This window comes from Vitis vinifera, chromosome 16 (assembly GCF_030704535.1).
Source record: "Vitis vinifera cultivar Pinot Noir 40024 chromosome 16, ASM3070453v1".
NCBI classification, from domain to species: domain Eukaryota; kingdom Viridiplantae; phylum Streptophyta; class Magnoliopsida; order Vitales; family Vitaceae; genus Vitis; species Vitis vinifera.
This window is the reverse complement of record NC_081820.1, coordinates 3,468,153-3,540,241: the sequence shown is the minus strand read 5'-3', so window position 1 is coordinate 3,540,241 and position 72,089 is coordinate 3,468,153. Positions and strand designations below refer to the sequence as shown.

The window sequence follows — 72,089 nt, the reverse complement described above, 5'->3', positions numbered from 1 at the left end:
TATTATATCTCAAAAACATGTAAAAAGTCGACAAATAAAAAAGTAATGTAAGTAAATTATCACTTTCTTATCTATTATTACGCACTTGAAACTTCAAATCAACCTAAATAGCCCACCTCCTTTTTAATCAATTTCTTGTAGCTCAAGACAATGTCAGTTTCCTATTCTTGTAGTCTCTAGGGACCTTAATCCCAAGAATATATTGTGTTTCTCTTAAATCCTTCATTTGGAACTAAGTAGACAACCAGATCTTGACTGACGACAATAGTCATCTATCATTACCAACGAGTAGAATGTCATTAATGTACAAGATCATTAAAACCACCATGCTTTCTTGTACCTTCTTGTACACACAAGGTTCATCCTCATTTTGATTAAAGTTGAAGGACTTGGTTGCCTAATTGAAATGTTTATTCCATGAGTAGGATGCTTGCTTTAATCCATAAATGGGTTTATGTAACTTGCAAACCCTATGCTCTTGGTCCTTTGCTATAAAAACTATTTGACTACATCATATAGATGCTCTCATCAAGATTACCATTTAAGAATGTAGTCTTAACTTTCATTTTCCATATCTCATAATCGAGATGTGTTGTAATGGATAAGAGTATTTTGATGGACTTGAGCATGACTACTACCTTGAAGGTCTCCTCATAGTCCGAACCAAGTTTTTTACTATAACACTATGCTACAAGCCTAACCTTAAAAGTCTCAACCTTTCCATCTACTCCCCTTTTTCTCTTGTAGACCCACTTGCACCACATGGGTTTTTCCTTTGAGGCACTTCTACAAGCTCCTAGACTTGGTTAGAGTATGTAGATTCTAACTTTTTCCTCCATAGCCTTTTGCCGAAGATGTGTATCCACATCACTCATTACTTTATCATAATTTATGGGATCAATCTCATGTTCCTCTATAATGGCCTCAAAAGACTCTCCCAACTATATGAATCGGTCTAGTTCTATAACAACCCTCCCGCTATGACGAGACACCTGTCTACTATAAATAAAAATGGTTGGTACTAGATCCATAGTATTCTATGTTATTATGAGAGTCTCATCTAGATCTCTTAAGTTGACCTCACTCCTAACCTTATTACTCATCATATAGTAATTTTCCAAAAATCTAGCATTTGTACCCACAAATACCTTATGGTTAACCTTACTATAAAAGTGATAACTCCTAGTTCCTTTCATATACCTAACATACTGACAACTTTTTTTATCTTAGTTCCAACTTATCAACCTTTGGTTTCAACAAATGTATTGAGCATCCCCATATGCGAACATTATGTAAACTAAGTTTGCATCCTATCCACATCTCTATAGGAATCAAAGGTACTAATTTAGATGAAACTAGATTAAGACGATATCCTACATTTTTCTAAGGCATTTCCCTAAAAGGATATAAGAAGTGTTGAAAAACTCATTATAGATCTCACCATGTCCATAAGAGTTTGATTTTTTTATTTTTTTTTCACTACTCCATTTTGTTGTGGAGTTCTATAGGCACTCAACTGAGATATAATCTCATGCTCTTTAAGGAAAAAAAATCAAATTCATTGGACATGTACTCTCCACCTCGATCAGATCGATGCCTTAAGATGTTTACCTAACTAATTCTCCGATTCCACCTTAAATTCCTTGAATTTATCCAATGCATCAGATTTCCTATACATAAGGTAAACATAACCATACCTAGAGTAATCATTAGTGAATGTGATGAAATACTCATACCCTCCATGTGCTTGAACATTTAAAGGTTCACACATGTTAGTACAGGGAAATCCAAATCAATTTTTCCATTCCTTAGCCTTAGATCTTATAGGGTGCATGAAAACTAGTCTTCTCTAAATCTATCCAAGTGGAAACATATGGCTACAAAAACCATATTGAAATTAAGATCTAGAGAAGAAAAAACTCATACCTAGGTTTGCATGTTCCCATATCAATTCCACTTGGAGAAGAAGAAGTTTAAAGGTCTCATACACCTAATATCTTTCATCCAATGACTCAAACCATGATCTTGGCAGTCCAAAGTGTAGGCAATGAAAGGGAGGAAGCTTTGGCTCTCTCTCTCTCTTTGGACATGGAAGAAGACTAACTAAAAGTCATTAGGAAACCCTAACTCCTAAGGGGTATTTATAGGGTTGCCTACTAGGCTTAAGTGACTTATGCCCATCAAACCTTAGGTCACTTAATCTAGCTTAAAATTGGTCCTCATTAATTAATTAACCATATCGGATCATCTAATCAATCGATTAGCTAAATCCAAAGACCTTGTTTACTATCTCTTATGTAACCTTGCACAATTACCAAAACTCCCTTATACATAAGAGTAAACCTAGAGCCAATCCAACCGTTATAAATTGTGTCATCCTAGTATATGAGCTCAGAGTAGGAACCACTAGGAACTAGAATCCAATTCTAAAGTTTATTCAACATTCTATTATAAAGAATCAACTGCACTCAAATAAACTAGATAAATAATAACGAGACGAAACTTGGGTCCATGGCCTACTATCCACCGTATGCAAACTCCTCATGAACTAGTATCTATAATATAACAAGATAGTACTATCACCTATCAAGATTACCTTTACAATCCCTGAGTTATAGATCTCACTTATTATGTGATCAATTAACACACTTTACCTCCAAAGAGTATATGTCAAATTCATGCTAAACTTCTATTAAACATATGGAACTAAAACTGGCTTCGATACTAAGGTTTTTTTCTAAGTTTTTAATAAATAAAATTAATTAAATAGACATAAAAGCTCTTGTAAAGCTTAGAAAAGAATTCCTGACTTATCAAAAGTTAATTTGTATAATGCTTTAATATGAAAATTAGGCCATGAAATATATAAATATGTTTGAGTTTGTTGCACTATAATTAGGATTTTGAAAAAAGAAATCGTTCTTTTTTAAAAATATTTTTTTTAAATGGAACATTCCAAAATAAATAAATAAATAAACATTTTTAATTTAAATATTAAAGTTATTTTTTCAAAAGATAATTTCAAAATTCAACCAAAATTATCTTTTTAAAAAAACAATTGTTATCTAGTTTTTCTAATTTTTAATCACCCTTTTAAAAAATATACTTTTTTAAAATGTTGTATTTTTTTTTTTTTTTTATCTAAATCAACTTATCAAACAACCAATCAATGACAAAAATACCAATTTCAACATATATACATAGGTAACTCGATTTATGAATATATTGGGATATATTGAGAAATATCAGTGAATATTTTGATACAAAATATACAAAATTTTGAGGAAAAAATAAAAAATAATACAAAATAAATTGTTACTCTTAATTAAATTATATATATATATATATATATATATATATATATATAATATAATATATATAGTACTTGAAAATACATTTTATACAAATAAATAAATAATTTAGATGTATTTAATGATACAAAAGAAATGATTTTATAGATATGATTTTTAAAATGTTTATAATTTTATTTTTAAATTAATAATTCTATATATTTAATTATTATAAAAATATTAACAAAGACTCATTAGAAAATTACAATAATGGTTTTCATATTTTTCGCTGAAGTATTTCTTTAGCTCCTCTTGGGACTATTTAAGTCTGGGCGTAAACATCGTGGGTCCTTGGTGCTCGGTCTATGTCTGGCATCCCATCATCGATATAAATTAGCTTAATTTGTAGTGTCATAGCCGCCGCAGTGGGAATGTGTTAAATGAGTTGCAAAGTTTCTTAAATAAGTAGAACGAGACTTATATCCTTCCTTAGATCTCTTCTAATTGTATATCTAAGTTCTGGCAAAATATTAACATATTCTTCACCTGAAGCAGCCTGGTAGATTGCATGGGACGTGGTCAAAACTATTATATTATAGCAGAATAAAAGAACCAAAAACACACATCTTATATATCACAGACCTGTTAGCCGGCTAGAGATAACTCGAAGGTTATCCAAAATATTAATTAATACACAAAGTACCCCATCAATTAAGTAGCTTCTTTGTCAAATTTTGACTTTTGCTTAATTAATATTATGAGACTACTTCAAAGTTGGAACATGTCAGAGGCTCTTCATCTATAAATAGACAATCGGGTAGAAACTCTAGCTACCATAGCACTCCATTGTATAAGTAAAATTCCTTTCTCTTCCATCAGAGATTACTCGGAGAGAATTCATCGTATAACATGAAGAAGATGGGAGCTAGCACCCTTGCATACATTGTACTCTTGGCTATGGCATTTTCTGTTGCCTCTGCCTCTGACCCCAGTCCTCTTCAGGACTTCTGTGTAGCTGTTAATGATACTAACGACTCTGGTAAAATACTCATGCTCTCTCTATTATTCTTGTCCAGACATGATATATTCTCATCTATGTATACTGATCTTTCCAAGGCTACATCAGTCCTAATATAATTGGTGCTTTGCAGTGTTTGTGAATGGGAAATTCTGCAAGGATCCAAAGCTTGCAACGCCAAATGATTTCTTCTTTTCGGGGCTTCGTGTTCCAGGGAATACATCAAACAAACTTGGGTCGATGGTCACACCAGCAAACGTGGCACAGATACCTGGACTCAACACCCTTGGCGTTTCCCTCGCTCGGGTTGACTATGCGCCATACGGTCTCAACCCTCCCCACTCCCACCCGCGTGCCACAGAGATCCTCACTGTCTTGGAGGGCACACTTTATGTGGGCTTTGTCACCTCTAACCCTGACAACCGTCTCATCTCCAAGGTCCTTCACAAAGGAGACGTTTTCGTCTTCCCACAAGGTCTCATTCACTTCCAGCTCAATGTGGGAAAAACAAACGCAGTGGCCATTGCTTCATTGAGTAGCCAGAACCCAGGCGTGATCACCATTGCAAATGCAGTGTTTGGATCAAAGCCAGCAATATCAGCTGATGTTCTCACGAAGGCCTTCCAAGTGGATAAGAATGTGGTTAACTATCTTCAATCTCAGTTCTGGACTGACAACCACACCTACTAGGAGGAAACTCACCATGCAGATCCAGCTAATCATTATAATACCATAAATAGATTGTTTCAATATGCAACCATCAAGCTTTGCATATCCCTATGAAAATAATTATATTTAATTTTCATCATTCAGCTATCCAATGAATTTCCTTCTTTTTTTTCTCCTAAAGGCAAAGCTCCTGTACCATGATAACTAGTTATCAACTGAATTAATTCAAAAGGTTAAAAAGCAATAGTAATAATTTCTGGATAAAAAGAAGAAACTTTTATAAAATAAAAAAAATAAAAAGTATTATTTTATGCATCTAAAAATTACTTTCAAAAATTTTAAATTTTAAATTTTATAAAGCATTTGTAATTGCATATAAAGTATTTATCTCTAGTTAAATGCCAACAAAACAATGAAACAAAGGGTAGTGAGAAGGGAGGTAAGATTTCGAAGTTATGCACAAGTTCCAAAATAATTCATGTTATATACTCTCGAAAGATAATTAGACTTGTATGTACTCTAAAGTTGAAGGTATTACTCATTCAAATGAAATGCAATACATATATCATTAGAAAATGGTACCTCGTATTATCTTAGTTCAACTTAGATGTGCATAAGACAACAAACATTTCGGGATTACATAATATCATTTAAAATATGAAAATACCAATTATCATTTTCTATACATTTCAATGAGTACAAAAAACACAATTTTCCTTTTATAAGAATGAGGTTGATTAGGTTGAATAATTCAAATTAGACATCATATTTTATTGGAATTGGACCAAATATTTTTAAGTTTGGATCTTTTTAGCAACTTGATCTAATTTGTACCCTGAGAAAAGTTGAGTGGATGCCATTGGGATTTGTTAGTATATTTTTTGACAAGGTTTTCATACAAGGGATATGTATGAAAATATAAGATTTTGAAACCTCATCATCATATTGGATTGTCTTGAAGAGCATAATTTATTGAAGAGAGGTTTTAAATTTTAAATATTTCATACTATGAAGTCATTTCATATGTATAAGGCATTATAAAACTCTTCAATAATGAGAAAGATCTTTTGCATATTTGAACTTCTGCATAGGGTGTAATGATTTGATTTCTTATATACATTGATGCAATTACAACATGAATCATAAATAATAGTTGTGCTTTTTTTATATGCTTTAAAAAAAATTAAAAGTTTTGGTTAACAAATTATGTTGATTTATTTTGTTAATAATATTTTTAATAAATTATTTAAAAATGACTTAGATTGTAAATTATATAAATTTTAAATAAATTAAATCAATATATTAAATTAATACTTGAACTAATGAATTGTACATGCCAAATTCAACAATTAGTTGGCATATATATTAGAAGAATACAAAGTTATGTATATCTTATTATTCTGATTAAAAAATTTTGATATAATTATATAACAAATAATCTTAAAATGCAAGAGGGTTTTTTATTTTATTTTATTTTTCTATTTACATGTAACATATTTTAAAAAATAAATAAATAAAGAACTTGTATTTAAACACATTTTGTATTTTTATTTTTTAAAAACAAAGAAGTGATAGAAAAAAAATAAAAACAAACCATTTTTAAGGGAAATTCAACTATTTAAACATAAACTTCTCTCAGTTTTTGTCTCTTATATTAATGGAAAAATGCATTTAAACAATTAATTTGATTTCTAAATACTCTATTTACTTATGATTCATTATCAAAGAAATTGTAATCATTAATATTAGTTGAAATATTCTTTTAAAAATGAAAAAAAAAAAGGCCACAAATATATTGTTTTGCGGTGGTCTAAGCTACCATTTACTAGTTTGGATTGTTATTTCCTCTCTTCTGTTGTTTATATTTTGGTAACACCGAAACTTTTGAGTGTGGTGATTTTTGTTGAAATCCTAAGTTATTGATGAATGATACCCTCTAGTTTTATTACTAAAGAACTCGTTGTACCGATCAATTTTTATTAGTGGAAGATTTTAGTGGACCGTATCTTGTATTTTTTCTCTTCACATTAGAGGATTTGCTTCGTAAAAATTGTTGTACTCTTAATGTTTGTAGATTCTGTTAATTTATCTTGTTTGAATTATTCATTTAATATTGCTAAGTAGGCATATGCCTAGTTCCTTGTATAAAAGGAAAAAAGGATTTATTTGTTTTGTTTAGATTTGTTTCTTTGAGGAAGATTGCTAGTTTTTTCAACAAGTGATGATACAGCAACCTTATTTGGGAAATTTTTTAGCCCTAATTAAATGGAGGATTCGGGTAATAATAGTAATATTATTATCAAACTCACGACTACAAATTATTCAATTTGAAAGTCATGAATGAAGAATTTGCTTTGAGTATGAAGATAGTTTGTTAGGTGATATATAGTAGCAGACCATATAATTCGTCTAATAAGGATTGGGTAAAACTAAACAAAAACACAATTGGAAAGATTAGGCAATTGGTTGACTACAATGTATATCAATGTGTTACATATGAAACTAATGCTTATAAAGTGTGGAATACTCTACAGGAGTTGTATGAAAAGAATAATGCACAAGACAAAGCTTTTCTTAATTAAAAAAAAAAACCCTATTTTTTTGAAATATCATGATGAAACCTCTACTTTTGAGCACTTAAATGTTTTTCAAGGTATATCAAACCAATTGGATGCAACGGAAATTAATTTGGATGATGAGATTTATGTTATGTGTTTGATTGGTTTGTTGTCTGATGGTTGGGAGACTCTTATTGTTTATTTTTTTATTATACTCCAAACAATGCAGTCACTTTGAAAATAGTAAAAGAAAGCATGTTGATGAGAAAAACAACAAAAATGACTGAGATATATTGCATAGAGTCCAGTGTTGCTTACTAAAAGATGAGGTAGAAGCAATAGTAGAAATATGAATCATGGTAGTAGTGACAAGACATAAGGAACATCCAACTCAAGGAAAGAGATTAAGTGTTATCATTGTGGCAAGTTAGGACACACAAGAAGTTTCAATATAAAGTACTTGAAGGGAATAAATATAGAAAAAGGTGAGGAAAATAAAGGAGTCAATCTTGCAATTGTAGTTGTCATTGATGTTTATATTGTTTGTGATGATGGTAGCATTACTCTCACATGTTAGGATTCACGTTGGGTCGTAGACTTCAATGCTTTGCGTCATGTCACTTTGCTTCATGATGTTTTCTCCTCTTATACTAGTGGCTAGTTTTGTTATATGACGATGGGGAATGAGGTTGAGTGCAAAATTGATAGCATGAGAGATATCTATCTAAATATAAACATTGCTTAATTCTAAATTGTTTATGAAGAATAATGTGAGGCATGTTAATGAAATTCATCTTAATTTAATTTCCACTAGTTTATTTGATGACGAGGGTTATCACGACCACTTTGGTGAAGGAAACTGAATGCTCATAAAGGGGTATTTAGTAGTAGCTAGAGGAAGTAAATGTAATTCTCTTTATGTGACAGAGGCTACATCCTATGGAAGATGTAATTACAGTTGAAGATTCTTCCATTCAACTTTAGTACGTGCGCTTGGTCACTTGAGTCAGAATGGTATGTCCATTCTTTCTAAGAAGCATAATCTTCCTAGATTGAAATTTATAGATTTGAAGGTATGCACTTATTGTATGATAGGTAAACAACATAGGGTTGTATTTAAAAGTTTCTATTCATCTAGGAAACCAAATGGTTTAAATTTGGTCCATATTGATATTTGTTCCATGGATGCTATGAGTCTTCATAATACTCATTCTTATCTTACTTTCATTGATGATCATTCTAGAAAAGTGTGGGCTTATTATTTTTTTGGAAAAAAGAAAACAAGGACTAGGATCTAGATTTTTTCAAGCTCTTTGATGTTGTAGTTGAGTGGGAAACTAAAAGGAAGTTGAAGGACATGTGTGCAAATAATGGTAATGAATATAGAGGGTCATTTGTAGAGTAGGAAAAGGAAAAATTGCATTACAACCTCATATCAGTAAAAGCATTTTAGATTTTCTAGACAATTAAAAGAAACCAAGCAACTTCAACCAAATTTTAATTATCTAGCAAAATACTATAAAAATACTCAGCTCACAACATCATGATGAGGAATACCCTAATTTGTCAACCTAGCAAAAATGCATGAGCTTCAGTGAAGGCTTTCATTAAGAATGATTGAGAAGAATCTTTGATTGACCTTAAGAGAGTCTTTCTAGAAAAAAATTAAGAAACTAATGGAATTAGAAGTCAACCCTTACCATTTTAGAAGTCCAATAAGAGAATTGGTTGTAAGTTAGCAAATGAACCAACTAGAAACAATTTATGGCAAATCTTAGTATTTTGTATACAATTTATTAGTTGATTTTTGTTAGGTATCTTATATCCATCGAAATAGTTACTGTCACTTATCATTAAGTCTCTTATAATCAATTACAAGTCTAAATTTTCCCTTATTGATTTCATTCCTATTTCTAACCATAAAAGCTAATGTTTGTTGTTTTGTCTTGTCACTCCTAACTTAATTAATTCACTTATCTATTCTCTAAATTTTTTTTATATCTAACAAGGTGTTATATGCATTTTCGACCTTTTGAACTATGTTTCCAACTCATTTTCTCATTTTTTTTTATTTTTATCATTCATCATGAAGATTTGATAGGAATACACGAATCACCAAGGTTATCCAAATCAAACCCCTATTACAACCACATCACCATTATCCTCCGTCATTTGCAGAAATTTTCAATAAATATTAATAAGAAAATCATTTTTTTAATAATAATTGAAAATTTTGTAGTTCTGCATATGCTATTGACAAATATGAGAAGTTTTACCATTTACTTCATTTATTGGAATTAATTCTTCTCCATATAAATTTTTTTAATATCATGGTAAATGTTCATAATGAATAATTGTTATTAAAAACTAGTATATCATCTACTTGCACCCAAAAAAATTACAATATTTAAAGAAATTATCCATCTTTGGCTGCAATATTGTTAGTGCCTTTTTTAATCCAAATGCTAACACTAGCCATTTATAATGTCCCTTATGGGCATGAAAATTCCGTCCAAAGAATTGAATCTTTATCTAAAGTTTTATGCTCTAAGCGAAGACATTGAGATGGAATATCATATGCATGTAATACATTTAACAATTGATTTTAAGTTTTTGTTCTTGAACATCGTATCTTGATGTATTTTATGGAAAAATGACCTAATTAAGGATATAATGGATGTCTAAATATTTATGCATTTTAATAAGTTCTTTTTCTTTTCATGCCACAACCACGCCTTTAAATAAAACCAAAGCAATTGACTCATTTCTCTACTTTAATAAAATGGATTGTGGGTTTGTTTACTATGGGATATTCTTCTTTACTTGCTATAAACATTTATATTTAGAAATTGTGTTTGTCAATGTCAATTGCTATAAAAGATTAAAGACTTAAGGCATTGGGTAAAACTTAATATTTAATAGTTAATAACTTAAGTTGATTTTAAGTTAAATTATACTCAAGTTATTGACTTAAAACTTATTACTTATTTCTTACTTTAAATATTAAGGTTATTTAATAAAATTAATTTAATTTTTTTTAAATCATTAAATTGATATATTTATCCTCATAAATTATAAGTAGAGCAAAGGATGTTGAATGATAATGAAGGTTGTGGAGTAGGAAAATAAATTGTGTAGGTAATTATAACAAATAATGGTAATAAATTAAAATAAAGATATGAACTTAAGAATAAGTTAATTGTTTTTATTTATTAATTGAAGTTGTTTTTTACTTTTAATCATATCAATAAGTTGTTTTGTCAAACATACTTAATTTATTTACTGACTTAAATTAAGTTATTAAGTCACTTTAAGTTATTAAGTTGGTTTACTAAACACTCACTTAATATGTAGTTAAATGAACTAATTTGACTTTCTATTAAATTAGACTTAAGTTATTAACTTCAAACTTATTAATAAATTCTTGTTTCAAGTGTATATATATATATATATTTAGTTCCTAAAAAGTGTTAGAAAAAGAAAATAAAAGAAAACAAATATAAAATATTTTCCTTATTTGGTTATCAAGGAAAACAAAAGGAAATTAGAAATAAAAACACTAGCCATGGTGAATTAAGATTATGCATGGCTCAGGGAAAGTACTAATTGAGGGAAAAAAAATATTTTTCTTTATATTTATATTTAGATATTACAACAAGATGCGAGGAAAAAAAATATTTAAAAAAAAAAACCTTTACTAAAAGAATTTCCTTTGAATAAAAATAAAGAAGGTTTGAGAAAATTTTATTATATTCATCATCTACATTTTCTTTCATTCAAAAATTTCATACACTTCTTATGTGGTCTTATTGTTTTAAGTTACTTGGTTCTATTTATTTATATATTACTTTTATATATTTGTGTTTTTATTTAGGGAAAATTGTGTTTTGGACCTAGTTAGACCCAAAAATTAAGCTTTGGTCCATATAAGCTCACTATTTAAGCCCAAAACCTAGAAGAATTGTGAAAATTGAAAAGAATGATATAAATTTTTTATCTTTCCAAAAATGATATTTATTGACTATTAAAAAAAGAGTTAAAAAACATTAATTTAAATTTTGTTCATTTTGTAAACCTCAATAAAATTTAATTTAATTTAGTGATTTGGAAAAAAATACACCCTTTTCCAAAAAAATAAAAATAAATTATTATTATTATTATTATTATATTAATTTTTCATCATTCAGCTATGTAATAAATTTCATTTTTTTTCCTCGTAAAGGCAAAGCTCTTGTACCATGATAACTAATTATCATTGAATTAATTCAAAAGGTTAAAAGGTTGCTCTCTAGTAAATAATAATAACTTCTGGATAAAAAGAAGAAACTTCTATAAAATAATAAATAAATAAATAAATAAAAAGTATTAGTTTATGTATCTAAAAATTACTTTCAAAAATTTTAAAAGTCAAGACAGTAAAAGTTATTTAATACCTGATTTTTTACTTAATATCATTTTAAGTCCGGTAAGAGTCTTATATTTTATATAGAGGGTTTGGTGTTTGAATGCAACTCTTATTTTTTAATTTTTAAAAATAAAAATTTATATACAAATTATATAAGAACTCTTATATAAAAATAAGAAATTTACATTCTCTTCTTAAAATGCTTTTCAAAATTTTTAAATATATATGAGAAAATAAAAAAAATTTACTTTTTAAATTTTATAAAGCATTTGTTATTACATATAGAGTATTTATCTCTAGTTAAATGCCAACAAAACAATGAAACAAAGGGTAGTGAGAAGGGAGGTAAGATTTCGAAGTTATTCACAAGTTCCAAAATAATTCATGTTATAGACTCTCGAAAGATAATTAGACTTGTATGTACTCTAAAGTTGAAGGTATTACTCATTCAAATGAAATGCAATACATATATCATTAGAAAATGGTACCTCATATTATCTTAGTTCAACTTAGATGTGCATAAGACAACAAACATTTTGGGATTACATAATATCATTTAAAATATGAAAATGCCAATTATCATTTTCTATACATTTCAATGAGTACAAAAAACACAATTTTCCTTTTATAAGAATGAGGTTGATTAGGTTGAATAATTCAAATTAGACATCATATTTTATTGGACTTGGACCAAATATTTTTAAGGTTTGATTTTTTTTTTTTTTTTTTTAGCAATTTGATCTAATTCGTACCCTGAGAAAAGTTGAGTGGATGTCATTGGGGATTTGTTAGAATATTTTTTTTACAAGGTTTTCATACAAGGGATTTGTATGAAAATATAAGATTTCGAAACCTCTTCATATTAGCTTGTCTTCAAGAACATAATTTATTGAAGGGAGTTTTTAAATTTTAAATATTTCATTGTACTTTCAAGTCATTTAATATATATAAGGCATTATAAAACTCTTCAATAACGAGAAAGATCTTTTTGCATATTTGAACTTCTGCATAGGGTGTAATGATTTGATTTCTTATATAGCATTGATGCAATTACAACATGAATCATAAATAATAGTTGTGCTTTTTATATGCTTTTTTTTTTTTAAAAAAAAAAAAGCTTTGATTAACAAATTATGTTTTTGTTAATAATATTTTTAATAAATTATTTAAAAATAACTTCAATTGTAAATTATATAAATTTTAAATAAATTAAATCAATATATTAAATTAATACTTGAACTAATGAATTGTACATGCCAAATTCAACAATTAGTTGGCATATATATTAGAAGAATACAAAGTTATGTATATCTTATTATTCTGATTAAAAAATTCTGATATAATTATATAACAAATAATCTTAAAATGCAAGAGGGTTTTTTATTTTATTTTATTTTTCTATTTACATGTAACATATTTTTAAAAAATAAATAAAAAAAGAACTTGTATTTAAACACATTTTGTATTTTTATTTTTTAAAAACAAAAAAGTGATAGAAAAAAAAAACCATTTTTAAGGGAAATTCAACTATTTAAACATAAAATTCTGTCAATTTTTGTCTCTTATATTAATGGAAAAAATGCATTTAAACAATTAATTTGATTTCTAAATACACTATTTACTTATGATGCATTGTCAAAGAAATTTTAATCATTAATATTAGTTGAAATATTCTTTTCAAAATGAAAAAAAAATGCCCCAAATATATTATTTGTTTTGCCGTGGTCTGAGCTACGATTTACTAGTTTGGATTGCTATTTTCTCTCTTCTATTTTTTATATTTTTGTAAGACCGAAACTTTTGAGTGTGGTGATTTTTGTTGAAATATGAATGATAGCCTCTTGTTTTATTACTAAAGAACTCATTGTACCCGATCCATTTTTATTAGTGGAAGATTTGAGTGGACCATATCATGTATTTTTTCTCTTCACATTAGAGGATTTGCTTCATAAAAATTGTTGTAATCTTAATGTTTGTAGATTATGTTAATTTAAATTGTCTGAATTATTCATTTAATATTGCTAAGTATGCATATGCCTGGTTCCTTGCATAAAAGGAAAAAAGGATTTATTTGTTTTGTTTAGATTTGTTTCTATGAGGAATTGTTCTAAGATTGCTAGTTTTTTCAACAAGTAATGTTAGAGCCAAGTTATTTGGGGAATTTTTTAGCCCTAATTAAATAGAGGATTCATGTAATAATAATAATACTATGATCAAACTCACGGCTACAAATTATTCAATTTGAAAGTCATGAATGAAGAATTTGCTTTGAGTATGAAGATACTCTGTTAGGTGATAGTAGCAAACTAAATAATTCGTCTAATAAGGATTGGGTAAAACTAAACAAAAAGACAATTGGAAAGATTTGGCAATTAGTTGACTACAATGTATATCAATGTGTTACACATGAAACTAATGCTTATAAAGTGTGGAATACTCTACAGGAGTTGTATGAAAAGAATAATGCACAAGACAAACCTTTTCTTAATTAAAAAAAAAAAAACCTTATTTTTTTGAAATATCATGATGAAACCTCTACTTTTGAGCACTTAAATGTTTTTCAAGATATATTGAACTAATTGGATACAATGGAAATTAATTTGGATGATGAGATTTATGCTCTATGTTTGATTGGTTTGTTGTCTTATGGTTGGGAGACTCTTATTGTCTCTTTTATTTATTATACTCCAAACAATGTAGTCACTTTGAAAATAGTAAAAGAAATCATGATGAGAAAAATAATCAAAATGACTAAGATGTAATTGCATAGACTCAATTGTTGCTTACTTAAAGATGAGGTAGAAGCAATAGCAGAATATATGAATCATGGTAGTAGTGACAAGACATAAGGAACATTCAACTCAAGGAAAGAGATTAAGTGTTATCATTGTGGCAAGCTAGGACACACAAGAAGTTTCAATATAAAGTACTTGAAGGGAATAAATATAGAAAAAGGTAAGGAAAACAAAGGAGTCAATCTTGTAGTTGTAGTTGTCATTGATGTTTATATTGTTTGTGATGATGGTAGCATTAATCTCACATGTTAGGATTCATGCTAGGTCATAGACTTCAATGCTTTGCGTCATGTCACTTTGCTTCGTGATGTTTTCTCCTCTTATACTAGTGGCTAGTTTTGTTATATGAAGATGGAGAATGATGTTGAGTGCATAATTGCTAGCATGAGAGATATCTATCTAAATATAAATATTGCTTAATTATAAATTATTTATGAAGAATAATGTGAGGCATGTTAATGAAATTCATCTTAAATTAATTTCCATTAGTTTCTTTGATGACAAGGGTTATCACAACCACTTTGGAGAAGGAAAATGAAAGCTCATAAAGGGGCATTTACTAGTAGCTAGAGGAAGTAAATGTAATTCTCTTTATGTGACAGAGGCTACTTCCTACGGGAGAGGTAATTACAGTTGAAGATTCTTCCACTCAACTTTAGTACGTATGCTTGGTCACTTGAGTTAGAATGGTATGTCAATTCTTTCTAAGAAGCATAATCTTCCTAGATTGAAATTTATAGATTTGAAGGTATGCACTTATTGTATGATAGGTAAATAGCATAGGGTTGTATTTAAAAGTTTCTATTCATCTAGGAAACCAAATGGTTTAAATTTAATCCAAATTGATATTTGTTCCATGGATGTTATGAGTCTTTGTAGTACTCATTCTTATCTTACTTTCATTGATGATCATTCTAGAAAAGTGTGGGCTTATTATTTTTTTGGAAAAAAGAAAACAAGGAATAGGATCTAAATTTTTTTCAAGCTCCTTGATGTTGTAGTTGAGTGGGAAACTAAAAGGAAGTTGAAATACATGTGTGCAAATAATGGTAACGAATATAGAGGGCCATTTGTAGAGTAGGAAAAGGAAAAATTGCATTACAACCTCATATCAGTAAAAGCATTTTAGATTTTCTAGACAAGTTAAAAGAAACCAAATAACTTCAACCAAATTTTAATTATCTAGCAAAATACTATGTTGAGAAGAATACCCTAATTTGTCAACCTAGCAAAATGTATGAGCTTCGTTGAAGGCTTTCACTAAGATTGACCGAGAAGAATCTTTGATTGACCTCAAGAGTCTCTAGAAAAAAATTAAGAAACTAATGGAATTAGAAGTCAACCCTTACAACTTTAGAAGTCTAATAAGAGAATTGTTTGTAAGTTAACAAATGAACCAACTAGAAACAATTTATGGCAAATCTTAGCATTTTGTATACAATTTATTAGTTGATTTTTGTTAGGTATCTTATATCCATCGAAATAGTTATGGTCACTTATCATTAAGTCTCTTATAATCAATTACAAGTCTAGATTTTCCCCTATTGATTTCATTCCTATTTCTAACCATAAAATCCAATGTTGTTTTGTCTTATCACTCCTAACTTAAGTAATTCACTTATCTATTTTCTAAATTTTTTTATATCTAACAAGGTGTAATATGCGTTTTCAACCTTTTGAACTATGTTTCCAATTCATTTTATCAATTTTTTTTCATTTTATCATTCATCATGAAGATTTGATAGGAATATACGAATCACCAAGGTTATCCAAATACCCCTATTACAGCCACATCACCATTATCCTCCATCATTTGCAGAAATTTTCAATAAATATTAATAAGAAAATCATTTTTTTAATAATAATTGAAAATTTTGTAGTTCTACATATTCTATTGACAAATATGAGAAGTTGAACCATTTACTTCATTTATTGGAATTAATTCTTCTTCATATAAAATATTTTTAATCTCACGGTAAATGTTCATAATGAATAATTGTTATTAAAAACTAGTACATCATCTACATGCACCAAAAAAAAATTATAATATTTAAAGAAATTATCCATTTTGGGTGCAATATTGTTGGTGCCTTTTCTAAATCCAAATGCTAATACTAGCCATTTGTAATGTCCCTTATAGGCATGAAAATTCCGTCCAAAGTATTGAATCTTTATCTAAAATTTTGTACTCTAAGCAAAGACATTGCGATGGAATATCATATGCATCTAAAATATTTTACAATTGATTTTAAGTTTTGGTTCTTGAACATCATATCTTGATGTATTTTATAGAAAAATGTACGTAATTAAGGATATAATGGATGTCTAAATATTTATGCTTTTTAATAAGTTCTTTTTCCTTTCATGCCACAACCACGCTCTTAAATAAAACCAAAGCAATTGACTCATTTTTCTGGTTTGAATATCCAATAAAATGGATTCTTCTTGACTTGCTATAAACATTTATATTTAGAAATTGTGTTTGTCAATGTCAATTGCTGCAAAAGATTAAAGACTTAGGGCCTGGGTAAAACTTAATATTTGATAGTTAATAACTTAAGTTAACTTTAAGTTAGATTCTATTCGAGTTATTGACTTAAAATTTATTACTTAATTCTTACTTTAAGTATTAAAACTATTTAATAAAATTAATTTAAAATTTATTCTAAATTATTAAATTGACATATTTATCCTCATAAATTATAAGTAGAGCAAAAGATGTTGAATAACAATGAAGGTCGTGGAGTAGTAAAAGAAATTGTGTATGTAATTATAACAAATAATGGTTAAAAGATAAAATAAAACTATGGATTTAAGAATAAGTTAATTGTTTTCATTTATTAATTAAAGTTGTTTTCTACTTTTAGTCATATCATTAAATTGTTTTATCAAACATACTTAATTTATGTTATGACTTAAATTAAGTTATTAAGTCACTTTAAGTTATTAAATTGGTTTACTAAACACTCACTTAATATGTAGTTAAATGAACTAATTTGACTTTCTATCAAATTAGACTTAAGTTATTAACTTAAAACTTATTAATAAATTCTTGTTTCAAGTGTATATATATTTAGTTCCTAAAAAGTGTTAGACAAAGAACATAAAAGAAAACAAATATAAAATATTTTCCTTATTTGGTTATCAAAGAAAACAAAAGGAAATTAGAAATAAAAACACTATCCATGGTGAATTAAGATTATGCATGGCTCATGGAAAGTACTAATTAAGGAAAAAAAACATTTTTCTTTATATTTATATTTAGATATTACGATGTGAGGAAAAAAACCTCTACTAAAAGATTTTTCTTTTAATTTCCTTCGAAGAAAAATAAAGAAAGTTTGAGAAAATTTTATTATATTCATCATCTACATTTCTTTCATTCAAAAATTTCATGCACTTCTTATGTGGTCTTATTTTTTTTTTACCTTGATCTGAATTGTTGCTCTTATAATCGCTCTCATACCATAAATGTATGTATGAGTGTTAGAAAAGAATTTAAATTTTATTGTCAAGAGAAAATGATTAATGGGTACAACTTCCAAGCACCCATATTGACCAAAAGGACTCGAAAACCACCCACTTGACACCCATACACTAGTGGAGGCATATTCCAATTTTCCAACGAGGCAACTACCAAAAACTTTAGCCACGTGTAAATCTTGAACAAGTAGGTCCCACCACGTCAATCACTTAGCCATGTCTAAGCAAGCCAGTTGTTTTTAAGTTGATTTTGAAAAAATAAAATAAAATAAAATTTTAAAATATTTTTTAAAAGAATGAAGTTTTAAAAAAATAGAGAAGAATTCGATAATAAATTGACTTTTTTAAACACGATTGTAATTATTTTTTCAAAAAATAACTTTCAATCGATATCTTCAAAAATATTTTAGGTGGTCTCGAATTTAAAAAAGATTTTTTTTTTTTTTTAAAGAATAATTGGTGTTTTTAAAATCCCTAAGAAACTTGCCATTTGTTTTTAGAACCAAACATTTTCCCAAGCATTTGAGGTTATTTACCAAAATGAATTAAAAAAATTTCTTAATCATTAGATTAATATATCTATCCTAAACAAGGAAGAAAGATAAATTTTAAAAATAATTATTTTTATTCATTATGTTAATTTATTTTTAAAAACAATTTAGCTTATGATATTAATTTATTTTATAAAACATATTTATATACTTCATGACTTCATTTTCATGTTAAAGTGTTATTTAGATTCACTTTTGTTAAGTCAAGAATTCTTTTTTAAGCTCCACAAAAGCTTTTTATATGTTGGGTTAATTTTGTTAAAAAAAAAAAAAATTCCTATGAAAAATAAAAAAAAAATGTTATTTTTTATAAAAACTTTATTTTAACTTATAAGATAAGTTATCTAATAAAAAAACTAAACTTTCCATGTCATAAGCCATTAAAAGCCAAAATTTCCATATCATAAGCCATAAATTTGATTTTAAAAAGTCGTTATTTGGTAATATACTCTTGTTTTATTCATAGTAAAGTCATAGTAGCGCAACAGGAGCACAAGGAGATATTCGACTCACAAACATGGCAAGAGTAGCACTAACACTCAGTACTTAAACATGGTAACTGATCAAACTATATTCATATTAAAGCGAGCAGGGTGTCTTCCTCATGGAGTGGTGATACCTGCAGAAACCAATAATCAAGTCAATTACATCACCAGAGCAAGTGCATTAATTAACCATCATCATCAATTAATCAATAATGGCCTCCAATTAAAATATGAACAAAGCTAACTTACTCCCACACTTGAATTTTCGAGGAACTGTCCTTCCACACCCTTCAATTTTCTTAACCGCTTTGGGAACACCAAGGACTTCAATGATGGCGGCGGTCTTGGTACTGACGTAGGGGCACACACACTCAACATGGCTCACTCGAACGCGCTGGCAGCAGTCTGCGGATGGGTTTTGTCCGTATAGCACTGGCCTGCAAGCGTTAACCAGCAGGTTCCTCTCCTCTTTGCACTGGCTGGGACTCGTGTCTGCGCTCGCCATGTGATTATTCCCCCGAATGCATACTAAGACTGCAGCCACCAGCACCAGTGAAAGTGCTCAGGCACGGATTTAGCAAGAATAAGGAGTTTATTCTATTCACTGCATGATTGTACAGTACATCAATAGCTATATATATATATTACAGCATCTAACTAATCTAACCATCTATCTAATCTAACCACTTTCTAACTCAGCATAACAGCATCTGTTAGAGAAGACTCAGCATAACCGCATCTGTTATGGAGGAGAAGAATCAGCTACTGACATGGGTGTTTGTCTATCATCCCCCCGCAAGCTGACAGGTCTTGGGACAACAGAGAGACGAGTACTGTGGTGAAAGCATAGGGCCAAAATTTGGATGGAAGGGTAGCTGTGTAAAGAAGAGTGAGCCCGGTTTCTACAACATGGCGCATTTTGCGTTCTACTCGGCCATTTTGTTCAGGTGTATAAGGGCAGGAAAATCTATGGAGTATACCATGAAGAGATAAAAATTTGGTAAGGGCAATGAACTCTCCACCATGATCTGTTTGAAGGCATTTAATGGTCTTTTGAAATTGGTTTTCAACAAGAGTTTTAAATTGGACAAAAGTGGAGTGAACCTGATCCTTGGTGGGGAGCAAATAGAACCATACAAACCTAGAGTAATCATCCATGAGCAACAGAAAATACCGGGCACCTGTGGAGGAAGGAACAGGTGCTGGTCCCCACAAGTCTGCATGGATGAGTTCAAGAGGAGAGGAGGCCCGGGAAGTGGACAAAGAAAAAGGAACTTTGTGACTTTTGGCACAACAACAAGCATTGCAAACATCAACTGTTTTATTTGAGTTATGTGAAATATTACATGTATGAAAAATTTTCTGAAGTATTACAACAGAAGGGTGGCCAAATCGTTGATGCCACAACATAGTAGTGGGCTGAGTTTTTGTGAGAAATACTTGATGTTTAGGACTGGCAGTAGGTGAACTGATAGATGAGGTAGGAAACTTGTAGAGTCCACGTTCAAGTTGGCCTTGGAGGAGAGTCACTTTGGTGTCCTTGTCCTTGACAAAAAACGAAGAAGGATGAAATTCCAGAATGGTATTATTGTCAGTACAAAATTTTGACACACTGATGAGATTTGAAGTGAGTTGTGGAACATGGAGCACATTATGTAAGACAAAGGGTTTGGCAGAAGTGTGGAGAAAGGAATGACCAACTTGGGTTATGGGTAGAGACTTACCATTGCCAACCATCACAGAGTCAGTACCATTGTAGGGAGTACCATTGTGGATATTAGCAGCCGTGTGGGAGAGATGGTGGGTGGCGCCTGAATCCAAAAACCAAGAGTCCATTGATGCTGGGGAAGGTGCTGCCATCATAGCTTGAGCAGGAGGAGTGAGACCAATTTGAGAGGTTGATGAGGCTGGTGCACGTGGCCCTTGATAATTCACATCAAATCTGCGATAACAAGAGAGGACCATGTGCCCAAACTTGCCACATAACTGACACTGTGGTCGGTTATTTGTCCGGGATCGATTATTGTTGAATCGGTTAGGGCGATATCCTTAAGGATATTGCTGCCGTGAATCTGGAAGAGTGTCAGGTCGTATGGTTGGCATGAACGACTGAGGTGGTTTCCCTTGAGAGGGTTTGTTGGACTGTGACCTTCGTGGTCTGTTATGAGTTGCAAAATTGGCAATGAGGAGGTCTTCTTCAGTAGCCGTGGTTTGAAGATGCAGCCTCTATTCATGAGTCAAAAGGATGCTATGTACTGCATGAAGCTGAATGTCATCATCTCTAGCAGTGAGAGAAGCCACGATGGGGTTGTATTCAGCCCCTAGTCCACTCAGTAATTGAAGGATTTGATCCTTTTCTGGCACTGGTTCTCCAATAGCTGCCAGACTATCAGAGATGTGTTTGAGTTTTTGGATGTATTCCATCATGGTGAGAGAGCCTTTTTTGGTTGTTTGAAAAGCAAGTCTCAACTGCATTGTTCTTGCTTTGGTGGAAGCAGAAAAGCTTCGTTGGAGGGCCGTCCATGCTTCATGGGATGTTTGTAGCCCAACAATTTGACCCATAACATCTGGGGTGAGAGAGGAGTAGATCCAACTCAGGATCATACGGTCATATCTCCTCCAAACCAGAAAATCTGGGTTCACTTCACCGGTGGATATTGTTTTTGGAGGACATGGTCTCAGACCTTCAATATGGTCCTCAAATCCATTGGCATATATCACATTTTCCATTTGTGTATGCCAAAGGATACGATTATCTCTATCTAGTTTGATAGGAAGAGGATGATTCAACATGCTCATGTTCAGGGTAGGGGTTACCTGAGAAGAGACAATCTCCGGCATGGTCTGTGTTGATGAAGCCATCGGAGTAGGTACAGAATGTTCTTGAAGTGAGTAAGCAAAGATCAGAAGAAAGTTGCAACAGAAAGTGTTGCTGGAGATTTCTTAATTGTCTTGCTGGGAGAGAAATCATAGAAAAAAAAAATTCAGGAGCCTATGGCTCTGATACCATGAAAGTGCTCAGGCACGGATTTAGCAAGAATAAGGAGTTTATTCTATTCACTGCATGATTGTACAGTACATCAATAGCTATATATATATATATTACAGCATCTAACTAATCTAACCACTTTCTAACTCAGCATAACAGCATCTGTTAGAGAAGACTCAGCATAACCGCATCTGTTATGGAGGAGAAGAATCAGCTACTGACATGGGTGTTTGTCTATCAACCAGAACCGCCTCATGCTTCTCGTCATTTTTTTCCCCACTAGTTCAAAACATTCCTGAGGAGCAGCTGAAATATATAGAAATGAGTTGAGTACCCAAGTGGCCGTGTCCATTCCTTTGTGCACAAAGTCTATGGCATTTTCTTACAATATGTGTTATTGGGGTTAAGCCGAAGATACAATGTGTATTGCTTTTTTAGTTTTGGGTTGGTTGGAGCCCATCAACATGGTGGAGGATGCCATTTTCTTACAATTATCACTTTGAAGAACATTCCAAGTGTATTCTTTGTGGGAAAATTTATGTCAATGCGTTAGGTCGTGGTTAATTCTGTTCCAAAATTCCAGATAAATGCTCTATGGGACCCAAGCCAGTGACTTGGTGAGGTTTCTGAAGGAACTCATGCTTACGTTTCGCTTATTTTTTTCATTATGTGTATTGATCAGTGCTTTGACTAGATTATTAGGAAAATCTATCAGAGCTCTTCTGGTATGCACCCTGCACAAGAGAACCTGAAAGCAATAAAAAATATTGGGAATTCAATCCATCTCGGGTAGACGAACAGTAAGATGTACTAGTAATACTTTGAACTTGCAATGTAGTTTTGGCAAAAACTTATGTGGAAAACCCTAAATGGGAAAATCTTGGATAAAGGAGAAGGAAATCCACCATATTAAAATATTAGGATAAGAGGGGAAAGGTGTGAGTGGCTATGGCAGCAGCATAATCATCATAATCCTAAAACTATATATATATATATATATATATATATATATATATATATATATATATAGATAGATAGATATGTGAGAGTAATTAACAAAGTAAGTCCAAACTATAAAATTGGGTCAACCACAAACCCCCCAAAAATCTCATAATTATAGTTTCATTATATATGTCACACCCGAACTTTTCAGATCGGACCAAATAGAATTCGAATTACCAAATTCTAACAATTTAGTCTTGATGAAATTGTTTCTTGGTTGATTTCCACTTAGTTGAACAGAGAGGAAAGGTCGTCAGCCAATAGTTCAGTCACAATGAGCTTTCAATAAGTGATAAAAATCTAACTTGGTAAATTGTTGGATGACTTGATTGCACTGGTTGGGGAATTTCTATTGCACATTTTCTCATCTCCATCAATTTCATAACCTGAGGTCATCATATTCCAAGAGATGACATCTCTTTCATTGATTGAATTGAAATTTTCTATTGATTTATCAGGTTGCCAACATTTTTTAATACATGTAAACAAATGCCCTTGCCAGAGATGAGTCCAATTCAAACTAAATAACTTCTTCACTGCGAAATTGAATGTGAGCTTCTTCAATGGTACTACACTACACTTGGAATTCATGGGGAAAAAATGAAGATTTAAGCACCATGGGAACACCCAATTGCTTTTTTCACCTCCAAACTATGCAAATCATTTACTTTCTAATACAGCAAAAAAGCTTGACGCCCCCTGCCAATGTCCTAAAACTCAATTCTCTCGCCAGTAGGAACTCATCAAACCCAGCAGTGAGCTAGGCCCAACAGTGAAGACCAAAAGCTATTAATGAATGTTCCATCAAAGCAATGTTCTTACTGACCATGTTAAGTTTACTTTTGGTAATACCAAAGTTTCACCATTTTTTTTTTCATGCATGTAAGTAGTATACTATTTAAATTGACTTTTGATAAATCAAGAATTTTTTTTAAAGTTCAATAAAAACTTTTATATATGTTTAATTAATTTTATTTATAAAAAAGGGTTTACAAACGTAGAAAAAACCTTAATATGGAAGTTAGCTTGAGTTCCATATGTTGAATAAAACTTTAGCATGAATTCCTTATGGTTAATAAACCTTAATATGGGTTTTTATAAGTCACCTTTTTCTTTTATTTTGTTTTTTTTTTTTTTGAAGTTCAATGAGAGACTTATAGAAGTTTGAATAATTTTGCTAAACAACTTATGATTTAAGAAAAAAGAACTTTCATAGAGAAGATAGAAAAATACCTTTTTTTTGTTTGGAATAAAACTCTCCTTTAACTTATAACATAAGTTAATCTAATTAAAAACTAAAATTTTAATGTTATAAGTAATTAAAAAGTTAAGGTCTTATTTGGTAACTATTTTTTGAAATATTTATGAAAAACGCTTTTTGAGAATAGTTTTTGACAATCATTCTCTAATGTTTTATAAAACAAAAGTCTGTTTGAAAACTTGAAATTTTTTTTAACTTATTTTCAATATTTTTAAATATATTTTAAAAATGATTTTTATATCTAGTGATTTTAAAAAAAAAAATCATTTTACATCTTTGTATAATTATTTTTAAAAACAATTCTCAAAAAATAAGTAAAAATAACTAAAATCAATTAAAAAATGTTATCTGAAAACACTTTATTTTTTATTTTTAACGAAAACAGTTTTTTAGTTGTCAAACATGTTTTCCTATTTTTATGTTTTAAACAATAAAAAACTATTCTCAAAAATAGTTTTCAAAGAGACTTTAAAATTTCCATATCATAATCCATCAATTTGATTTTAAAAAGTCAAAGTTATTTGGTAATAGACTAACAATATATCCACCAATAGAAAATACAAGAAACATGCTATTCTCTCTAGTTTTATTCATAGTAAAGTCATACTAGCACAACAGGAGCACAAGGAGATATTCGACTCACAAACATGGCAAGAGTAGGACTGACACTCAGTATTTCAACATGGTAACTCAAACGATATTCATATTAAACAGAGTAGGGTTTCTTCCTCATGGAGTAGTGATACCTGCAGAAAGCAACAATCAAGTTAATCAAAAACAATGATATTAACCATCATGATCTATCATCAATGGCCTCCAAAATATGAAAAAAGGCATAGAGAACTTACTCCCACACTTGAAATTGTGAGGAATTGCCCTTCCACACCCTTCAATTTTCTTAATGAGCTTGTTAAGACCATAGGCTCGAACGATGGAAGCGACCTTGGGAGAGACATAGGGGCATATACACTCAACATGGGTAACTCGAATACGCTGGCAGCAGTTTGCAGATGGGTTTTGCCCATAGAGCATTGGCCGGCACGCGTTACCAGCGAGTTTCCTCTCCTCTTTGCACTCGGTGGGGCTCATGTCTGCGCTCGCCAAGTGAATATTCCCCCAGATGCATACTAAGACTGAAACCACCAGCACCAGAACTGCCCTCATGCTTCTCATCATTTTTTGCCCACACAATCACAAAACATTGAGAAGCAGCTGAAATTTATAGAAATGAGTTGGGTACTCAAGTGGCCGTGTCCATTACTATGAGCATGAAGTCTATTGCCATCCACAAAACTTAGGTTATTGGGGTTAAGCTGAGGATACAATATGTGTATTACTTTTTTAGTTTTGGGTTGGTTGGATCCCGTCAACATGGTAGAGGATGTCATTTTCTTGCAATTATTAATTTGAAGAACATTCAAAATGTATTCTTTGTGGGGAAATAGGTCCTAATTAGATGTCCCATAATTGAAGCCAAATGCGCCATGGGACCCAAGCCAGTGACTTGGGTGCTTATGTTTCGGTTATTTTTCCATTATGTGTATTGAGTACTTGACGGGATTATTAGGAAAATCTATCAGAGTTTGTCTGGTATGTGCCTTGTACAAGAAAACCTGAAAACAATAAAAAAATATCTTGGGCATTCAATCCATCTTGGGTAGACAAACAGTAAGATGTACTGGTTATACTTTGAACTTTGCACTGTGATTTTACCCTATATGGCAAAAACTTAGTCCTGATGAACTTGTTTCTTGGTTGATTTCCACTTGATTATACACAAAGGAAAAGTCGTCATCCAACAGTTCAGTCACAATGAGCTTCACCAGATAAAAATCTAACTTGGTGGATTTTTGGATGACTTGATTGCTCTGTGTTGGGGATTTCTATTGCAATACATTTTCTGATCTCCATGCATTCCATAACCTGAGGTTATCATATTCCAAGAGATGACATTTTTTTCATTGATTGAAGTGAAATTTTCTCTTGATTTATGAGGTCGTTCACATTTTTTTTTTACATGTAAACCAATGCACTAGCTAGAGATGGTTCCAATTCAAACTATATAACTTCTTCGTAACGAAATGGAGCGTGAGCTAATTCTTCCATTGTAATACACTACACTTGGACTTCATGGGGAAAAAAACAAATATTTAGGCCGTTTTTGGTAATTGTTTTCGAAAACAATTTTTTGTTTTTTAAAATTAAAAAATAAAAATAAAAAGCACTACATATAAAAGTTGTTTTTGAAACGTAGTAAAAAAACATAGAAAATAGGCTAAAAATATTGTAAATTATCAAAGAGACATTTGTTTAATAAAAATCAGAGAATACTTTTTAAAAATTACTTTTCAGAACTATTTTTAAAAACAATTACCAAACATGGCCTAAGACTTTGTTTGGAAATTGTTTTTGAAAATAGTTTTTGAAAACTTTTCTCTAATGTTTTGTAGAACAAAAGTTTATTTAGAAACATGAAATATTTTTAATCTATTTTCTATGTTTTAAAATATGATTTAAAAATAACTTTTACATATGGTATTTTATTTTTAATCATTCTCCATATTTATATAATTATGTTTAAAATAATCGTTAAAAAATAAATAAAAACAATTGAAAATAATTAAAATATGAACGTGTTTTCTATAATCAATGTTAGGGTGTATAGTATGGTTGATTGTGATCTATTAGGAATGACTTGGAGGTAAATGTATATATGGTTGATCGTGATCCCATGATCGAGGGTATGCAAAACACAAACTCTAACCACCAACGCAACTTGTCCTTAGATATTTTAAGTGACATATATTAATTATATACTATATATATGATTGGGCCATTTAAAACTTTTTCCGAAACTAATAAAATATAAAAATTGTTATAAAATGAAAAACAAGATAACGAAATATAAATTGTAAAGAGGATTTAGATGAGAGAAAAAAAGAATGAGAGAAAGAATATCAAATGACTTTTTTACTTGGAGAATAGTCCTTACCCAAGGTATGAGAAGCCTTTTATATAGGCTTCACCATATGAACTCTCATTACTCATCTTTAAGATGAGCAAATGGAAGTTCATAAATGAACTTCAATATTTCTTTGGATAAATTGATTAAAGGGGATGAAAACATCCCAAATTTGTAAAACCATCCTCCCCCATTTTGGAACTTGAAGAGTAACCCATTTTTTATATAATACCCTTCAATAATTTCATTATTTACATATATGTTTTAAAAGAAAGGGTTGCTTTTGCAAAAATAAAAAAATAAAAATAAATAAAAAAAAGAGGGGATTTTTGTCCAAAATGAGTATTTTTTTTTAGGTTGAAAAAATATGAAGGGTTAGTTTTCCAAAGTGGAGAAGATTTTGTCCCTTTTAATCAGTTATCCCTATTTCTTTCAATGTGGTCATTCACCACTTATTTACAACACTCCCCCTTAGATAACCACCATATTAAAAGAATATGTCTCATTAAAACCTTGCTAGTAAAAAACTCTATGGGAAAAACTATCAAAGGAAAAAAAAAGTACAACATTCTTATACTTTAAGTTATTCTTGATCTGTTAGGACTGCCTCATTAAAAACCTTATCAGTAAAACCTAGTGGAATAAAACTTAGACAAAAGAAAAAAAAGAGTATAGTACACTAACATTCTTTTATAAGCATATTCCCCCTTATGTCAATATCCTTGAGTTGACACATTCCAATCTTGTGTATTAACTTCTTGAATGTTGAGGTTGGCAATGACTTTGTGAATAAATTTTCTAGATTATCACTTAAGCATATTTGTTGAACACCAATTTCACCACTCTTTTGGAGTTCATGTGTGAAAGAATTTTGGTGAAAAGTTTTTAGTTCTATCTCTTTTAATATAACCCCCTTTTATTTGTGCAATTTATGCAACATTATCTTCAAATAATATTATTAGGTTTCCTTAGACGGAGAAGAGTCCATATGATTTCCAAGTATGTTGGATCATACATCTTAGCTATATACATTCATGACTTGCTTCATGAATTGCAAATATTTTTAAATGATTTGATTATGTGGCTATCATTGTTTGCTTAATAGATCTCCATGAAATAGTAGTACCATTACAATTAAACACATACCTTATTTGTGACCTAACTTTATGTGCATCTGAAAGGTATTCTGCATCTACATATCCAAGCAATGGTATATTTGATTCCCTTGAGTAAAATAGACCCATATTTGTAGTTTCGCAAAAATAGCGGAACATATGTTTGATATCATTCTAATGTCTTCGAGTTGGAGTAAAACTACATCGTGATAATAAATGGATAGACAAAGCAATGTCTCGGGGTGTACAATTGGCAAGATACATAAGTGCACCAATAACACTAAGATATGGTACTTCAAGACTAAGTAATTCTTCATCTTTTTCGCAAGGATGAAATTGGTCTTTTTTTATGCCAAGTGATCGGATAACCATTGGAGAACTTAAAGGATGCACTTTATCCATATAAAAATGCTTCAAATTTTTCTTAATGTATGTTGATTGATGTACTAAAACTACATTTGGAAAATGCTTAATTTGTAGGCTGAGACAAAAAAAAATTCCAAGATTTTTCATCTCAAATTCCTTTTTCAAAAAACTTGTTGTTCTTGTGATCTCTTTAGAAGTCCTAACAAGATTTAAGTCATCAACATGTATTGCAATAGTTGCAAATTTGGTTTTTGATTTCTAAATAAAAATACATGGATGATTCGTCCCTAGCAGCGGCATTGGCAACGGCACCATTTGATTCGAGGTTCGATCCCCGACAACAGCGTCATTTGATTCATGCCCAATTGGTGTCTCAGCTGATTCGTGTCCAGCTGGTGCTCCTTGATTGAGGGAGTAATCAACAAAATTTATAACCTATTACACCATATACTAGGGTAGCAAAGACAAAGCTACTATAGCATAGTGGCTCTAGGATCGTTCACTGGGATGGGTTTTCACTTCACAAATGATATCAATTCAAAGCTGAATTGGTGCCTTTTCATTTCAAGGTTAGCTTTAAAAGAAAACATAAAGATGTTTGAATGAAAAAGGATTGGTTTTAAGCTAACCAAAAATAGTAACTGATTTTAACTACAAAGAAAAGTGTTTCTTGGAGTTCAGATCACTAGGCTCAGGTTCCTCATACAAAAAGGAGAGTTCCGGTCACTTGTTTCTTTTCCTCGCATTAGAGAATTAACATATAGTTAATTCTCTAACCGGTGTTGTACAGATGCTTCCCATTAATGGGTTCAAACACTAAATCCCTCTCACTGATGCACCTTGCAATGGCTCATACCTCTCACCTAGCACTTGCCATTCAAGATGATCTTTAACCTTGGACTTCCCGTCAAAAGCTCGCAAGAGATAACTAATGGATGTCTCCTTGGAGTCCAAAAGCTTACCAAGTGTTGGCTATTCTAGAAAATCCTACCTTCAAGTCACCTCCCAAAGGCTCGCAAGGGGTAAACTAGTGCATTTCCATGGTTGGAAATCACTTGCCTTACCAAGTGTTGGCCCAGGTGACCCTAAGGTGTTTTAAGTTAACTAAAAACATAGAAATCACTAACGGGTTACACTTTCTCTTCATTAAAAACTAAAACAACAAAACTTCCAATTTATGCATGTGGAAACTTACCCAGCTTTCCTCACTCCAAGAGACAAAAAGCTTAGCCTCTCATCCTCTGTGGAAAAATCCTCAGAGTTTGGTTGGCTAGAAAATGAAAATGAAAGAGAAGACAAGAATATATATGAAAAACAGAGCAAGTGCTCTGTTCTCTGATTCTATATATGATATATCTATATTACATACTTCTCCGAGCGTCTATTTTACAGTGGATGCAAGAGAGTTTATATAGGAAGGTAATTTACCCTTCCTTGGACACTTCCTAGCTAAGGAATTACATGAGTGGCTGAATACAAGGAGAAAATGGAAATTTATACAAAAATATCTGAAGAAAAATATCCAAAAGAGTCGGTGCAAAAAATATCGGGAAGCGCTAAGGACATTTCGCAGGTGAAAATGGTGTCTGCGAGATTTCGCAGACACTCAAGAGGGCTGCGAAATATTTTCGCAACAACAAGTTAAACTCGCAGGGCTGCAAAATTGGCTTCCACCTTGAGGTTCTCAGCGTTCCAGCTTGCGGCATGTATCGGGTAGCTTCAGGAGGAATTCCATAGCACTGTACAAAAAGGCTGCGAAATTCTCGCAACAAAAGGCTGATTTCGCAACACTTTGGAGTGATCTGCTTGCAATGGCTGTAACTTCTTCGTTTCAACTCCGAATCACGCACCGTTTGAAGCATTGGATTCTTGACTTCCTGAGCTTTGAAATGGTATATAGAATGTAGAAAATGGACTTCGGGAAGTGCTCCAAAAGTGCGCATGAAGACTGCAGCTGCTTGTCCTCTGTTTTCTTCACTCTGTTTTCCTCTTCTCCTTGCTTCTCTCCTTGCATACTTTGAACGACTTTGGCAAAGGGCTATGGAGCTCCAAAGCTTGGTTCTTCATGAATTTGAGCTTCCAAAAGCTTTGCCATAACTTGTCCAAGTAGCTCCTCCATCATTTGGCATGCTTGAATTGATTGATAATATGATAAAAACATGTAAACTTGCCACAAAATGGTTAAAACCAATTACTAAGGACCTTAATGAATTAATTGGGTTAAATGAATATGATTACTACTCAAAGGTGCTTAAAACCATTATAATTAGGTCTGCAAAATAGCACTTTTTGATAGTAATCAATGGACACATATGGTTATTCATATACCATTCTTTTAGCAAGTATTCGCTAAGGCGATTGTACCACATGCGTTAGGATTGCTTTAATCTATACAAGGATCGTTGTAACTTGATTGAGTTCATGCTACAAGGCTTTGTATTATTTGCTTCAGGCAATTTAAATCTTTCAAGGATTTTCATGTATATATCATTATCCATAAATCCATATAAATATGTTGTAATAACATCCATGAGATGCATATTCAGTTCTTATGAGACTGCCAAGCTAATTAAGAAACAAAATGTCATTACATCCATGACGGGAGAGTATATTTCCTCATAGTGAACATCAAGTCTCTATAAGAAACCTTGTGCTACTAATCGCACTTTATATCTTATGATCTCATTATTCTCATTATGTTTTCATACAAATACCCATTTGTACCCAACAAGTTTTACATCTTTAGGCGTTTAGACTACAGGTCCAAAAACTTCTCATTTTGTTAATGAGTTTAACTCTACCTACGTAACTTCTTTCTATGTTGGTCAATCATTTCTATGTTGGCATTCTTCCACATTTCATGGTTCGGGATCTTCATCATTTCTTATGATATTAGAGGCCACTTGGAAAGTGAAAATATTGTTAATAACAATATTATTTTGATCCCATTTTTCTCATGTGTGTACATAACTTATTGAGCTCTCACAATTTTCAAGTTGTTATGCCTCTTTAGGGGCTGCTTGTTCAATTTATACCTCTTCAGGGGCTTCTTGTTTAATATGTGCCTCTTTAGGGACTTTCTTCTTTATTTGTGCCTCTTTTAAGACTATAGATTTATCAATTTTAGACTAATCAGTCATTTTGATGGCCTCTTCTAGAGTGCCAAGTTTTCCTTGTGTTCTCATTTTCTAAGGAGTTACATCATTTGGGCCAATAGGTCTACCACACTTCAAACGTATCTTAAATTCATTAGTTAACTATCCTATAAGGACATCAATCTATGTTGGAGTATTTGCAGCTAGGACATGTGACTTTGTCACTTTCTTTATATCAATGAACGTATCTGGTAATTGGTTTACAAGATTTTGCAAATGAATGATCCTTTGAACCTTTAGTTCATGTTGATTTGTAAAAGGATCAAGATGAGACATAGTAAATGTATTCCAATTAACTTCTCATCATTCTTCTAGAATTGGTTTTTCTCTCCCTAATGGTGGGTAAACACTCTCATTAAAATGACAATCTGCAAAGTGGGCTATAAAAACATATATTGTCAAGGGTTTTAGATATCTTATGATAAATGGAGAATCAAAACCTACATAAATCCTAAGTTGTCATTGGGGACCCATTTTAGTACGTTGTGTAGGCACAATTAGTACTTATGCTACACAACCAAAGATTTATAAGTAAGAGATATTTGGTTGTTTTCCAAGTATGAGTTGTGAAAGGGAATATTCAGGGTAAGTTGTAGGTCAAATACAAACTAAAGTTGCAGCATGCATAATAGCATGTCCCCATGTAAAAGTAAGTAATTTGGTTTTCATTAGTAATGGTCAAGCTATTAATTAGAGATGTTTGATGAAGGATTCTACTAAACCATTTTGGGTATGAGTATGAGTAATAGGGTGCTCAATATTTATCCCTACTAACATGCAGTAGTCAATGAATGTTTGAGAAGTAAATTCGTCAGTATTATCAAGATGTATTGTCTTGATTAGATAGTCTAGAACTTGTGCTTGTAATTTGATCACTTGTGCAAGGAGCCTAGCAAAGGCAATATTATGTGTAGAAAGGAAAAAAACACGTGACCACCTAGTAGAGGCATCTATTAAGATTATAAAATAACGAAATAGTCCACATGGTGGATAAATAAACCCACATATGTCCCCATGTATTTTTTGTAAAAAGATTAATGACTCATATATGACTTTATTAAAAGATGGTCTAACTATCAATTTACCTTGTGAACAAGCAACACATGAGTATTCATTAGGCAATAGAATCTTTTGGTTTTTTAGTGAATGCCAATGTGAGTATTCTATTATTTGACGTATTATTGAAGACCCTAGGTGACCTAGTATGTTTTGCCAAAGGATAAAAAATTTTGGGTCATTGAATTTCTAGTTAACAACAACATATGATTCAATAATCTTTATAGTTGTATGATCACAACACAAAGGAAAAAGCTGAGAGTTTTCCCATTATAAGCTTTTGGCCAAAAATAATAGAAGTGATGTGAAGATTTTCTACATTACCTTCATTCATGGTTTCAATATGATATCCATTTCTACGAATATCTTTAAAACTAAGAAAATTTCTTCTATATTTGCTAGAATATAAAGCATCATTTATATGAGATCTAGTTCCATTTATTAGCATTAGGTTGCTCTTCCAAAGCCTTCAACCAAGTTTGTAGTTCTAGATATGGTACTTACATTAGCTTTTGTTAATGTCAATTCGAGAAAGTATCTTTTATCTAGAATAATTTTGTATGTGGTCACATAGTCTACAAGACATTCATCATCCTCATTCATCGTGAGACCCAATAACACATAGATTTTAGATATAACTAATATTTAGAGAAAAAAAAAGGCATAATGTAAATAATGATATAATAAATGCAATAACAAGATGTAAATGTAAGACATAATGATATACTAATTAATACATAAAGTAACATCAATCAATGCAAGTATTTTCATCATTTATTAAATAGTTAGTTTTTTCATTAGGGCCTTCAAAGAAATCAATGTCATAGTAGGTTCAGTTCAATCTGTCACGATCAATGAAGTTCATCTCTATCACTTTTCCTTTTGCTTTTATTGATGCTTGGTAAAGGTCGATTAAATGTTTAAGCATACAACAGGTACGCACCCAATGTCCTTTCATACCACATCTATAACAATTGTTCCCATGGTTCTTGGGAGGTTTATTTCGTCTACACTTCCCATTTTCTTGTTTTGCCTTAGTATTACTCCACTTCTGATGGTGCAATAAGGCTTTCTTTTTATGAGAATTTGAGGAATAACTACCATGAGAACCATAGTGTCAAGGATGCCTTCCATGACCACGACCACATCCTTGTCCTCGTCCACATCCATGAGTTTGGGACGATATTGCATTCACTTCAGGGAATGGTTTAGATCTAGTTGGACAAAACTAGTGATTTCTCATCAAAAGCTCATTATATTGTTTGGCAGCAAGAAGCATGATATTAATTTGGAGTATTTTGTAAATCTACGCTCTTAATATTGCTACTATAGAAACACATTTGAAGCATGAAATGTAGTAAAAGTTTTTTTAACATGTCTTGTTCTATGATTTTTTTATTTTTTATTTTTCCTCTACATAGCCTTAATTAAGAGTTGATTTTGAATAATGTTGAGTTATATTCATTAACAGTTTTAAAATCTTACAACCTTAAGTGCATCTAGTCATATCGAGCTTTTAGGAGAATCACAGTTTTTTAGTGGTCATATCTTTCCTTCAAATCACTCCATAGAGTAAAAGGATCCATTACTATAAGATACTTATTTTTTGAATCTTCATGGAGATGATGGTTAAGGAAAATCAGCGTTTTTGCATGATCCTACAAAGATCCTTAATTTCCTTCTTTGATCATAACTCCAAGATTCATTGCATCAAGATATATTTCAACATCAAGCATCCAAGATAGATAGTTCTTTCCTGAAATATCATGACCACAAATTTGAGTTTTGCAAGATTCAACATTGTCAAAGAACTTTAGAGATATTATAAAATAATATTATTAGAATCGGTTACAATAAATTGATAACATTAGTATAACTTTTGATTATAATCAAAACCAAATAATTTTCTTATAACTTCTAATAATATATAACATAATTTAAATGAACAAAATCAATAGTAATATAAATATTTAAAATTTATTCTATACAAACAACCTCAAGTTTAAGATACGAGAATTACATTCAGAGCAATTCATGTTGATAATGTGTTATAAAACAAAAAAAAAAACTAACGAAATTGGAAAAAAAATAAAATAGAGCAGAGAATCAGAGAATGAGTGAAAGAATATCAAATGACTTTCTTACTCAGGGAATGATCCTTACACAAGGCATGAGAAGCCTTTTATAAGCTTTCACCATATGAACTCCCATTACTCATCTTTAAGATGAACAAATGGAAGTTCACGAATGAACTTCAATACTTTATTCAATGTGGTCATTCACCACTTATTTACAATAAAAATAAAATTCTAATACATCAATTAAATTTAATTATATCATGATATAAAAACATCATAATTACTTTTATAGTGAATAATTTTATAATTAAACAAATGTATATAAATTTGAACTAATAAATAAATCATAAACATTTTTAAACCAAAAAATAATTACATAAATAATCTCTTTCTTTATCAAATGTATTCATGTAATTTTTATTTATTTTTATAGTAAAACAACTTTAATACGTAAATTATTACTTTTATTTTTTCTTAAACTTTTTATGGATATAAATTTTTAAAATTTTTATCAATATTTTTTATATTTCCCTAAAACTTTAAGTATAGATATTTTCATAAATTTCGATATTTTACTCGTTCAGTAGATGTTGTTGGGTTAATATAATAATGAGATGGTCAACTTACATTTAATATGTCAGTGACAAGAGGACCATTGGAGCCACATGTGTGACAAACGAATGTTTTCAATTAATGTGATGTCTTGTACTTTCCCCGTATTGCTTAACACATCAATGATTGTATTATGTAAGGATGAAAATATCGAGAAATACATAAATTATTGAAAAATATAAATATATTGATATTTGAATTTTATAAATATATCAAAAATATCGATAAAATATTAATAAATATTTTAATAAAAGTATAAGTGAGACAGAAATTATTTAAAATTTATTAAAATAATTAAAAAAACTTTAAATGATAAAATAAGTAAGAAAAAATATGTTATAGTTAAATTTATTTTATAAATATAATTTATATAAGTATAGTTAAAGATAATATTTATCAATTTTTTTTAGAAAAAATTATCTCAAATTCCTTTAGTATATTTATATTCATTTATTTTAAAAATTAAAAACTACTTTTATTAAAATATGTTTTATTTCAATTTAAAGAAAAAATAAATAAAGCCTTTTTAAAATTTATATAAAATATTTTATTTTAGATTTAATTTCTAAAATTTTATTACTTGTGGTGACAAACTTTTTCTATTGACATTAATAATTAAATTACTAAAAATTATATTAATAATTTATCTTATCAAATTAATTTTAATTTATAAAATATTATAACTTTATTATTATTATTTTTATATTTTAGTAATTTTTTGAATAAATTCATATTTTTAATATTTTAAAATAAAAATATTCAAAATAAAATAAAATAAAAAACATAAATATAAAAAATTTAAGAGTAAAGTGATAGTAATTTTTAAAAATAGGATTAATGAAATAAATGATGATACGTTTAATATTAAAACTATAATTTATGAATATATGATTTTTTTTAATGTTTATATTTTTATATTTAATTATCATATAAATGATATAAAAAAAAAGTATTGTTAAGAAAATTATAGTAATGGTTTTTTATACTTTTGTTAATCAATTAAATAAAATTTAAAATAAAGCAGTTAGAATTAATTAATTTATTATTTAATAATGAACTTTAACATATTTATGTTGGTTAACATATATTAACAAAGGTGGGTTTGGCCCGGCCTTCAACCCAAGCCTTTTGGCCCGAGTTCGCGACACAAAAAATTTGGAGTTACCCACATTGCCCAAAATTGATCCATGTTGATTTCTCAAAATAATTGAAAAAAAAAAACTGATAAATGTCGATATTTGGTGATATTTTTAAAATTTTGTTGAAAAATCGACCACCCAACTTTTATGGAATATTATCGTGTCGACTCTCCCCGATAAGTGAAATATCTATTATATTTCACCAAAATTTCACGAAATTTCAAACCATACTTATATCCATAGGCTAGCAATATATTGAAATCATTCTCTTGTTTTATTGATCATGGAGTTATTGGAGGTTTCTAGCTCCCACATAACACAAGGAGATAATCAAATTTCAAACATGAGAAAAAAAATTACACCCCATTGTACAAAGTACATGAACATATATAATAGTACTTAAAAACTGTTGTGAATCAAAACTGAATAGAACAAAACTGGGAAAAATCCACCTCCATTGATCAACAACCTTGGCTAATAAAATAGCCTTACAATAACTAATTGATAAGAAAAACAACCCACGTTTTACACTAACAAATAACGTGGTAAAGAGTAGAGAATAAGTCAAAGCTAGAAACTACCCTGCTTATAAAACTACCCTGCTTAATAGGGATTATTAAAACAAAAAAAAAAAACTAAACAATCAGAAAACTTAAATCTTGACACCCTCCCTCAAACTAACTGCTAACAGCAATTAGTTTACATCTGGAACTTCACGAACACCCATCAACTATCTCAGTTTCAGAAACATGTCAAGCTTGAGAGGCTTAGTCATCACGTCTACAATCTGATCTTGTGTACCACAATGAACTAATTCCACTACTCCTTTAGTAAGATCACGCAGAAAATGAAAGTGAACATCTATGTGTTTGCTTCGTCCATGCATCACTGGATTCTTTGATAATTTAATTGTTGAACTATTGTCACAAAACACAGTAGTACAATTACCTTGTGTATGACTGAGCTTCTCCAAGATTCTCCTCATCCAAACAGCTTGACATGCACAGGATGCTACAGCTATGAATTCAGCTTCAGTTGTGGAGAGTGAAACAACAGACTGCTTTCTAGAGGGCCAAGACACAGCTCCGGAACTCAACATGAATACATACCCCGATGTTTCCTATCCTCCAAATCACCGGCATAGTCACTATCAATAAAGGCAACCAATTTGTCATTCCCTCCCTTCTTGTAGAAGATCCCAAGATTTGTTGTGCCTCTCAAATATCTTAACACCTTCTTTGTAGTCTGTAAGTGAAGCTCAGTTGGCTGCCCCATGCATCTAGTAATTAAACTCACTACAAACATCAAGTCAGGTCGAGTTGCTGTTAGATACATGAGACTCCCTACCATTTGCTTGAAGAATGTTGCATCAACCTTGACTCCATTTTCGTCTTTGAAGACTTTAAAACCTGTAACAATCAGACTATGGACAGAATTGCTCTCCTCCATCCCAAATCTTTTCAACACATCTAAGGCATATTTCTTTTGACTGATGTAAATGTCATCAGTCTTCTGCAACACTTCAACTCCAGGAAAATACCTCATTTTTCCCAAATCAATCATATCGAACTCACGCATCATAGAGCTCTTGAACTCATAAAACATTGATTCATCATTTCCAGTAAAAATGAGGTCATCGACATACAAACTCAAAATTAAAATTTTACCTCCTTTGCTTGTTTTGACGAACAAGGTATGCTCACTATGGCACCTCTCAAAGCCTTCATTCACAAAGTGTGCTTCTATACGACTAAACCACGCTCGTGGAGCTTGTTTGAGTCCGTATAAGGCTTTCTTCAGTTTGTACACCTTGTGCAGATTGTCCTTTTGCTCATAGCCTTTTGGTTGCTCAACAAACACCTCTTCACTTAGCTCTCCATGGAGAAAGGCTGATTTCACATCTAGTTGGTAAATTGTCCAATTCCTTTGAGCTGCAAGAGCAATAATCATTCGAACTGTATCCATCCTTGCCACCAGCGCAAAAACCTCTGTGTAATCAACCCCATGTTGTTGTGTATAGCCTTTTGCTACAAGGCGTGCCTTGTACTTGTCTACCTCTCCATGCTCATTAAGCTTTGTTTTGTAAATCCACTTGACACCAATCTTCTTTGCACCTGCAGGTAAGTCGATTAGCACCCAAGTATCATTCTTTTCTATGGATTTTATTTCAGAATCCATAGCAGCTCTCCACTTTGCACTTTTCACAGCTTCTTCAAAATAAAAGGGATCTCCAGATGCAAACAATGCTAGATTAGTCTCATCTTCTTCTTCAGACAAACCCTCACCCGTTTAATAATCTCTCATCCAAACTGGTGGCCTTCTAACTCTCCCTTCATTGGAACTAGGTGAACTCTCTTCATCTACCAGATTTGGAGAAACATCCCCAACCTCTTCTGCACTACTTCCATCTTCACTCTCGGCCTCACCTTCATTATTTGCAGCAACATTTCTTCATTATCTCCCCATTCCAACATAGCTACCACATGTTCTTTATAGCTCTTATCCCAATCCCAAGACTTGTCCTCTTCAAAAACTATATCCCTGCTGATTACAATCTTCTTGGCTATTGGATCATAAAGCCTATAAGCTTTAGACTCTTCACTAACTCCCAACAACACACAAGTAAAACTTTTATCTTCCAACTTGGTTCTCTTGATATCAAGTACATGAACATGTGAGATACAACCAAACACTCGAAAATGTTCAACTGAAGGCTTGACTCCACTCCAAGCTTCCTCCGGAGTCATGTTCTTCACTGCTAGAGTAGGACTTCGGTTTAGAATATGCACTGTCCAATTCACAGCTTCTGGCCAAAAAGTCTCTGGAAGCTTCTTCTCTGAAAGCATACTTCGAACCATGTTCATGATGGTCTGATTCTTCCTCTCTGCAACTCTGTTCTGTTGTGGAGTGTAAGCTGCTGTCAACTGCCTCTTGATGCCATTTTCTTTACAAAATTCATTAAAGTCTTGTGAAGTGAACTCACCTCCTCGATCAGTATGCAAACACTTAATATAGGAACCTATTTCTTTCTCAACACAACTTTTATATTGTTTGAAGATAACTAAAGCTTCAGATTTTTCAACCAAGAAGTAAATCCATGCCTTTCGACTAAAATAATCAATGAAGCCAATTAGATACCTCTTTTTTCTGTTTGAGATCGGTGTGATAGGGCCACATATCTCAGCATTAATGAGCTGAAGTTTCGAAGAAGCTCTCCAAGTGCTCTTCTTTGGAATTGGATTTCTATGCTGCGTTCCAACCATGCAATCAGTGCATACAGTTTTTGAAGCTTCGAATTGTGGTAATCCATTCACCATCTTGTTGTTTTGAAGAGTCCTCAATCCTTTGTGACTCAAGTGTCCATATCGGCAATGCCAGAGATGTGATAAGTCTTTTGTAGTTGTGTGAAAGCAAGCTGGTTTCTTTGGTTGTGGCGCAGCCAACAAAATAAACATTCTATTGGCAGACATCTCTGCTTGAATGATCAAGCCCTTCTCAGGATGATAGATTTTACACTTGTTCTGTTGAATAAGAATCGCTAAACCTTTCTCCTACAGCTGCCCAGTGCTCAGTAAATTGTTCTTCAACTCAGGCACATAAAAAACCTCGGTGACTACATGATTGAATCCATTCACTTTCAGCCTTACATTACCCTTACCCATCACTGTCATTTTTGAGTTGTTTCCCAACTTCACCATCTGCCTAAAGCATTCATTGAAGTCGCAGAAGAGAGTTTTATCTCCACACATATGATTACCGTAACCAGAATCTAAAAACCAAACATCCTCCTTTTTTGCTTCATTTATCTCAACATAGGACATCAACAACATCGCTTCTTCTTCTCTAAGCTCAGCAAAATTAGCCTCTTTGTCCCAACTTGGGCACTCATATTGAAAGTGTCCAAGTTTGTGACACTTGTAGCATTCTACAGTATCTTTGTTGAAGGATTGGCGTCCTCTATCTCTGTCTCTTCCTCGATAGGATCAGCGACCACGACCTTTTCCTCCTACATTTTCTTCATGAATTACCTTGAGTGCCTGCTCTTCTCCTTTGTGCCTATGGAACTTCTGCTCGTGAACAATTAAGGAACTTTGCAGTTCATCAATCGATAGGAGGTCAATGTCCTTAGACTCTTCAATTGAACAAACAACATAATTGAATTTGTCACTCAATGATCGAAGTATTTTTTGTACTATTGTAACATCTCTCATTTGTTCACCATGAACTCTCGTCTTATTGGCTACAAACATCACTCTTGAGAAATAGTCAGAGACACCTTCACCAGATTTCATCTCAAGAGTTTCAAACTCTTTGCGAAGAGCTTGAAGAATGGATCGTTTCACCCTTTCATTGCCCTCATACTTCTTCTTCATGGAATCCCATATCGGTTTGGATGTGTTCTTCTGTAGGATGGTTTCTAGAATCGTTCGATCGATAGCTTGAAACAAATAATTTTTCACCTTCAAGTCTTTCAGCTTCATCTCATCAAGCTTCTTCTGTTGCGCCTCTGTCAATACTGCTCCGCTTTCTGGCCAACATAATCAATCTCCATAAGACTCCAGTACTCCTTAGATCTTAAAAAAATTTCCATCAACATGCTCCAATGATCGTAATGACCATCAAATCGAGAAATAGCAGGTTGCACAAAATTCCCTTCAGTTGTCATCTCTCTTGCTGCTGCAAATTAGAAAAGCTGCTGCTTTGAACCTGGCTCTGATACCATAATGTTGTGAATCAAAACTGAATGGAAAAAAACTGGGAAAAATCCACCTCCATTGATCAACAACCTTGGCTAATAAAATAGCCTTACAATAACTAATTGATAAGAAAAACAGCCCATGTTTTACACTAACAAATAAAACTGATACCTGCAGAAACCAATCATCATCAATCAATCATCAATGGCCTCCAAAATATAAAAAATAAAATAAAATAAAAGCCGTAGAGAAGTAACTTAAACTTACTCCCACACTTGTATTTGCGAGGCACTGTCCTTCCACACCCTTCAATTTTCTTAACCACGTTGTCAACACCAATGACCCCAATGATGGAGGCGGTCTTGGGAGTGACGTAGGAGCACACACACTCCTCATGGCTCACTCGAACGCGCTGGCAGCAATCCGCAGATGGGCTGCGCCCGTAGATCACTGGCCTGCAAGCGTTAACCAGCAGGTTCCTCTCCTCTTTGCACTGGCTGGGACTCGTGTCCGCACTTGCCATCTGAACATTCCCCCAACCGCATACCACCAATGCAGCCACCACCACCACTGCCCCCCTCATGCTTCTCACCAATTTTTTTTCATTTTTCTCTACAATTAGCACATAACACTTCGGAGGAGCCGCTCCAATATATAGAAATGAGATGGGACCCAAGTGGATTTTCTACTTGTCGTGTCCATTACATTGCGCAGAAAGTCTATGGCCTCCCGGGTGGTGTTCAAACCAGAGGTTGTTGGGTTTAAGCTGCGGGTACAGACTCATATCCATATGACTGTATAAAGTAAATTATTATTCTACTTTCACATGCATTGGTTGGAAGTCAGTCAACAATGGAGACAATGTCACTTTCATGATGACTACGAAGAACTTTGGGACAATTGTGTTTTAGATCCAACTGAACCCAAACATTAAGATTTTGCCCATAAAAGTTGTATAACTAATGCGAATGATATAAAATGTGAAGAGACCAATATACCCTACAAAACTATTTTGAGTATTTTCTACCACAATATTTGATAAACTTTTTTATCTTAATTTTTTTAATAATTATTCTGAAAATTTATTATTTTTAGAAAACTAATTTTTTTAAATATATCATTTTAAAAAATTAATTTTGACATATTTTTAATTATTTTTTACATACATAGTTTACAAAATATATATTTTCCAAGATATTTTATTTTTAAATAATAATAATAATAATAATTTATTTTTATTTTTTTGGAAAATGGTGTATTTTTTTCCAAATCACTAAATTAAATTAAATTTTATTAAAGTTTACAAAATGAATAAAATTTAAATTAATGTTTTTTTTACTCTTTTTTTATAGTCAATAAAGGTCATTTTTGGAAAGATAAAAAATTCATATAATTCTTCTCAATTTTCACACTTCCTCTAGGTTTTGGGCTTAAATAGTGAGCTTATATGGACCAAAGCTTAATTTTTGGGCCCTACTAGGTCCAAAACACAATTTTCCCTAAATAAAAACACAAATATATAAAAGTAATATATAAATAAATAGAACCAAGTAACTTAAAACAATAAGACCACATAAGAAGTGTATGAAATTTTTGAATGAAAGAAAATGTAGATGATGAATATAATAAAATTTTCTCAAACCTTCTTTATTTTTCTTCAAAGGAAATTAAAAGGAAATTCTTTTAATAAAGGTTTTTTTTTTTAATATTTTTTTTCCTTGCATCTTGTTGTGATATCAAAATATAAATATAAAGAAAAATGTTTTTTTTTCCTTAATTAGTACTTTCCATGAGCCGTGCATAATCTTAATTCACCATGGATAGTGTTTTTATTTCTAATTTCCTTTTGTTTTCCTTGATAACCAAATAAGGAAAATATTTTATATTTGTTTTCTTTTATTTTCTTTTTCTAACACTTTTTAGGAACTAAATATATATATATATATATATATATATATATATATATACTTGAAACAAGAATTTATTAATAAGTTTGAAGTTAATAACTTAAGTCTAATTTAATAGAAAGTCAAATTAGTTCATTTAACTACATATTAAGTGAGTGTTTAGTAAACCAACTTAATAACTTAAAGTGAATTAATAACTTAATTTAAGTTAGTAAATAAATTAAGTATGTTTGATAAAACTCAATGATATCATTAAAAGTAAAAAACAACTTTAATTAATAAATAAAAATAATTAATTTATTCTTAAGTTCATATCTTTATTTTAATTTATTACCATTATTTGTTATAATTAGCTACACAATTTCTTTTATTACTCCACAACCTTCGTTATCATTCAGCATCCTTTGCTCTACTTATAATTTATAAGGATAAATATATAAATTTAATGATTTAAAAAATAAATAAATTAATTTTATTAAATAACCTTAATACTTAAAGTAAGAATTAAGTAATAAGTTTTAAGATAATAACTTGAATATAATTTAACTTAAAGTCAACTTATATTAACTATTAAATATTAAGTTTTACCCAATGCCTTAAGTCTTTAATCTTTTGCAGCAATTGACCTTGACAAACACAATTTCTGAATATAAATGTTTATAGCAAGTAAAGAAGAAAATCCCATAGTAAACAAACCCACAATCCATTTTATTAAAGTAGAAAAATGAGTCAATTGCTTTGGTTTTATTTAAGGGCATGGTTGTGGCATGAAAAGAAAAAGAACTTATTAAAATGCATAAATATTTAGACATCCATTATATCCTTAATTAGGTACATTTTTCCATAAAATACATCAAGATACGATGTTCAAGAACAAAAACTTAAAATCAATTGTTAAATGTATTACATAAACATGATATTCCATCTCAATGTCTTTGCTTAGAGCACAAAACTTTAGATAAAGATTCAATTCTTTAGACGGAATTTTCATACCCATAAGGGATATTATAAATGGCTAGTGTTAGCATTTGGATTAAAAAAGGCACCAACAATATTGCAGCCAAAGATGGATAATTTCTTTAAATATTATAATTTTTTTGGGTGCATGTAGATGATATACTAGTTTTTAATAACAATTATTCATTATGAACATTTACCATGAGGTTAAAAAATTTTATATGGAGAAGAATTAATTCCAATAAATGAAGTAAATGGCTCAACTTCTCATATTTGTCAATAGCATATGCAAAACTACAAAATTTTCAATTATTATTAAAAAAAAATGATTTTCTTGTTAATATTTATTGAAAATTTCTGCAAATGACGGAGGATAATGGTGATCTGGTTGTAATAGAGGTTTGATTTGGATAACCTTGGTGATCCGTATATTCCTATCAAATCTTCATGATGAATGATAAAAAGAAAAAAAAAAGAAAGAAAATGAGTTGGAAACATAGTTCAAAAGGTCCAAAATGCATATAACACCTTGTTAGATATAAAAAAATTTAGAGAATAGATAAGTGAATTAATTAAGTTAGGAGTGACAAGATAAAACAACAAACATTAGCTTTTATGGTTAGAAATAGGAATGAAATCAATAAGGGAAAATTTAGACTTGTAATTGATTATAAGAGAGTTAATGATAAGTGACAGTAACTATTTCGATGGATATGAGATACCTAACAAAAATCAACTAATAAATTATATACAAAATGCTAAGATTTGCCATAAATTGTTTCTAGTTGGTTCATTTGTTAACTTACAAACAATTCTCTTATTGGACTTCTAAAATTGTAAGGGTTGACTTCTAATTCCATTAGTTTCTTAATTTTTTTTAGAAAGACTCTCTTAAGGTCAATCAAAGATTCTTCTCAATTAATCTTAATGAAAGCCTTCACTGAAGCTCATGCATTTTTCCTAGGTTGACAAATTAGGGTATTCCTCGTCATAATGTTGGGAGCTGAGTATTTTTGTAGTATTTTGCTAGATAATTAAAATTTGGTTGAAGTTGTTTGGTTTCTTTTAACTTGTGTAGAAAATCTAAAATGCTTTTACTGATATGAGGTTGTAATGCAATTTGTCCTTTTCCTACTCTACAAATGGCCCTCTATATTCATTACCATTATTTGCACACATGTACTTCAACTTCCTTTTAGTTTCCCACTCAACTACAACATCAAAGAGCTTGAAAAAATCTAGATCCTAGTCCTTGTTTTCTTGTTTTCTTTTTTCCAAAAAAATAATAAGCCCACACTTTTCCAGAATGATCATCAATGAAAGTAAGATAAGAATGAATATTACGAAGACTCATAGCATCCATGGAATAAATATCAATATGGACCAAATTTAAACCATTTGGTTTCCTAGATGAATAGAAACTTTTAAATACAACCCTATGTTGTTTACCTATCATACAATAAGTGCATACCTTCAAATCTATAAATTTCAATCTAGGAAGATTATGCTTCTTAGAAAGAATCAACATACCATTCTGACTCAAGTGACCAAGCGTACGTACTAAAGTTGAGTGAAAGAATCTTCAACTGTAATTACCTCTTCCATAGGATGTAGCCTCTATCACATAAAGAGAATTACATTTACTTCCTCTAGCTACTACTAAATACCCCTTTATGAGCTTTCATTTTCTTTCACCAAAGTGGTTGTGATAACCCTTGTTCTCAAATAAACTAGTGGAAATTAAATTAAGATGAATTTCATTAACATGCCTCACATTATTCTTCATAAACAATTTATAATTAAGCAATGTTTATATTTAGATAGATATCTCTCATGCTATCAATTTAGCACTCAACATCATTCCCGATCGTCATATAACAAAACTAGCCACTAGTATAATAGGAGAAAACATCACGAAGCAAAGTGACATGACGCAAAGCATTGAAGTCTACAACCCAACGTGAATCCTAACATGTGAGATTGATGCTACCATCATCACAAACAATATAAACATCAATGACAACTACAATTGCAAGATTGACTCCTTTATTTTCCTCACCTTTTTCTATATTTATTCCCTTCAAGTACTTTATATTGAAACTTCTTGTGTGTCCTAGCTTGTCACAATGATAACACATAATCTCTTTCCTTGAGTTGGATGTTCCATATGTCTTGTCACTACTACAATGATTCATATTTCTGTTGTTGCTTCTAGCTCATATTTTAGCAAGCAACACTTGACTCTATGCATTTACATCTCAGTCATTTTTGTTGTTTTTCTCATCAACATGCTTTCTTTTACTATTTTCAAAGTGACTACATTATTTGGAGTATAATAAATAAAAGAAACAACAAGAGTCTCCCAACCATCAGACAATAAACCAATCAAACACAAAACATAAATCTCATCATCCAAATTAATTTCCGTTGCATCCAATTGGTTCGATAAACCTTGAAAAACATTTAAGTGCTCAAAAGTAGAGGTCTCATCATGATATTTCAAAAAAATAAGGTTTTTTTTTTAATTAAGAAAAGCTTTGTCTTGTGCATTATTCTTTTCATACAACTCTTGTAGAGTATTCCACACTTTATAAGCATTAGTTTCATATGTAACACATTCATATACATTGTACTCAACCAATTGCCTAATCTTTCCAATTCTTTTTGTTTAGTTTTACCCAATCCTTATTAGACGAATTATTTAGTTTGCTACTATCACCTAACAGAGTATCTTCATACTCAAAGGAAATTCTTCATTCATGACTTTCAAATTGAATAATTTGTAGTCGTGAGTTTGATCATAGTATTATTATTATTACCTGAATCTTCCATTTAATTAGGGCTAAAAAATTCCCCAAATAACTTGGCTCTAACATTACTTGTTGAAAAAACTAGCAATCTTAGAACAATTCCTCATAGAAACAAATCTAAACAAAACAAATAAATCCTCTTTTCCTTTTATGCAAGGAACCAGGCATATGCATGCTTAGCAATATTAAATGAATAATCCAGACAAGATAAATTAACATAATCTACAAACATTAAGACTACAACAATTTTTATGAAGCAAATCCTCTAATGTGAAGAGAAAAAATACAAAATACGGTTCGCTAAAATCTTCCACTAATAAAAATTGATCGGTACAGCAAGTTCTTTAGTAATAAAACTAGAGGGTATCATTCATCAATAACTTAGGATTTCAACAAAAATCACCACACTCAAAAGTTTTGGTGTTACCAAAATATAAACAACAGAAGAGAGGAAATAACAATCCAAACTAGTAAATGGTAGCTTAGACCACCGCAAAACAATATATTTGTGGCCTTTTTTTATTTTCTTTTTTCATTTTGAAAAGAATATTTCAACTAATATTAATGATTACAATTTCTTTGATAATGAATCATAAGTAAATAGAGTATTTAGAAATCAAATTAATTGTTTAAATGCATTTTTTCTATTAATATAAGAGGCAAAAATTGAGAGAAGTTTACGTTTAAATAGTTGAATTTCCCTTAAAAATGGTTTTTTTTTTCTATCACTTCTTTGTTTTTAAAAAATAAAAATACAAAATGTGTTTAAATACTAGTTCTGTTTTATTTATTTTTTATTCTTTATTTTTTAGATTCGTTACATAAATAGAAAATAAAAATAAAATAAAATAACCCTCTTGCTTTTTAAGATTATTTGTGTTTTAAGGATATCAGAATATTTTAATCAGAATAATAAGATATACATACAATTTTATATTCTTCTAATATATATGCCAACTAATTGTTGAATTTGGCATGTACAATTCATTAGTTCAAGTATTAATTTAATATATTTGATTTAATTTATTTAAAATTTATATAATTTACAATCTAAGTCATTTTAAAATAATTTATTAAAAATATTATTAACAAAATAAATCAACATAATTTGTTAACCAAAACTTTTAATTTTTTTTAAAGCATATAAAAAAGGCACAACTATTATTTATGATTCATGTTGTAATTGCATCAATGTATATAAGAAATCAAATCATTACACCCTATGCAGAAGTTCAAATATGCAAAAGATCTTTCTCATTATTGAAGAGTTTTATAATGCCTTATACATATGAAATGACTTCATAGTATGAAATATTTAAAATTTAAAAACTCTCTTCAATAAATAATGCTCTTCAAGACAAGCTAATATGATCATGAGGTTTCAAAATCTTATATTTTCATACAAATCCCTTGTATGAAAACCTTGTCAAAAAATATACTAACAAATCCCAATGGCATCCACTCAAAAAAATATTTGGTCCAAGTCCAATAAAATATGATGTCTAATTTGAATTATTCAACCTAATCAACCTCATTCTTATAAAAGGAAAATTGTGTTTTTTGTACTCATTGAAATATATAAAAAAATGATAATTTGTATTTACATATTTTAAATGATATTATGTAATCCCAAAATATTTGTTGTCTTATGCACATCTAAGTCTAAGATAATACGAATTACCATTTTTTTAATGATATATGTACTGCATTTCATTTGAATGGGTAATACCTTTAACTTTAGAGTACATACAACTCTAATTATCTTTCGAGAGTCTATAACATGAATTATTTTGGAACTTGTGCATAACTTCGAAATCCTACCTCCCTTCTCACTACCCTTTGTTTCATTGTTTTATTGGCATTTAACTAGAGATAAATACTTTATATGCAATTACAAATGCTTTATTAAATTTAAAATTTAAAATTTTTGAAAGTAATTTTTAGATGCATAAAATAATACTTTTTATTTTTATTTTTATTTTATTTTATAAAAGTTTCTTCTTTTATCCAGAAATTAGTACTATTGCTTTTTAACCTTTTGAATTAATTCAGTGATAATTAGTTATCATGGTACAGGAGCTTTGCCTTTAGGAGAAAAAAAAAAAAAAAAAATCATTGGATAGCTGAATGATGAAAATTAAATATAATTATTTTCATAGGGATATGCAAAGCTTGATGGTTGCATATTTAAACAATCTATTTATGGTATTATAATGAGTAGCTGGATCTGCATGGTGAGTTTCCTCCTAGTAGGTGTGGTTGTCAGTCCAGAACTGAGATTGAAGATAGTTAATCACATTCTTGTCCACTTGGAAGGCCTTCGTGAGAACATCAGCTGATATTGCTGGCTTTGATCCAAACACTGCATTTGCAATGGTGATCACGCCTGGGTTCTGGCTACTCAATGAAGCAATGGCCACTGCGTTTGTTTTTCCCACATTGAGCTGGAAGTGAATGAGACCTTGTGGGAAGACAAAAACGTCTCCTTTGTAAAGGACCTTGGAGATGAGGCGGTTGTCAGGGTTAGAGGTGACAAAGCCCACATAAAGTGTGCCCTCCAAGACAGTGAGGATCTCTGTGGCACGCGGGTGGGTGTGGGGAGGGTTGAGACCGTATGGCGCATAGTCAACCCGAGCGAGGGAAACGCCAAGGGTGTTGAGTCCAGGTATCTGTGCCACGTTTGCTGGTGTGACCATCGACCCAAGTTTGTTTGATGTATTCCCTGGAACACGAAGCCCCGAAAAGAAGAAATCATTTGGCGTTGCAAGCTTTGGATCCTTGCAGAATTTCCCATTCACAAACACTGCAAAGCACCAATTATATTAGGACTGATGTAGCCTTGGAAAGATCAGTATACATAGATGAGAATATATCATGTCTGGACAAGAATAATAGAGAGAGCATGAGTATTTTACCAGAGTCGTTAGTATCATTAACAGCTACACAGAAGTCCTGAAGAGGACTGGGGTCAGAGGCAGAGGCAACAGAAAATGCCATAGCCAAGAGTACAATGTATGCAAGGGTGCTAGCTCCCATCTTCTTCATGTTATACGATGAATTCTCTCCGAGTAATCTCTGATGGAAGAGAAAGGAATTTTACTTATACAATGGAGTGCTATGGTAGCTAGAGTTTCTATGATTTGCAAATTAGAGGATTACCCGATTGTCTATTTATAGATGAACAGCGTCTGACATGTTCCAACTTTGAAGTAGTCTCATAATATTAATTAAGCAAAAGTCAAAATTTGACAAAGAAGCTACTTAATTGATGGGGTACTTTGTGTATTAATTAATATTTTGGATAACTTTTGAGTTATCTCTAGCCGGCTAACAGGTCTGTGATATATAAGATGTGTGTTTTTGGTTCTTTTATTCTGCTATAATATAATAGTTTTAACACGTCCCATCCCATCCCATGCGGCGGCTATGGCACAAATTAAGCTAATTTATCTCAATGATGGGATGCCGGAGAGAGACCAAGCACCAAGGACCCACGCTTAAATAGTCCCAAGAGGAGCTAAAGAAATACCTCAGCTGATCCTGTCTTTTTAGAAAACTTCTATTTCTCTTACTCAGTTGTAGTCAAAGAAATCTTCCTCATCCAGCTCTCTTATTAGTTCACTGGTTAATTTATAGGTGAATAACAAAAACCCATCCGTATCCGTATCTTGAGATTTCAATTTTAACTGGTATTAAACACAGATTTTACAAATTGAAACCATCTTGCAATCATCAATTATGTAGTTAAATTGACATCATGGTGTGTATAATAATTAATTATGTAGTAAGCATGGTTAAAAATGTCGATATTTCCCCGATACATCGGAATTCCACATCAACATATTTTGGTGGGAATACCGATATTTCGGGATATTTCCCCATTTTTCATTTTTTTTCCAAAAAATGCCAATTTTCGGCTGGTCAACGCTTTGGTCAAACTCCAGAAATTTTGCAATTTTGCTTCCCTGAGACTCCAACCCCACTCTTTTGTGTAGGGAAAAGAAATTCATGGCCACCTGAATTACCATCTTCATGAAACAGACTGTTGCTACATATATATATATATATATATATATATATATTTTAAAAAAGGAATTTTAGAGATGAATAAACATTTTAAAAATCATATCTATAAAATCATTTCTTTTATAGATATGATTTTATAAAAGAAAAGATCACTATCACGTTTGTATAAGAAAAACAAAATATCAATTCATGTAATTTAAGAATTAGAGAGTTCAATCTTATGCAATTTTCTAAAGAATAAATAAATAAGTGGATAAAAATAAATAAATATAAAATGTATTTACTTGATAAACATTTTAAAAAAGGAATTTTAGAGATGAATAAACATTTTAAAAATCATATCTATAAAATCATTTCTTTTGTATCATTAAATACATCTAAATTATTTATTTACTTGTATAAAATGTATTTTCAAGTACTATATATTATATTATAGATATATAATTTAAGAGTAACAATTATTTTGTATTAATTTTTCTCAAAATTTTGTATATTTTGTATCAAAATATTCATTGATATTTCTCAATATATCCCAATATATCCATAAATCGAGTTACCAATATATCTCTTGAATTGTTATTTTTATCATTGATTAGTTGATTTTTATAAAAATAAAAAATAAAAACACAACATTTTTAAAAAAATATTTTTTTTAAAAAGGGTGATTAAAAATTAGAAAAACTAGATAACAAATTGTTTAAAAAAAAAGATAATTTTAGTTGAATTTTGAAATTATCTATTGAAAAAATAACTTTAATATTTAAATTAAAGATGTCTCTATAATTTTAATACTTAAATTGGAGATTTTTTTTTTTTAAATTTTGGAACGGTCGTATTTTAAAAAAGAATGATTTCTTTTTTTGAAATCCTAATTATAGTGCAACAAACTTGGAATTTGTTTTTAAAACCAAACATTCTCCTATGTATTTGAGGTTATTTACACAAATGAATTGAAATTTTTTCTAAATTATTAAATTAATATATCCATCCTCAATATGGGAGAAGAAGAGAAATTTAAAAAATTAATTATTTTTATTATTTTTTTATTTTTATTTTTAAAAATAAATTATTATAGTAAGCCATTTTATCAAACATATGTATATATTTCATGGCTTAATTTTCATAGTAAAGCATTATTCAAATTGACTTTTGACAAGTCAGGAATTCTTTTCTAATCTTTATAAGAGCTTTTATATCTATTTAATTAATTTTATTCATTAAAAAAAGTTTATAACTAAGGAAAAACCTTGGTATGGAAGCTAGTTTTAGTTCCATATGTTTAATAGAAGTTTAGCATGAATTTGACATATGCTGCTCCTTTGAGGTAAAGTGTGTTAATTGATCATATAATAAATGAGATCTGTAACTCAAGGATTGTAGAGGTAATCTTGATAGATGATAGTATTATTTTGTTAGATTACAGATACCAGTTCACAAGGAGTTTGCATGCAGTGGATAGCAGGCCATGGACCCAAGCTTCGTGTCGTTATTATTTATATAGTTTATTTGAGTGTAGTTAATTCTCTATAATAGAATGTTGAACAAACTTTAAAATTGGATTCTAGTTCCTAGTGGTTCCTACTCTGAGCTCATATACTAGGATGACACGATTTATAAGGGTTGGATTGGCTTTAGGTTCACTCTTATGTATAAGGGAGTTTTAGTAATCATGCAAGGTTACATATGAGATAGTAAACGAGGTCTTTGGATTGAGCTAATTGATTGATTAGATGGTCTGATATGGTTAATTAATTAATGAGGACCTGTTTTAGGCTAGATTAAGTGACCTAAGCTTTGATGGGCTTAAGTCACTTAAGCCTAGTAGGCAACCCTATAAATACCCCCTTAGGAGTTAGAGTTTCCTAATGACTTTCAATTAGTCTTCTTCCATATCTAAAGAGAGAGAGAGAGCCAAAGCTTCCTCCTTTTCATTGCCTACACTTTGGACTGTCAAGATCATGGTTTTGGATAACCTTTGAGTTACCTCTAGCCGGCTAACAGGTCTATGAATCTGTGATATGTAAGATCTTTATTTTGGGTTTATTTATTCTGCTGTAGTAGTTTTGACCACGTCCCATGCCATCTACCAGGTTGCTTCAGGTGAAGAAAATGTTAATATTTTTCCAGAACTTAGATATGTAATTAGAAGAGATCCAAGGAAGGTTATAAGACTAGTTCTACTTATTTAAGAAACTTTGCAACTCAAGTTGCTCGAGGGACTTCCCTTTGACAGAGCTTTTCAAAATCATTTATAATACAAAAGTACTTGTGATTTCTAATACAAAAGTACTTTTAGAGAAAAATTAAGTAGATATTTGGTAATACTAGAAAATATTTTAAAAATTTTGAAAATTTTTGAAAAATGACTTTCAGTGCTTTCTTGAGAAGCACTTGCTAGTAATCTCCCAAAAACACTTTTTAAAGAAATCATTTCAATTAAAAGTACGTCAATGAAATTAAGTTGGACCAGGATGGGCAAGATCATAAGTAATTGTTAAATTTGACTTTTCATTTAACTGATTTGTTCACTGACTTTTCATTTATCTCAATGATGAGATGCCGGACACAGACCAAGCACCAAGGACCTACCAAGGAGCTGACTTCAAATAATTATATGTTGAACTCTTCTATTTCTTCTACTCAATTGTATTGGAATATTTAAAAAATTTATTAGTTGTAGTAAAAGAAATCTTCCATTTTGAGTTCTCTTGTTAGAACTTACACAAAATATGAATTAATTCATATATAAGTTCATCATATAGACACTGGTTTATTAAATAAATATTTTACAAATTGAAAGGATCTTGCGAACATCGATCAACCAGCATAACATCATGCTTATGTAGTAAGACTGAATTAATTAAGTTGTTACTTGCTGTATACGTGCAATGTTTAAATGGTTGTAAAAATCAACAAGCTAAGACAAACTTTGAGAACTTGGTGCCGCTTCTCCAGATCACCTCTTCCCTTCTTTCGCTTCGTGTGGCTATTCTCGAAAAGAAATCTCTTAAGGTGCGACTTCTCCAGATTACCCTAGTTTTTTTTTTTTTCAGTCCTCTCCACCTCTAGAGATCTCCCTCTTTCTTCACTTTTTCGACTGAATCCTCTCTATTTCTCGAAACTTCCCTTTCTTTCTCAACAAAACTCTGAATATCCCCACCTCCAAATCAACGTAATGCCTTTCAAAACCTCTCCGTATCTTTCCCGAAAGTCAGATTCATTCAGCTAGCCCGAAATTGTTCTGTCAATTCTCCCCATGTCTGCTTCTCCTCGCCCGAAAAATCATCTTTCTTTCCTTCAATCATGCGGTTGCACTTTCCCCATCTTCCTTGAACGTAAACTCATTCTTCGTCTACATTATGGCTTGAAAAAAAACATCTTCCTATCTTTCCATCCTGGGCCTCTCTTTCCTTTCTTTATTTTTTTTACAAACGTGGATTGAATATCTTTTAATCACAACCTCCAAGATTCCTTTCCTAAAGAAGCCATCTCCATTAATAAATCTCCCTAATCCAATAGAGGCACGCTAGCTTTCCATCTGTAGGCTGCCTTTGTGGAGATCCTCCCAATTTTGGACAATGCGTACCAATCTATGCGTGGAGGAGCCTTTTAAGTGGTGCAGGTCGTGGTGCTCTCCTCCCAATCCACCATATCATATGTGATATCCCATGCAAAAAAAAAAAAAAAAAAAAAAAGAAAGTAAAAGCCATGCAAGAACAATGGAAAATAAAAATCATGCAATTTAAAATTAAAAGGAAAGGAAAATAGAAAAGATCACTATCACGTTTGTATAAGAAAAACAAAATATCAATTCATGTAATTTAAGAATTAGAGAGTTCAATCTTATGCAATTTTCTAAAGAATAAATAAATAAGTGGATAAAAATAAATAAATATAAATATAAATCCACACTTTAATATGATGCAATAGATAACAATAAAGGATAAAAAAATTCCAACTCCTACAACCAAAGATCAAAAATTCATTTAATGCAATCAAAAATCAAAGTCAAGATAAATACTTACCTAATCTAAAAAAATCAGGCAATCAAAACCAAGAGCTAACCTAAGTGATCTAGGACTATAGGAACATCTAAGTGGAACTTATCCTTGGAAAGATCTAAGTGACTCTAAGTGGAAAGTGCCTAGGTGGGTCTAGGGTGCCTAAATGGGCCAAGTGCACCTAAATGGGCCAAGGATGCCTAAGTGGGCCTAAGTCTAAATTAAGGCTGCCAAGAGTCACAACGGGGTTAGATAAATCCATCAACCAAAGTCCCTAAGGTGGCTTAGAAAAGATAGGCTACACCAGTATTAATGGATCACCAAGGAATTGTTGTAAAGTACTAGACAAATACTTAACAGGACATGTGCTAGGAGGACAAAATGAAGGGTCTACATGAAGACTTCCTACTATCCCCTTGAAATATGGGATTTAATAATTCTGCAATGGCTTACTTTTTCATTTTCAATCACTCTACAATAGGAGTACGAATTGTTGATGATGATGATTCCATCTTAAATTGTTTTAGAATGTCCATGGCATATCTCTTTTGTGAGAAGAAGATAGCATAATGGGCCATCAAGGAATTGTTGTAAAGTACCAAACAAATACTTAATAGGACATGTGCTAGGAGGACAAAATGAAGGGTCTACATGAAGACTTCCTACTATTCCCTTGAAATATGAGATTTAATAATTCTGCAATGGCTCACTTTTTCATCTTCAATCACTCTACAATAGGAGTACGAATTGTTGATGATGATGATTCCATCTTAAATTGTTTTAGAATGTCTATGGCATAGCTCTTTTGTGAGAAGAAGATAACATAAAATGTTTGTTAAATTTCAATTCTAAGAAAATATGACACTAATCCTTAATCTATCATCTCAAATTGTTGTGTATGCCTTTATTAAATCTTGAAACATTTACTAACAATTTATTGTAAAAAAAATATTCATATAAAGACATAAATCAATTACACTAACATTAGAATTTGATTTGATGAAGTGTTTGCTTAAAAGGACACTTTTAATAATCATGCTTCAATAAGTATGTGTCAATCCACATGGACTAAGCATGTAGTGCCTACTTTAACCCTTACAATTCTTTTTTATGTTTATAAACTTATTTCTCTTTTCATTCCTTAATATATCTTAGTGGTTGTTTAATAAAAACTTCTTCAAGTACACTATTAAGAAAAAAGTGACTTATCAATTTGGTGTATTTTTCACATTTTCGAAACTGTAAGAATAATTGTCATGTGAATGGTATCTAGCTTAGTAACTGGTGTAAACACTTTAAAATAATCAATACGTAGCTTTTGTTTGTAACCTTTTGTCACCAACCTTACCTTAAATCAATTAACTTTACTATCAAATTCATAGTTTGTATTATAAACTCATTTAACACCTATTAGCTTCTTTCCAATTGGTAGAGTAGTTAGCTCCCATGTATTTTTCTTCTCTATTGGTTGAATTTTTATTACTTTAATCCACTTCTCATCACTTGCTACTTCATCATATGAAATTAGATCACAATATGCAAACAAACAAAAGTTAACTAAAGCTTGATCAGTAATTTCATCAAAGTGACTTGTTATGACCAAGAGATTTTACCTTACTAGGATCACATACATCTATCTATATGCATCAATTCTAAAGATTGTTTAGCTCTTTTGAATCTTACAACTAGAAAAAAAAATCCCTATGTTAGTTCTTTGGGAAACATCCTTCATTGACACAATCTAGAACATCAATAAGTGGTAATTTTGTTACCATATTCTTATACACTAATAGCTTCAACCTACAAAAATTAAGATGACCAAAGTGAAAATGTCAAAGCCCATTGTTATCTTCTATTGTTGCCTTTAAATTAAATAAAATTTCTACTTGAAGAAACATAGAAAACATCCTATTCTTTGTCATGTGTACTTTTGCCATCATCTTCTTATTTTTACCACTAAGAATGTAAACTCCATTAGATATATTAATGTTATGCCTTTTTCCTATTAATTGTCCTATGCTTAACAAATTTGAAGAAAAGATTTGGAATAAAAAATATATTTGTTATAGTAATATTAGTACCATATTTAGAATGTATTTTAATATCAACTTTGCTTATGATTGAGACTTTGAATTTATTCCCAAAATGAATTTCTCCTCTGACTTATTCATCAAAGTGTAAAAACAATTCCTTTTGACAACACATGTGATTGTTGCATCTTATATCAAGGTACCAAGCATCTTTGTAGTCTGCGTTTGATGTTATATTATAGGCTAATGCTAAATTTTCACCTACCTCAATGATATTTTCATGCTTTATTTGTTCATTCTGTAATTTCGTTCAACATTCTAACTTATATAGTGTTTGCACCTGGTATATTTGAAATATTGTCTGTGAAACTTGTCTTTAGATTCAAGAGTGTTGCACCTTCCTCTAGAATAATTTTGGTCACCATGTTCATCTCTATTATTGGAGTTGTTGTGTCCTCCTCTACCTTGGGCATGACCACAACCTCTACGACCTTGTTGCCCACCATAACCTCTTGTAGATGCTCTACTCTATAAGCTTGCTCCAAATTAGTAAAGTTGATTCTCTTATTCATTCCTTGTTCATGTGAACACAATGAATTCATCAACCCTTCAACTATGAGAAATATATCCTTTTCTTCTTCAATCACTAAAACATATTTGAATTTCACACTTAAAGATCACATGACTTTCGCTACTATTCTTTGGTCATCAAGCTTCTCACTTTAACTTGCATTTAGTTTACAATGGTATGTACTTGGTGAAAATAATTTGAGATTGATTTAGAATTATTCATCCCAAGAGACTCGAATTCACCTTTAAATGTTTGAAATTTCATTCAAATAATCTTTATAGAGTAACCTATGCCTTTTTTGCTATTTTTGTCTTTTAGATTTTCTCAAATATGAATTCATTTACTGCTTAGAGTATTGCATATGATGCTTTCTAATCTTTCTTTCAAGTTTCTTTTCACAAATCTTTCTATTCCTTTGATAATGCCTTGAATTCTTTTGAATTGGTCAATATTTACTAAATCCCATAAATCTGAAGATCTAAACAATACACATATTTGAATGCACTAATTATCTAAATGCATAGTCCCTAGTATTCTAGCTTTGGTCTTCTAGCTTTGCACCTTTGATCAACTTGACTTTGATACCACTTATTGGAATCCACATGAATGGTTGTTGACAATAGTTTGCTAAAATAATATTTTATTACATTTTATTCTCTTTCCCCTCTCTCTCTCTCTCTCTCTCTCTAACATAATAACAAACCATTATTTATAATAGACTAGTCATACTTGCACTATCACTCCACTTCATAATTAGTCTAGGACTCTTAGTTAACATAAGAAACTTGAATAAATAATAATTCCCAATGTTTCTCAAATTCTAAAATTCTTCTTACTTGAATTTAAGTAGGATTACAGATTTCAACAATCACATTAATGAATCTTATTAAAGACTTCCATTTCCTACAAATTTGTGAGACAACACAAATTAAGAGTTCATAAGTTTTCTTTTCTCCTTGGTTTTTGGCTACAACTTGATTGCTCTAACACTTTTTAATATTCTTTATGGGTTTTGGAATTGGTATATAGAGGTTTGTTTGGAACATGCTTTTCAAAACACTTTTTTATTCTTTAGAACATAAAAGCTATTTTCTCAATTAAAAAGCACATTTAACAAAAAAATTTATGAAGAGAATATTTTTTAAAAAATTTGTTAAAAAACAAGTTACTTTTTAAAACAAATTTAAGATGTCTTTTGGAATTTTTTATAGTATACGTTTTGAAAAGCAATTGAAAATATGAATATTAATACTTTGAGAAGTTTTATATTGTATATAAAATCAACATTAATTTTATATAGAATAAATTGAGAAAACTATTTTCCATATTTAAGTTCTTAAAAATGACCTCTAATAGACTCTCAAACTCTTAAGAGAAACGCATCATCTAGACCTTGATCAACCTGATTCAAACAGTTTTATATCTATGATTTCTTCATGTTCCTCATTGCCATGATGCAAAATTTGAGGAATGAGAGAATTCACCGATTGGGTCATGGATATGTACCGACAAAGTGGGAATTTGGGTTGCAAGGAGAACATTTTGTAAGATGAAAGAAGGGGAAATAAAAAAAAAAAAAATCAAAGCTAGTTTCTCCAATGGGGCTTACTAAATTGTTGTGAGTCAATGGGTGAGCAAGGGTGTCTCTGACGCTCTGCCTTGACCATTTCACCATCTCTATGATGAATTATGGCAGGATCATTCATGGGGTTGGTCTCAAAACTTGGGACTCTTCACTGTTGGGCCTAATTCACTGCAGTTGTTTGATGATCAGCTCGTATTACCAAGAGACCCACTTTTAGCTTATGTTTTGGTTTTGGGAAAAATTGATGGAAAATATGAGAAAACGTAGAAAAGAAAAAAAATAAAGAAAATAAAAATATATTTGAAGTTAATATATTATTTTTATATATTTCTTTAAATTAATTTTATTTATTTTAACTTTTTTTTTTACATAAAATATTAAATAATTTGAAATTGTACAAAACTCCAAATAATTTTGATTAAAGATAGAAGTATAAGAGATTTTTAACTTTATTTATTTATTTATATTTTTTCTTATTATATTTATTTTTAAATTTTATAATATATAAATTATATATTTATGATTGCATGCTAATATTATATTTGATTATTGTTGAATCACCGATACAACCAATAAACTAGGATTCGATAATATTTTCAGTTCAATGATTGATTTGGTTCTAATTTTGAAAACGTATAGAATCGTTCTACAAAGATAAAGTACAACCGATTTACCTAAGATGGATTGAATCCCATACATTTTATTGATTCCAGGTTTTGGTGTGCAGACTAAAAGAACACTGCAAGATTTTCCAAACAATATTATAGCCGGCCAAATTATTTAAGGGACAATTGTGTTTTGGATCCAACTAGGCCCAAAAATTAATATTTGACCCATAAAAGTTGTATAATTGAAATGAAGGATATAAAACGTAAAGAGACCAATATACCATTCAAAACTATTTTGAGTATTTTTTATCACAATATTTGATAAACTTTTTTATCTTAATTTTTTTTTAATAATTATTCTAAAAATTTATTATTTTTAGAAAACTAATTTCTTTTAAATATATTCTAAAAATATATCATTTAAAAAAATAATTTTGACATATTTTTAGCTATTTTTTACATACATAATTTTAAATATATATATATATTTTTCAAGATGTTTGATTTTTAAATAATAATAATAATAATTTATTTTTATTTTTTTGGAAAATAGTGTATTTTTTTCCAAATCATTAAATAAATTAAATTAAATTTTATTGAGGTTTACAAAATAAATAAAATTTAAATTAATATTTTTTTACTCTTTTTTGTTTATAGTAAAAAAAGATTTGGATTTTATCATACGGTCTTTCAACGGCTGAAATTTAAAGTTGGATAGCTAATACCATAAAATTTTCCTTTTTACCTTGATCTGAATTGTTGCTCTTATAATCGCTCTCATACAATAAATGTATGTATGAGTGTTAGAAAAGAATTTAAATTTTATTGTCAAGAGAAAATGATTAATGGGTACAACTTTCAAGCACCCATATTGACCAAAAGGACTCGAAAACCACCCACTTGACACCCATACACTAGTGGAGGCATATTCCAAATTTCCAACTAGGCAACTACCAACAACTTTTGCCATGTGATAATCTTGAACAAGTAGGTCCCACCACGTCAATCACTTAGCCATGTCTGAGCAAGCCAATTGTTTTTAAGTTGATTTTGAAAATAAAATAAAATAAAATAAATTTTTTAAATATTTTTTAAAAGAATGAAGTTTTTTTTAAAAAAAGAGAAGAATTCGATAATAAATTGAATTTTTAAAATACGATTGTAATTATCTTTTCAAAAAATAATTTTCAACCATATCTTCAAAAATATTTTAGGTGGTCTCTAATTTAAAAAAATATATATATATTTTTTTAAAAGAATAATTGAAGTTTTTAAAATCCCTAAAATGCTTGGCATTTCTTTTTAGAACCAAACATTTTCCCAAGCATTTGAGGTTATTCACCAAAATGAATTAAATTTTTTTCTTAATCATTAGATTAATATATCTATCCTAAACAAGGGAGAAGGATAAATTTTAAAAATTAATTATTTTTATTCATTATGTTAATTTATTTTTATAAAAATTTAGCTTATAATATTAATTTATTATATAAAAAATATTTATATATTCTTATATACCTTCAACAAAAAATATGTGAAATACTAATTTAGCTAATAGTTTGAATTTTGTATTTTATAAACTTGAATTTCTATTTTATGATTTTTTTTTTCATATGAATGTGTGAAAATACACTTTTCTAATTTTAATAAAAGCTTTGTAGATGTTTTATTCATAGTAAAGTTATACTAGCACAAGGATATATTTGACTCACAAACATGGGGCGCCCGTATAGCACTGGCCTGCAAGCGCTAACCAGCACGTTCCTCTCCTCTTTGCACTCGCTGGGACTCGTGTCTGCGCTCGCCATGTGAATATTCCCCCAAATGCATACTAAGACTGCAGCCACCAGCACCAGAACCGCCCTCATGCTTCTCATCATTTTTTTCCCCACAAGTTCAAAACATTACTGAGGAGCAGCTGAAATATATAGAAATGAGTTGAGTACCCAAGTGGCCGTGTCCATTCCTTTGTGCACAAAGTCTATGGCCATCCACAAACCGTAGGTTATTGGGGTTAAGCTGAAGATACAATGTGTATTGCTTTTTTAGTTTTGGGTTGGTTAGAGCCCATCAACAGGGTGGAGGATGCCATTTTCTTACAATTATTACTTTGAAGAAAATTCCAAGTGTATTCTTTGTGGGAAAATTTTCTTCAAATTGATGAATGATAGTTTTTCATTGATTATTTCATTCGTTCATGTACAGAGTATATATAGAGGGTAATCACCATTCTAAGAATGAAAAAAATGATATAAAGAAAGAACAACTAATATCTTAATATCTCAATTTTCCTAATATCTAAACATTCCTAATATCTCAACATTCCCCCTCAAGTTGGTGCATAGATGTCACACATGCCCAACTTGTCTAAAATTTTTTAGACCACTCGACTTGAGACTGCAGCTTTGGTGAGGATATCGGCCAATTGATCTTCTGATTGAATCTTATGCAATTCCACAATCTTATCATCCAATTTCTCCTTAATGAAGAATTTGTCCACCTCGACATGCTTTGTACGATCATGTTGTACTAGATTATGAGCAATATCACATGCGGCTTTATTGTCACAAAACAATCGAATAAGTTGCCTAGATAGGTAACCTAAATCCTGTAAGAGGAGTCTTAGCCATAATGCCTCACAAAGTCAAAGTCCTAGAGTCATACCCCTAAATTCCGCTTCTGCACTTGAACGAGCGACAACATTCTGCTTCTTACTTTTCCATGTCACAAGATTACCACCTACAAAGGTAAAGCAACCAGATGTAGATCGCCTATCATCCAGTGCATCGGCCCAATCAGCATCAATGTATACTTCTATACTTTGATGATCAACATTTTTAGTGAACAAAAATTCCCTTCCCAGGAGCATTCTTCAAATACCTCAAAATACACATGACTGCATTCATATGTTGTTCTCCAGGATTATGCATGTATTGACTTACTATACTCAATGCATAAGCAAGATCTGGTCTTGTATGAGCTAAGTACATTAATCTCCCCACAAGTCCCCGGTATCTTTCCTTATCGGTTGATACTTGATTAGGCTTAACACACAATTCCAGACCTTCTTCTATTGGTGTATCAACAGGTTGACATCCTGACATTCCAGTCTCCTATAAAAGATATAAGGCATACTTTCTTTGAGATAGAAAAATTCATTCACTTGATCGAGAAACTTCAATCCTAAGAAAGTATTTCAGAGGACCTAGATCTTTCATTTCGAATTCTCTAGATAGATAATTTTGTAGAGCTTTTCTTTCTTCAGGATCATTTCCTATAACTACCATGTCATCCACATATACAATGAGTGTCGTAATCTTACCATGTTGCTTTTTCAGGAACAAAGTGTGATTTGAATTACTTTGATGATAGCCAAAAGCTCTCATTGACTTTGTGAACCTTTCAAACCATGCTCTCGGGGATTGCTTCAACCCATACAATGACTTCTTCAATTTGCACACCTTCTGACATTACATTTCTGACACCATGCATCCTGGTGGAAGATCCATATATACTTCTTTAGATAACTCACCATACAGAAAGGCATTTTGCACATCGAACTGTTGTAATGGCCAATCCAGGTTTGCAGTTAAAGACAGTAATACTCGAATTGTGTTGGTCTTAGTTACAGGTGCAAATGTCTCTGTGTAGTCAATTCCATAAGTTTAAGTGTACCCTTTTGCTATCAATCTTGCTTTAAATCATTCAATACTACCATCTACCTTTTACTTCACAGTATAGATCCAACGACACCCAACTGGCTTCTTTCCTAGTGGACATTCTACGAGTTCCCATGTTTCATTCTTCTGCAATGATTTCATGGCTGCTTTCCACCTTGGATTAGCTAAGGCTTCCTGTACACTGTTAGGAATAGCTATAGTAGATAATTGATTTATATATGACTTATTTGATTTAGACAAACGATGGTTAGACACATAGTTGCTCATGGGATATTTGACTTTGGTAGATAATTCAAGTTCATATGTGGGTTTAGGAATACCTCTATTATGATGGTGTGGTAACCGTTTCATGAATGGATCAAGTTCCAAATTAAGAACACCTTCAACAGACGACGATTGGTTTGGTATTTCAGTGAAGACATCTTCGAACCCAAATTGTTCAGATGGTGGTGATGGTTCAATTATACTGTCTCTTCCTTCTTCTATCACTTCTTCAGTTTCTGGGTGGTCATTACTACTTGGTTCCAAAGTTGTACCACTCATATCTAACTCACCTGCTTCCTGGTTCACTAGTTCAGATTGTCCATATTCATCCTCCTCAGAGATATGATAATCATAATCGAGAGTCTGAATTTCCTTTTGGTACTCCCCCTGAAGTTCAAACTCAAATGAAAAATACATCGAATCTTCATGAAACACCACATCCATTGTAATAAACATTCATCGAGTTGGAGGATGGTAACATCGATATCCTTTTTTGTGCAATGCATATCCAACAAACACACATTGCAATGCACGGGAAGTTAACTTAGTGTGTTGGTGTTTGTGTAAATGCACAAATGCCACGCAACCAAAAACACGAGGAGGTAGATTTGGGACGGTTGGGGCAACTACGACATTAGTAAGAGCTTGGAGAGGTGTTTGGAAGTTAATTGAGCTGAAAAGTACCCGATTGATCAAGTATGCGGCAGATGTGATTGCTTCTCCCCAATAAGATATCAGTATTTTTGTTGCTATCAAGGAAGCACGAACAACCTCTAACAAGTGTCAATTTTTCCGCTTAGTGACTCCATTTTGTTGGGGTGTATTGGAACAAGTAGTCTGATGAATGATGTCATGTCCTTTCAAATACTTTTGAAGATCAGAACTCTGATATTCTCCACCATTATCGCTACGCAAAACCTGAACCTTTGCATTGTACTGAGTTTCAATCATTTTATGAAATTTTTTAAACAACAAGTTCACTTCATCTTTGGTCTTCATCAACTATAACCATATCATTCTGGTACAATCATCAATAAAAGTAACAAACCAACACGAACCACTCAAAGTTGGGACTTTGGATGGGCCCCAAACATCATAATGTATAACCATAAAAGAAAATGGACTTTTATTCAAAATTAATGGAAACGAAGCACAATGGCTTTTAGCCAATTCACAAATATCATAACGGAAACCAGAAATATCACTCTTTGCAAACAAACTAGGAAACTATTTTTTAAAATAACCAAAGAAAGCATGTCCCAGACGTCAATGCCACAACCAAATTTCAAACTTTTTCTTCTCCCCCTCAGATCCATCTGCCATCAAGGCTTGTCGCAACTTATTTGAATCCTTTGACTGCAAGTCTAAGTAATAGAGTTTTCCCCGCTTAATACCACAACCAATCGTCTGTCTTGTTTGGATGTCCTTAAAAACACCAAATTCAGACCAAAAAATGACAATACAAGATAAGATTGCAGTGATTTAAGAAACTGACAAAAGATTGTAATCTAAAGATGGAACAACTAAAACAAAATCCAAATTCAAAGTATCAGTAAGAGTTAAGGATCCTTCCCCAATGACTAGGGTTGTGTTACCATTGGCTGTGGAAACAATTTTTTGTGAGGAAGGTCTAAGAGGTGAGACCTGTCTAGAATCAAAAGTCATATGATTTGTAGAACCAGAATCAATTATCCATGCACTATTAATAACAGGTGTAGAAATATTTAAAAACTTACTACCATAATCTGTAGCGACTACCAATGTAGAGGTTTTCTCAGCAACATTAGCCTTTGTTTTTATTTCGACAACAACTGCAGTCGAGGTTTTCTTGGAATCCTTCTTCCGTTGATCACGATTATGATCCCACCAGTCTGGATATCCCACAATTTCAAAGCAATGACTCTTGGTATGACCAGTCTTATTGCAATGAGTGTATTTGAAGGTTGACTTATCAATATTAGGGTCTGTCTTAGATGGTTGGTCTTGGATTGGTCCTGCCAATTATGGGTTGATCGTTGTCGGACTACCATAATTGAGGTGTCAAGGTTGTCAAATTCTGCTTTCATACTAGCATGACGCACTGCCTCTTGTCGAATCAGTGCATAGCATTCTTCCAAATCGGGAAGAGGATCTTTGCGTAGAATCTCTCCTCGAACTTGCTCAAAGTCAACATCTAATCCAGCAAGAAAGATGTGCACCTGTTGTCATTCAATGGATTTTCAGTATGCTGCAATGTCCTTAGGGTCTTTCATGACTACCTTATCCCGATGATCCAATTTGCAAAAAAATTCAGTTAACTCTCCATAATATTCAGAAAGAGACCTGCCACTTTGTTTGGTAGTGAAGGCTTTTTTATTCAAAGTGAAAACTTGTAATTCATCACTTCCATCATAGAAGGCCTTTGATAATGCACTCTAAATTTCTTGAGCGGTGGGTAAGCGTAAGTAACGCTTCATAATTTATGAACTCATGGACATTAACAACCATCTCTTCACCTTTTGATTCTCAGCATACCATTTTTCATATCCATCTTCTGACTCTTTTGGTGGATTTGTCTTACCTAGAATGTAGGAAAGTTTTTCCCGTTCGACAATATGCATCTCCACAAGTTGTGACCAAACGTCATAGTTTGATTCAGTCAAAATAATTCCTGGATTAAAAGTACCTTCAGATTGAAAAACAATAGTATTTTTTTCACTTTTTTTTTTTTTTTATCACGAAAGAGCGGTGATGGCTGGCCTTACCAACAAAATATCCAGGATTTCAGTTCCATGGCTCTAATACCATCTTCAAATTGATGAATGGTAGTTTTTCATTGATTATTTCATTCGTTCATGTACAGAGTATATATAGAGAGTAATCACCATTCTAAGAATGGGAGAGAATGATACAAGGAAGGAATGATATAAGGAAAGAACAACTAATATCATAATATCTCAACATTCCTAATATCTAAACATTCCTAATATCACAACAAATTTATGTCTATTCATTAGGTCGTGGTTAATTCTGTTTCAAAATTCAAGATAAATGCTCTATGGGACCCAAGCTAGTGACTTGGTGAGGTTTCTGAAGGAACTCATGCTTACGTTTTGCTTATTTTTTTCATTTTGTGTATTGAGTGCTTTGACTAGATTATTAGGAAAATCTATTAGAGCTCTTCTAGTATGTACCTTGCACAAGAGAACCTGAAAGCAATAAAAAATATTGGGCATTCAATCCATCTTGGGTAGACGAACAGTAAGATGTACTAGTAATACTTTGAACTTGCCGCTGTAGTTTTGGCAAAAACTTATGTTACACAATAATAAGAATAGGTAATAAAAAAAATTAAATAAAATAATAACACATAGATTTACATAAATAAAAAAAAAAACCTTAAATGGGAAATATCATGGATAGAGGAGAAGGAAATCCACTATATTAAATATATATATATATATATGTGTGTGTGTGAGAGAGAGAGAGAGAGAGAGAGAGAGAGTAATTAAGAAAGCAAGTCCAAACTACAAGATTGGGTCAACCACAAACCCCACAAAAATCTCATAATTATAGTTTCATTATATATGTCACTATATTTAAATTGACTTTTGATAAATCAAGAATTTTTTCTAAGTTCAATAAAAACTTTTATATTTGTTTAATTAATTTTATTTATAAAAAAAGTTTACAACGTAGAAAAAACCTTAATATGGAAGTTAGCTTGAGTTCCATATGTTGAATAAAACTTTAGCATGAATTCCTTATAGTTAATAAAACTTTTATAATATTAATATTATTTTAAAATTTATTACTATAACTTAATTTTTCATATTAAAGCACTATTTAGCTTGGGTTGTCATAAGTCACCTTTTTCTTTTTTTTCTTTCTTTTTTTTTTTTTTGAAGTTCAATGAGAGACTTATAGAAGTTTGAATAATTTTTCTAAACAACTTATGATTTAAGAATAAAGAACTTTCATAGAGAAGATAGAAAAATACCATTTTTTATTTTTATTTTTATTTTTGGAATAAAGCTCTCCTTTAACTTATAACATAAGTTAATCTAATTAAAAACTAAAATTTTAATGTTATAAGTAATTAAAAAGTTAAGCTCCTATTTTTTAAAGTATTTATGAAAAATGGTTTTTGAGAATAGTTTTTCACAACCATTCTCTGATATTTTGTAGAACAAAAGTTTGTTTCTAAACTTGAAATTTTTTTAATTTATTTTCAATATTTTTAAATATGTTTTAAAAATAATTTTTATATCTAATACTTTTTTTTTAATCATTTTACATCTTTGTATAATTATTTTTTAAAACAGGTCTAAAAAACAAGGGAAAATAACTAAAAATAATTAAAAAATGTTATCTCAAAACAACTTATTTTTTATTCTTAACAATAAACAACTTTTTAGTTGTCAAACATGCTTTCCTATTTTATGTTTTAAAAAATAAAAAACTATTTTCAAAAATAGTTTTCAAACCGACTTTAAAATTTCCATATCATAAGCCATCGATTTGATTTTAAAAAGTCAAAGTTATTTGGTAATAGACTAACAATATATCCACCAATAGAAAATACAAGAAACGTGCTATTCTCTCTTGTTTTATTCATAGTAAAGTCATACTAACACAACAGGAGCACAAGTAGATATTCGACTCACAAACATGGCAAGAGTAGGACTGACACTCAGTATTTAAACATGGTAACTCAAACTATATTCATATTAAACCGAGTAGGGTTTCTTCCTCATGGAGTAGTGATACCTGCAGAAAGCAACAATCAAGTTAACCAAAAACAATTATATTAACCATCATGATCTATCATCAATGGCCTCCAAAATATGAAAAAAGGCATAGAGAACTTACTCCCACACTTGAAATTGTGAGGAACTGCCCTTCCACACCCTTCAATTTTCTTAATGAGCTTTTTAAGACCATAGGCTCGAATGATGGAAGCGACCTTGGGAGAGACGTAGGGGCATATACACTCAACATGGGTAACTCGAACACACTGGCAGCAGTTTGCAGATGGGTCTTTCCCATAGAGCACTGGCTGGCACGCGTTACCAGCGAGTTTCCTCTCCTCTTTGCACCCGGTGGGGCTTATGTCTGCGCTCGCCAAGTGAATATTCCCCCAGATGCATACTAAGACTGCAACCACCAGCACCAGAACTGCCCTCATGCTTCTCATCATTTTTTGCCCACGCAATCACAAAACATTGAGAAGCAGCTGAAATTTGTAGAAATGAGTTGGGTACCCAAGTGGCCGTGTCCATTACCATGAGCACGAAGTCTATTGCCATCCACAAACCATGGGTATTATTTTTTTTAGTTTTGGGTTGGTTGGATCCCGTCAACATGGTAGAGGATGTCATTTTCTTGCAATTATTAATTTGAAGAAAATTCTAAGTGTATTCTTAGGGGGGAAATAGGTTCAGATGTCCCATAATTGAAGCCAAATGCGCCACGGGACCCAAGCCATTGACTTTGGTGCTCATGTTTCGGATATTTTTTTCCCTCATGTGTATTGAGTACTTGACGGGATTATTAGGAAAATCTATCAGAGTTTGTCTGGTATGTGCCTTGTACAAGAAAACCTGAAAACAATAAAAAATATCTTGGGCATTCAATCCATCTTGGGTAGACAAGCAGTAAGATGTACTGGTTATACTTTGAACTTTGCACTGTGGTTTTACCCTATATGGCAAAAACTTAGTCCTGATGAACTTGTTTCTTGGTTGATTTCTACTTGATTATACAGAAAGGAAAAGTCGTCATCCAACAGTTCAGTCACAATGAGCTTCACCTGATAAAAATCTAACTTGGTGGATTTTTGGATGACTTGATTGCTCTGTGTTGGGGATTTCTATTGTAATACATTTTCTCATCTCCATGCATTCCATAACCTGAGGTTATCATATTCCAAGAGATGACATTTTTTTCATTGATTGAAGTGAAATTTTCTCTTGATTTATGAGGTCGTTCACATTTTTTTTACATGTAAACCAATGCACTAGCTAGAGATGGTTCCAATTCAAACTATATAACTTCTTCGTAACGAAATGGAGCGTGAGCTAATTCTTCCATTGTACTATACTATACTTGGATTTCATGGGAAAAAAAACAAAGATTTAGGCCGTTTCTGGTAATTGTTTTTTAAAACAATTTTTATTCTTTAAAATAAAAAACACTACATATAAAAGTTATTTTTGAAACATATTAAAAAACATAGAAAATAGGCTAAAATCATTGCAGGTTATCAAAGAGATATTTGTTTAATAAAAATCAAGGAATGTTTTTTAAAAATTACTTTTCAGAATTAATTTCGAAAACAATGACCAAACATGGCTTAAGACTTTGTTTGGAAACTATTTTTGAAAATAGTTTTTGAAAACCTTTCTTTAATGTTTTGTAGAACAAAAGTTTATTTAGAAACATGAAATATTTTTAATCTATTTTCTATGTTTAAAAATATGATTTAAAAATAACTTTTATATATGGTATTTTATTTTTATTCATTCTTCATATTTATATAATTATTTTTAAAATAATCATTAAAAAACAAATAAAAACAATTGAAAATAATTAAAATATGAATGTGTTTTCTATAATCAATGTGAGGTAAATGTATAGTATGGTTGATCGCGATCTATTAGGAATGACTTGGAGGTAAATGTGTAGAAAGTGCATATCCTAATATCTAAAGCTCTCAGGTATTGGAAACAATTCCAGTAAATTCATTGGGAACATAGTTTGGAAGTGAAGATCTGCTTATTGACATTCATGATTGGGTATCAAAGGAAGTCGTGCTTTGGCTTCTAACCAACCTGCCCTTCCTGTCTACCTATTTACACCTCTCTCAGATTCACTCAAGTTTCTTTTGATCTGAATTTCAATTGTATTCATCCAGATTCGAATCAATTTTCCCTTCACTGAGACTGGCGTCTATTCGACTCCTACGCTTAAGGAGATTCCAGTCTAATAATTGAATTTCCCATAAATCAGCAGCATGGTATGAGAGAGTTGTGTAATTGACATAGGCATGCATACTCCACTAGTAGATGCTATGCTTGCACTTCGAGAATGCCCAGATTCTAAGGATATATTCGGAGTTCTCTCCTACCCTTCTCCTACTGGAAGAAGATCTGGAGTAGCTCAAAGTCTTTGAGAATGAGTATAAGATAGAGATGATTGAAGACGCCAATTTGTGGACCCGCATTTTTCACGTGCGTCCCCACTCGATCGGCGAGACTCGCTTTTTTTATTATTTTGTGAAAAATTGATTTTTGGAAAAAAAGTTGGAGTCGCCACTTATTTTATTTTTTTTTTAAAAGGGAAAATAAAACAAGAAATAAAACCCTAAAAAATGACTCCATAATTTTTGGAAAAGCATGTCTTTGAAAAACCCGAGTCCAAGTCCGGGGATCAGGTTACTTATTGGGAAGGTACCTCTAGGAGGTAGCACCCCTCTAAGCCCTAAAGAGGTCTCTACTTACAAAGTTAAGGGAAGCGTGGCCATTAATCAGTTAATTATGGATACCTAAGCAGACTAGGTGATTTTGAATATTGCATGCCTAACAAGAAAACCAACCACAAGAGAGAGTCGAAGTGAGTACCTGAACGGCTTCTCAAGTGCTATCATGAAACATAGGAGACTAGTTTAGAAATATGACACATTGCATGTATTTTATCAAAGATGATCAAACAAGCATCAACACAATCAAATATGGCATCAAACATGGTCATGGTTCATGATAACATACATATTCATAGAATTTCAAAGTTGGGGGGTAGAGGAAGCGTACCTGATTAGCAAACATCCACACGTCTATGGGAACAAGGGTATCTCAACAATAGATATTAAGTGAATTCAAGTATTTCATCAAGAAGAATCAAAAATCAACATATCAAGCAAATTGTATTAAAGTGAGTGTTATGGATGTCGGGCCCCCACCAAAGCCCTAATTAATTTCGCATGA

The 72,089-nt window shown here is 31.1% G+C and overlaps 5 protein-coding genes and 1 long non-coding RNA gene across 6 annotated transcripts; 1 reads left to right on the top strand and 5 right to left on the bottom strand.

Annotated features, from left to right (window-relative positions):
• Nucleotides 1–4,199: 4,199 nt before the first annotated feature.
• On the top strand, nucleotides 4,200–4,998 carry LOC100264862 (putative germin-like protein 2-1). The gene is made up of 2 exons (XM_002276720.4): nucleotides 4,200–4,329; nucleotides 4,442–4,998. Exons 1-2 carry the CDS (start codon nucleotides 4,200–4,202, stop codon nucleotides 4,996–4,998), a joined length of 687 nt encoding a protein of 228 aa, XP_002276756.2.
• A 20,066-nt stretch (nucleotides 4,999–25,064) lies between these two features.
• On the bottom strand, nucleotides 25,065–25,384 carry LOC104882053 (uncharacterized). Its single transcript, XR_009467936.1, has 2 exons — nucleotides 25,355–25,384; nucleotides 25,065–25,252 (listed from the first exon to the last, which is right to left on the bottom strand). It is a non-coding gene; the product is annotated as an uncharacterized LOC104882053 (long non-coding RNA).
• A 15,588-nt stretch (nucleotides 25,385–40,972) lies between these two features.
• LOC109124235 (uncharacterized) lies at nucleotides 40,973–41,362 on the bottom strand. Its single transcript, XM_019226088.1, has one exon. The coding sequence runs from the start codon at nucleotides 41,360–41,362 to the stop codon at nucleotides 40,973–40,975; it is 390 nt and encodes a 129-aa protein (XP_019081633.1).
• Nucleotides 41,363–41,837: 475 nt separating this feature from the next.
• LOC109124150 (uncharacterized) lies at nucleotides 41,838–42,269 on the bottom strand. The gene is made up of 2 exons (XM_019225920.1): nucleotides 41,954–42,269; nucleotides 41,838–41,857 (listed from the first exon to the last, which is right to left on the bottom strand). The coding sequence occupies exons 1-2, from the start codon at nucleotides 42,267–42,269 to the stop codon at nucleotides 41,838–41,840; spliced, it is 336 nt and encodes a 111-aa protein (XP_019081465.1).
• A 7,337-nt stretch (nucleotides 42,270–49,606) lies between these two features.
• Nucleotides 49,607–50,405, bottom strand: LOC100240839 (putative germin-like protein 2-1). The gene is made up of 2 exons (XM_002276608.3): nucleotides 50,276–50,405; nucleotides 49,607–50,163 (listed from the first exon to the last, which is right to left on the bottom strand). Exons 1-2 carry the CDS (start codon nucleotides 50,403–50,405, stop codon nucleotides 49,607–49,609), a joined length of 687 nt encoding a protein of 228 aa, XP_002276644.1.
• An 18,281-nt stretch (nucleotides 50,406–68,686) lies between these two features.
• On the bottom strand, nucleotides 68,687–69,421 carry LOC104882036 (uncharacterized). The gene is made up of 2 exons (XM_010663914.2): nucleotides 68,977–69,421; nucleotides 68,687–68,874 (listed from the first exon to the last, which is right to left on the bottom strand). Exons 1-2 carry the CDS (start codon nucleotides 69,302–69,304, stop codon nucleotides 68,858–68,860), a joined length of 345 nt encoding a protein of 114 aa, XP_010662216.1. The 5' UTR covers nucleotides 69,305–69,421; the 3' UTR covers nucleotides 68,687–68,857.
• Between the last annotated feature and the right edge of the window lie 2,668 nt (nucleotides 69,422–72,089).

Bases quoted from the DNA above. Each gene is read 5' to 3' on its own strand.
- LOC104882036 (XM_010663914.2), bottom strand. From the start codon at position 69,304: ATGATGAGAAGCATGAGGGCAGTTCTGGTGCTGGTGGTTGCAGTCTTA.
- LOC109124150 (XM_019225920.1), bottom strand. From the start codon at position 42,269: ATGAGGGGGGCAGTGGTGGTGGTGGCTGCATTGGTGGTATGCGGTTGG. The intron at 41,858-41,953 runs GTAAGTTTAAGT...TGGTTTCTGCAG, and splicing joins TCGCAAATACAAGTGTGGGA to GTATCAGTTTTATTTGTTAG.
- LOC100264862 (XM_002276720.4), top strand. From the start codon at position 4,200: ATGAAGAAGATGGGAGCTAGCACCCTTGCATACATTGTACTCTTGGCT. The intron at 4,330-4,441 runs GTAAAATACTCA...GGTGCTTTGCAG, and splicing joins TAATGATACTAACGACTCTG to TGTTTGTGAATGGGAAATTC.
- LOC100240839 (XM_002276608.3), bottom strand. From the start codon at position 50,405: ATGAAGAAGATGGGAGCTAGCACCCTTGCATACATTGTACTCTTGGCT. The intron at 50,164-50,275 runs GTAAAATACTCA...GGTGCTTTGCAG, and splicing joins TAATGATACTAACGACTCTG to TGTTTGTGAATGGGAAATTC.
- LOC109124235 (XM_019226088.1), bottom strand. From the start codon at position 41,362: ATGAAGAAGAAGTATGAGGGCAATGAAAGGGTGAAACGATCCATTCTT.